We start from the raw sequence: 72,089 nt of genomic DNA, 5'->3' as shown, positions 1-72,089 counted from the left end.
TATAGTATAATTTGTCGAAAACGGTCTTAAAAACACCAAAGTATAGTGTTAAAATAAAAGACAAAAACGTAAATGTATAGCATGTCTGCAAAAGTCATTTAAAAGTCATAGTATATTGAAAATACGTGATGAAAACCTAACAGTATAGTATGTTGAAAAAAAATCAAAATGTCAAATTATAATATGTGGAAAAATCTGAACATTATGTTGAGAAAAAGTTTTTAAAAAAGTCATGGTACGGGCTGATCAGAGTATCCAGGCGTCCCTCTCCCCAGCAACACTGTCCAGCTCCTCAGGGACACCGAGGCGTCCCCTGGCAAGACGAGATATGTAATCCCTCCAGCGCTTTCTGGGTCTGCCTCGGGCCTCCTAACAGTTGGATGAACACCTCCAGTGGGAGGCGACCAGGAGGCATCCTGCTCAGATGTCCGAAACCACCTCAACTGGCCCCTTGCAACGCGAAGGAGCAGTGGCTCTACTCCAAGCTCCTCCCAGATGTCGGCGCTCCTCACCCTATCTCGAAGGCTGAGCCCAGCCACCCTGTGGAGGAAACTCATCGGCTGCTTGTATCTGCAACCTCATTCTTTCGGTCACTAACCCGCATCACTGCAGACGCCGCACTAAGCCACCTATCCATCTCACGATCCATTCAGCCCTTACCCAAACCCTGAGATACTTGAACTCCTTTGCTTAGGGGGGACAATCCCCTGTTCTCCGGCAGGAACCACAGCCTCAGATTTCCAAACCCCAAACCGAACCCCTTCCTACCCCCGGCTGCGCCTTGAGATCCTGTCCATGAATATCGCAAACAGGATCGGAGACAAGGGACAACCCTGGGGAAGGCCGACATCCACTGGGAACTTGTTTGACTTTACGCCGAGTATGTGGACACAGCTCTCATTTTGGTGATACATAGACCAGTACCCCCCACAGTACTCCCCGAGGAACATCGCCATAAGTCTTCTCCAAGCCCACAAAGCAAACATAGACTGGATGGGCAAACTCCTTGCAAGGGTAAAGAGCTGATCCACTGTTCCACAACCAGAACGAAACCCGCATTGTTCCTCCTGAATCTGAGTTTCGACAGTTGGTCGGAGCCTCCTTTCCAGCATCCTGGAGTAATCTTTCCCCGGGAGGCTGAGCAGTGTGATACTTCGATAATTGGAGCACAATCTGGTCCACTTTTTCGAAAATGGGAACCACCACCTGCCACTCTACAGGCACTCCACGGGCATTGTCTTGGACAATCCATGACTAGCACAGAAGTCCAATAACAGAACATCACTCGGGTTCAGATCGGGCAGGCCATTCCTCCCAGTCATGCCTCTCCAGGCACCCCACCCGACCTCCTCCACTAAAAAGGCGTGTCAGCCAAGACAGCCCGACAATGATCAGAGCCTTCAGCATCTCAAAATGAATCTCATCCACGCTCGCCATCCAGGAGCTTTCTGACCACCTCAGCGACCTCTGCTAGGAATGTTGATGAAGGTTCAGGTTTAGCAGCTGCCTCAGCTGCAGCCCTTCTGGCCAACCGGTACCTGTCCACTGTTTCAGGAGACCCCTGGTCCAACCAAGTCCGAAAGACCTCCTTATTTAGCCTGACAGCCTCCTTCACATCTTGTGTCCACCAGTGGGTCCTTCAATTGCTGCTGTGATAAGCAACGACAACTTTCTGAACACAGCTTCTAGCAGCCGCCTCCACAGTGGAGGTTTTGGACATAGACCACTTGGATTCCATGTCCCCAACCTCCTCTGCGATGCAGGAAAAGGTGTGAATAGAAGACTTCGTGGACATTCCCTGCTGTCCAGCAGCCTCCCCTGTTACCTGATTCAACTCATCACCAGGTGGTAAGCAGCTGATAGCTCTGCTCCTCGCTTACCCCGAGTGTCCAAGATATACAGCCGCAGATCAGATGACACGGCCACAAAGTCTATCTTTGGCCGAGGGAGCTTTGGTACCAAGTATAGTTATGAACCTCCCTGTGCTGGAACATGGTGTTCGTTATGGACAATCAATGACCAGCGCAGAAGTCCAACAATGGAACATCACTCGAGTTCAGATCCGGCCGTTCCTTCCAGTCACGCCCCTCCAGGTTTCTCCATCGTTGCCCAGAAGAACTATGGAGTCCCTGGTCGGCACCCTTTCTCGGACACCGCCCAGAGACTCTAAAATGGCTGGATACTCCAAACTGCTGTTCGGTGCATACGCACAAACAACCGCTCTCACCTACAGCAATTCCAAAAAAAAGCGGAGCAGCGTCCAGCCCCTTTCCAGGAGTTCAGCTACAAAGCCGGAGCTGTGCATGGAGGTGAGCAAAACTGTATGTAGCTGGTACGATTCCACCATGAGGAAAGGAAGCATTGTTCCAATAGGTGCATGATGTGTATTTATTTTATAATAACATAAATATAATATAATAATAATAATAGAAATTATAATTTTATAATAAGATTTTATTCTTTTAAATGAATATTTATTTTTTATTTATTTTTTTATTATTATTATTATTATTATTGTTGTTGTGTTGTTGTTATTATATTATTTTCTTCTTTTTTAAAAAAATTGTGTATCAGTTCAGCTGTAATTCTGATGTTTTTTGCCAGAAAGCTGACCTTCCATATCCCAAGAGCTAGTCAGCGGAGCCAGGCGTCAGCAAGCCCAGGCCCCACCCCCGCCTACTGCCCAGCACGCAACGAACCCAGCACTGAATCCTGGCCCTGCAGGTGGTGAGTACGAGCATCATAAACTCTAACTATAGTACAGTATGCCAAAAATACCATGAAAAGGTCAAACCACAGTGTGTCACCAACAAACTGTGGTTTGACTTTTTTATGCTAATTTGGATGATAAAACATGACGTGTCTCAAAGTGCTATACCATGTGGTTTTCAGCCGTTTATTTGACATGTCATATTTTGACACTTTGCGACATACTATACTGTGTTGTGTACAGTCAGTTGTTCTACATGTTGTATTATGTTTATGGCCATTTTTTTGGCATGCTAAACCATCACGTGTCTTGAAATGCTATACCATGTGCTTTTTGCCATCCGAACATTGGCATTTTGTGACATGCTATACTATGTCGTTTTCAGCTGTTTTTTGGACACGTCATTTTTTGACATTTTTCTTTGGTTGTTTTTTTTTAAAATGCTATATTATGGTGTTTTTGTCCATTATTGCAACCTTTTATGCTGCTTTCAGCTGCTTTTTGGGGACATGTCATATTTTGACATTGTTCACCATACTATAGTATTGCATTTTAGTCGCTTTTTTTCAACATGCCATATTCCGATATTTTTGGCTGTTTTTGCAACATTCTATGCTTTGGCATGTCTTTGCTGCTGTTTATTATGGTTTTCAGCTGTTTCTGGGACATGTCATAAATTGACATTTTTTGCCATTTTTGAAACATTCTATACTACGGTGTGTCTCAGCCCACTATTTTATTCGGTTTTTCAGCTTCTTTTACCACACTATAAAAAGGGGTTTTCAGTCGTTTTTTCAACATGCATATTATGCTGTTTTGAGCCGTGTTTGCCTTATCTATGCCGTTGCTAGTCTCGGCATGTTGTTTTATGCTGTTTACAGCTGTTTGTGGGACATGTCATATTTTGACATTTTTCGCCATACTATGATATTGCTTTTTGGGTCATTTTTTTCGACATGCCATGTTTTGGTGTTTTTGACTGTTTTTGCAACATTCTATGCGATGGCATGCCAAGACTCGCCATGGCGAAAAAGGTCAAAAAATGACATGTCCCAAGAAATGCTGAAAACCACATAAAGTAGCATGCTAACACTGGCCATGGCATAGAATGTTGAAAAAAAAAATGGCCAAAAAAAACCCCAAGTAGAAAAAATGACCCCAAAAGCAATGCAATAGTAAGGCAAAATGTCAAATAATTACATGTCCCAAAACAACTGAAAACTGCATAAAATAAAGTGCAGAGACACGCCATGGCATGAAATGTTGCAAAAACAGCCCAAAACACCATTAAATAGCATGTGGAAAAAAATGCACCAAAAATGCAAGGCTATAGTATGGCAAAAAAGGCAAAAAAATGCCATTTTCAAAAAACCGCTGGAAATCATTTTAAAAACCACATAAAAAATTGCACGCCGAGACACGCCATACCAAAGGATGTTGCAAAAACAGCCCAAAACACCAGTAAAATAGCATGTGAAAAAAAAAGCGACCAAAAAAGCAAGGCTATAGTATGGCAAACTTGTCAAAAAATGCCATTTCAAAAAAACTGCTGGAAACCATTTTAAACCACATAAAATAGCATGCCGAGACACGTCATAGCAAAGGATGTTGAAAAAATAGCCCAAAACACCATTAAATGGCATGTCCAAAAAAAGGCGACCAAAAAAAGCAAGGCTATAGTATGGCAAAAAAGGCAAAAAATGCCATTTTCAAAAAAAACGCTGGAAATCATTTTAAAAAACCACGTAAAAAAAAGCACGCCGAGACATGCAAATATTGCAAAAAAGGATGTTGCAAAAACATGCCCGAAAAAGAAGCAGGCTATAGTTTTTTTGCATCAATCCTTTGCTATGATGGCGTTTCAAAAAACAGCTTTGCAAATGGTTTTCAGCAAAAAAGCATAAAAAAAAAAGGCATTAAGCCATAGCAAAGGATTTTTGCAAAAAAGCCAAAATGCAATTTTTGCAAAAAATGAAAAAAAGGCAAGGCTATAAAGCTTGTTTTCAAAAAATGACATTTCCAAAAAAATGCTGAAATGGCCATTGCTTTTGCAGCATAAAATAGCATGCCGAGACACGCCATAGCAAATTTTGTTGCAAAAACAGCCCAAAAAACACCATTAAAAAAGCATGTTGAAAAAATATACCAAAAAAGCAAGGCTATAGTATGGCAAAAATGTCAAAAAATGACATTTTAAAAAACTGCTGGAAACCATTTAAAACCACATAAAATAGCACGCCGAGACACGCCATAGCAAAGAATGTTGCAAAAACAGCCCAAAAACACTTTAAAAATAGCATGTCCAAAAAAATGACCAAAAAAAAGCAAGGCTATAGTATGGCAAAAATGTCAAAAAATGACATTTCCAAAAAAAACTGCTGAAAAAACCATTTTTAAAACACATAAAATAGCATGCCGAAACACGCCATAGCAAAGGATGTTGCAAAAACAGCCCAAAAACACCCTTTAAATAGCATGTTGAAAAAAAATGACCAAAAAAGCAAGGCTATAGTATGGCAAAAATGTCAAAAAAAAATGACATTTCCAAAAAACTGCTGAAAAACATTTTAAAACCACATAAAAAAGCATTTTTGAGACACGCCATAGCAAAGGAATGTTGCAAAAAAACAGCCCAAAAAACACCAAAAATAGCATGTTGAAAAAAAATGACCAAAAAAGCAAGGCTATAGTATGGCAAAAATGTCAAAAAATGACATTTCCCAAAAACAAAAAAACTGCAAAAAAACCATTTTAAACCACATAAAATAGCATGCAGAGACACGCCATAGCAAAGAATTTTGCAAAAAAAAAACAGCCAAAAACACCTTTAAATAGCATGTCCAAAAAATGACCAAAAAAAGCAAGGCTATAGTATGGCAAAAATGTCAAAAAATGACATTTCAAAAAAAACTGCTGAAAAACACATTTAAAAAACACATAAAATAGCGTGCCGAGACACACGCCATAGCAAAGAATGTTGCAAAAATTGCCAAAAAACACCAAAAAATAAATAGCATGTTGAAAAAAATGACCAAAAAAGCAAGGCTATAGTATGGCAAAAATGTCAAAAAATGACATTTCCCAAAAAAAACTGCTAAAAAACATTTTAAAAACCACATAAAATAGCGTGCCGCAGACACGCCACACGCCATAGCAAAGAATGTTGCAAAAAACAGCCCAAAAACACCATTAAATAGCATGTTGAAAAAAAATGACCAAAAAAAAGCAAGGCTATAGTATGGCAAAAAATGTCAAAAAATGACATTTCCAAAAAAAAAACTGCTAAAAAAACACATTTTAAAAAACCACATAAAATAGCGTGCAGAGACACGCCATAGCAAAGAATGTTGCAAAAACAGCCAAAAAACACATAATAAATAGCATGTTGAAAAAAAATGACCAAAAAAAGCAAGGCTATAGTATGGCAAAAATGTCAAAAAATGACATTTTCCAAAAAAAAAACTGCTGAAAAAACATTTGCAAAAAACACATAAAATAGCGTGCCGAGACACGCCATAGCAAAGGATGTTGCAAAAAAACAAAAAGCCAAAAAACACCATAAATAGCATGTGAAAAAAAAATGACCCAAAAAAGCAAGGCTATAGTATGGCAAAAAATGTCAAAAAATGACATTTCCAAAAAACTGCTGCTGAAAAAACCATTCAAAAACCACATAAAATAGCGTGCCAGAGACACGCCATAGCAAAGAATGTTGCAAAAACAGCCAAAAACACCATAAAATAGCATGTGAAAAAAAAATGACCAAAAAAGCAAGGCTATAGTATGGCAAAAATGTCAAAAAATGACATTTCAAAAAAAACTGCTGAAAAACCATTTTAAAAACACATAAAATAGCGTGCCGAGACACGCCATAGCAAAGATGTTGCAAAAACAGCCAAAAAAACACCATAAATGCATGAAAAAAAAATGACAAAAAAAGCAAGGCAAGGCTATAGTATGGCAAAAATGTCAAAAAATGACATTTTCCCAAAAAAAACAAAAAAACATTTTAAAAACCAAAATAAAATAGCATGCGAGACACGCCATAGCAAAATGTTGCAAAAAAAACAGCAAAAAAAACATTAAATAAATTTCAGCATGTTGAAAAAAATGACCAAAAAAGCAAGGCTATAGTATGGCAAAAAAAAATGTCAAAAAATGACATTTTTCCCAAAAAAAACTGAAAAAACACTTTAAAACAAACAAAAAAATAGCATGCCGCAAAGACACGCCATAGCCATAGCAAAAAATGTTGCAAAAAACAGCCAAAAAACACCAAAAATAGCATGTTGAAAAAAAATGACCAAAAAAGCAAGGCTATAGTATGGCAAAAATGTCAAAAAAATGACATTTCAAAAAAAAACTGCTGAAAACACCTTTAAAACCACATAAAAATAGCAGCGTGCTGAGACACGCCATAGCAAAGGATGTTGCAAAAAAAAAAAAGCAAAAAACACCATAAAAATAGCATGTTGAAAAAAAATGACAAAAAAAAGCAAGGCTATAGTATGGCAAAAATGTCAAAAAATGACATTTCCAAAAAAAAACTGCTGGAAAACACTTTAAAACCACATAAAATAGCGTGAAAGACACAGCATAGCCATAGCAAAATGTTGCAAAAAAACAGCCAAAAAACCATAAAAAATAGCATGTTGAAAAAAATGACCAAAAAAGCAAGGCTATAGTATGGCAAAAATGTCAAAAAATGACATTTCAAAAAAACTGCTGAAAACATTTTAAAAAAAAACAAAAAAAATAGCATGCAGAGACACGCCATAGCAAAGGAATGTTGCAAAAAAACAGCCAAAAAAACACCAAAAAATAGCATGTGAAAAAAAATGACCAAAAAAAGCAAGGCTATAGTATGGCAAAAATGTCAAAAAATGACATTCCCAAAAAACTGCTGAAAACACATTTAAAAAACCACATAAAATAGCGTGCTGAGACACGCCATAGCATAGCAAAGGAATGCAAAAAAAACAAAAAAGCCAAAAAAACACCAAATGCATAGCATGTTGAAAAAAATGACCAAAAAAGGCAATAGCAAGGCTATAGTATGGCAAAAAATGTCAAAAAATGACATTTCCCAAAAAACTGCTGAAAAACATTTTAAAAACCACATAAAAATAGCATGCCGAGACACGCCATAGCAAAGGAATGTTGCAAAAAAAGCCCAAAAAACACCAAAATAGCATGTTGAAAAAATGACCACCAAAAAAGCAAGGCTATAGTATGGCAAAAAAAATGTCAAAAAATGACATTTCAAAAAACTGCTGAAAAAACATTTTAAACAACATAAAATAGCGTGCCGAGACACGCCATAGCAAAGAATGTTGCAAAAAACAGCCAAAAAACACCATTAAAATAGCATGTGAAAAAAATGACCAAAAAAGCAAGGCTATAGTATGGCAAAAATGTCAAAAAATGACATGTCCCAAAAACTGCTGAAAAACATTTAAAACAAAACCACATAAAATAGCGTGCAGAGACACGCCATAGCAAAGAATGTTGCAAAAAAACAGCCCAAAAACACCATAATTAAATAGCATGTTCAAAAAAAAATGACCACCAAAAAAGCAAGGCTATAGTATGGCAAAAATGTCAAAAAATGACATTCCAAAAAAAAACTGCTAAAAACACTCAAAAAACCACATATAAAAATAGCGTGCCAAGACACGCCATAGCAAAGAATGTTGCAAAAACAGCCAAAAAAACACCATTAAATAGCATGTTGAAAAAAAATGACCAAAAAAAAGCAAGGCTATAGTATGGCAAAAATGTCAAAAAAAATGACATTTCCAAAAAACTGCTGAAAAAACCACTAAAAACACATAAAATAGCATGCAGAGACACGCCATAGCAAGCAAAGGATGTTGCAAAAAAAACAGCCAAAAACACCATAAAAATAGCATGTTGAAAAAAATGACCAAAAAAGCAAGGCTATAGTATGGCAAAAATGTCAAAAAATGACATTCCAAAAAAAAAACTGCTAAAAAAACATAAAAAGCACATAAAAATAGCATGCTGAAAACACGCCATAGCAAAGAATGTTGCAAAAAAACAAAAAAACACCAAAAAATAGCATGTTCAAAAAAAAATGAAAAAAAAAAAGCAAGGCTATAGTATGGCAAAAAATGTCAAAAAATGACATTTCCCAAAAAAAACTGCTGAAAAAACACATTCAAAAACCACATAAAATAGTGTGCTGAGACACGCCATAGCAAAGAATGTTGCAAAAAAACAGCCAAAAAAACACCATAAAAAAGCATGTCAAAAAAAAAATGACCAAAAAAAAGCAAGGCTATAGTATGGCAAAAATGTCAAAAAATGACACATTTCCCAAAAAAAACTGCAAAAAAACATTTAAAAACACATAAAAAATAGCGTGCCGAGAGACACGCCATAGCAAAGGAATGTTGCAAAAAAAACAGCAAAAAAAACACCAAAAAATAGCATGTTGAAAAAAAAATGACCAAAAAAGCAAGGCTATAGTGGCAAAAATGGCAAAAAATGTCAAAAAATGACATTTCCAAAAAAAACTGCTGAAAAAAAACATTTTAAAACACATAAAATAGCGTGCCGAGACACGCCATAGCAAAGAATGTTGCAAAAAAAGCCAGCCAAAAAACCATAAAAATAGCATGTTGAAAAAAAATGACCAAAAAAGCAAGGCTATAGTATGGCAAAAATGTCAAAAAATGACATTTCCCAAAAAAACTGCTGAAAAAACACTTAAAACACATAAAATAGCGTGCCGAGACACGCCATAGCAAAGAATGTTGCAAAAAAAACAGCCAAAAAAAACACCAAAAAATGGCATGTGAAAAAATGACCGAAAAAAGCAAGGCTATAGTATGGCAAAAATGTCAAAAAATGACATTCCCAAAAAACTGCTGAAAAAACACTTTAAAAAACCACATAAAATAGCATGCGAGACACGCCATAGCAAAGAATGTTGCAAAAACAGCCAAAAAACACCATAAAAATAGCATGTTGAAAAAAAAATGACCAAAAAGCAAGGCTATAGTATGGCAAAAATGTCAAAAAAATGACATTTCAAAAAAAAAACTGCTGAAAAACACTTAAAACCACATAAAATAGCATGCAGAGACACACATAGCCATAGCAAAGAATGTTGCAAAAACAGCAAAAAAAACACCATAAATAGCATGTTGAAAAAAATGACCAAAAAAGCAAGGCTATAGTATGGCAAAAATGTCAAAAAATGACATTTCCAAAAAAAAAAACTGAAAAAAACTTTAAAAACCACATAAAATAGCATGCAGAGACACGCCATAGCAAAGAATGTTGCAAAAAACAGCCAAAAAACACCAAAAAATAGCATGTTGAAAAAAAATGACCAAAAAAGCAAGGCTATAGTATGGCAAAAATGTCAAAAAATGACATTTCCCAAAAAAAACTGCTGAAAAACCTCAAAAAACACATAAAAAAATAGCGTGCATGCCGAGACACGCCATAGCAAAGAATGTTGCAAAAAAACAGCCAAAAAAAACACCAAAAATAGCATGTTGAAAAAAATGACCAAAAAAGCAAGGCTATAGTATGGCAAAAATGTCAAAAAATGACAAAAAAATGACATTTCAAAAAAAAAAAACTGCTGCAAAAAAAACAACAAAACAGCATAAAATAGCGTGCGAGACACGCCATAGCAAAGAATGTTGCAAAAAAAAAAGCCAAAAAACACAAAAAAATAGCATGTTGAAAAAAAATGAAAAACCAAAAAAAGCAAGGCTATAGTATGGCAAAAATGTCAAAAAATGACATTTCCAAAAAACTGCTAAAAAACATTTCAAAACACATAAAATAGCGTGCCGAGAGACACGCCATAGCAAAGGATGTTGCAAAAAAACAGCCAAAAAAAACACCAAAAATAGCATGTTGAAAAAAAAAATGACAAAAAAGCAAGGCTATAGTATGGCAAAAATGTCAAAAAATGACATTTCCCAAAAAAAAAACTGCTGAAAAAAACACCACAAAAAACCACATAAAATAGCGTGCAGAGACACGCCATAGCAAAGATTGTTGCAAAAACCCAAAAAACACATAAAATAGCATGTTGAAAAAAAAATGACCAAAAAAAAAGCAAGGCTATAGTATGGCAAAAATGTCAAAAAATGACATTTCCCAAAAAAAACTGCTGAAAAAACACAAAAACACATAAAATAGCATGCCGAAGACACGCCATAGCAAAGAATGTTGCAAAAAAAACAGCCAAAAAAACACCATAAATAGCATGTTGAAAAAAAATGACCAAAAAAAAAAGCAAGGCTATAGTATGGCAAAAAAAATGTCAAAAAAAAATGACATTCCCAAAAAACTGCTGAAAAACATTTAAAAACAGCACATATAAAATAGCGTGCAGAGACACGCCATAGCAAAGATGTTGCAAAAAAAAAACAGCCAAAAAAACACCATAAAATATGGCATGTCAAAAAAAATGACCAAAAAAGCAAGGCTATAGTATGGCAAAAATGTCAAAAAAATGACATTTTCAAAAAAACTGCTAAAAAAACCATTTTAAAACACATAAAATAGCATGCCGAGACACGCCATAGCAAAGGATTTTGCAAAAAAACAGCCAAAAAAACACATAAAAATAGCATGTTGAAAAAAATGACCAAAAAAAAAGCAAGGCTATAGTATGGCAAAAATGTCAAAAAAATGACATTTCCAAAAAAAAAAAAACTGCTGCTAAAAACCATTTAAAAAACCACATAAAATAGCATGCTGAGACACGCCATAGCAAAGAATGTTGCAAAAAAAACAGCCAAAAAACACCAAAAATAGCATGTTGAAAAAAATGACCAAAAAAGCAAGGCTATAGTATGGCAAAAATGTCAAAAAATGACATTTCCAAAAAAACTGCTAAAAAAACATTTTAAAACACATAAAATAGCATGCGAGAGACACGCCATAGCAAAGAATGTTGCAAAAAAACAGCAAAAAAAACACCATAAAATAGCATGTTGAAAAAATGAAAAAAAAAAAAGCAAGGCTATAGTATGGCAAAAATGTCAAAAAAAATGACATTTCCCAAAAAAACTGCTAAAAACTTAAAAAAAAACACATAAAAAATAGCATGCTGAGACACGCCATAGCAAAGGATGTTGCAAAAACAGCCAAAAAAACACCATAAAAATAGCATGTTGAAAAAAATGACAAAAAAAAGCAAGGCTATAGTATGGCAAAAATGTCAAAAAATGACATTTCAAAAAAACTGCTGAAAACACTTGAAAAACACATAAAATAGCATGCGAGACACGCCATAGCAAAGGATGTTGCAAAAAAAACAGCCAAAAACACACCATAAATAGCATGAAAAAAAATGACCAAAAAAGCAAGGCTATAGTATGGCAAAAAAATGGAAAAAAAAAAATGACATTTTCCAAAAAAAACTGCTAAAAACATTTTAAAACACATAAAATAGCATGCCGAACACACGCCATAGCATAGCAAAGGATGTTGCAAAAACAAGCCAAAAAAAACACATAAATAGCATGTGAAAAAAAATGACAAAAAAAGCAAGGCTATAGTATGGCAAAAATGTCAAAAAAATGACATTTCCCAAAAAACTGCTGAAAAAACATTTAAAAACACACAAAATAGCGTGCCGAGACACGCCATAGCAAAGAATGTTGCAAAAAAACAGCCAAAAACACCAAAAATAGCATGTTGAAAAAAAATGACCAAAAAAAGCAAGGCTATAGTATGGCAAAAATGTCAAAAAAATGACATTCCCAAAAAAACTGCTGAAAAACACAAAAACACATAAAATAGCATGCCGAGACACGCCATAGCAAAGGATGTTGCAAAAAACAGCCAAAAACACCATAAAAAATAGCATGTTGAAAAAAAAATGACCAAAAAAAAGCAGCAAGGCTATAGTATGGCGAAAATGTCAAAAAATGCAGTTTAAAAAAAACTGCTGGATACCATTTTCAACCACCTAAAATAGCATGCAGAGACACGCCATAGCAAAGGATGTTGCAACAACAGCCAAAAATACCATTACATAGCATGTCCAAAAATATACACAAAAATGCAAGGCTATAGTATGGCGAAAATGTAAAAAAAGATTCCATTTTCAAAAAACTGCTGGACATCATTTTAAACAACATAAAATACCATGCCAAGACACGCTTTAGCAAAGGATGTTGCAAAAACAGCCCAAAACACCATTAAATAGCATGTCCAAAAATCCACCAAAAATGGAAGGCTATAGTATGGTAAAAGTGTCAAAAAATGCAATTTTTAAAAAACTGCTGGAAACCATTTTAAACCACATAAAATATCTGCCAAGGCACGCCATAGCAAACAATGTTGCAAAAACAGCCCAAAACACCATTAAATAGCATGTCCAAAAATCCACCAAAAGAGCAAGGCTATAGTATGGTGAAAATGTCAAAAAGTGCCATTTTCAAAAAATCCCTGAAACTCATTTTAAACCACAGAAAACAGCATGCCAAGAACCGCCATAGCAAGGGATCTTGCAAAAACAGTCAATAACACCATGACATAGCATGTCCAAAAATCCATCAAAAATTCAAGGCTATGGTAAAAATGTCAAAAAATGCCACTTTCAAAAAACTGATGGAAACCATTTTAAACCATATAAAAGAGCGTGCCGAAACACGCCATAGCAAAGGATGTTGCAAAAACGTCAAAAAAAAAAACCAAAAAATAAAACAGCACTTAGCATGTCCAAAAATCCCCAAAAAATGCAAAGCTATAGTAGGGCAAAAATGTCAAAAGTGCCATTTTCAAAAAATGGATGAAACTCATTTTAAACCACATCAAATAGTGTGCCAAGACATGCCATAGCAAAGGATTTTACAAAAACATCCAAAAACACCATTACATAGCATGTTCAATAATCCATCAAAAATGCAAGGCTATAGTATGGCAAAAATGTCAGAAAATGCCATTTTCAAAAAAATGCTCAAAACTATTTTTAAACCACATAAAATAGCATGCCGAGACACGCTATAACATAGGATGTAGCAGAAACAGCCAAAAAAGATCAAAATCATGTCAAAAATTACATTAAAAAAAAAAGAGCTGAAAACCACATAAAATAGCTTGCTGAGAGTCGCCATCCCATAGAATTTTGCAAAAACGGCCAAAATTACCAAAATAACCCAAAAAGCAACAAAGTATGGCAAAAAATGTCAAAAAATTACGTATCCCAAAAACAGCTGAAAATGGCATACAAAAGCTTGCAGGTACTCACACGTTTTCTTTACTTGATATTTCAATTTGTTTCAGTCCCACGGTGCACAACCTCGTGCCACACTGTATTGTCACACCGGTGCTAATGAGAACATGGAGAACAGCTGTGCAGCCCGACAAAATCAAGTGATTTTTAAAAATGCAAATAGGGCATCTGGTGGGCAGAGGAGGGAAAATGAGCAGATATGTTAAGAACATAATGAGTGTAAAGAAGAAGAGGACGGAGAGGAAGTACATCAGACTTCATTAAATATATGTACAGTAATACACGCAGATCTATAGCTGACAATTGGATTAGTTTTTATACAAATAAAAGCTCGTCTCTCAGAGCCAACACTTATATCCTCCTCACTGACATGCTTTCATGGTTGCATTAGTTTTCTCAAAGTTGCATCATTGTGGAGGAAAGAAGAACAGGCTCCTCAAATCAATCAAACAGCAATATTTACTGTGATAAATTACACAACAGCAGTCTGACCACTGATCTTCAGACAGCAATTATTGTACCGGAATAGTAAAACACACTTTTGCTGTGAGGGGATGAAACATGTAGCTCTTGCTCTGTATCAGGGCTCATACACATTTTTAACAAATCTCAACTTTTCCATGACCTTGAGGCAAATTTTAGAACCGTACATTCTCTGAAATGACTGCTGATATTGCTTATCGGCGGTGTGGACAGAGAGCGCCCCCTGGTGTCTGACTGCAGTATAGGTCATAAAGCCCGCCCCTCCATGTTAGTAAATGGGTCATAGGCCAAACAAAAAACTCAAATTACACAACAAATACATTTTTCCCAAAGATGGTTTCTGTCTCTGAAGGTTTTCATCACCCCGTTTCTTCAAGTGTTTGTTTTAATAAGTTTGATTTTAATTAGTTATTAAATAATACAAGAAGGGGATTTTTCACATGATTGACAGCTGTGAAAACCAATCCGTGCGCTTGCATTTAATGGGGCTGCTTGTGATTCATTGGTCGGATGTTTTGGTGGGAACTTCCCCCTCTTTGTTTTGGAATTTCAGTCTATGGTGTGTCCTATACTAATGCACTGTCTCCGTCTCCTGGTTATTAATCTGTTTGTCTTACGTATTTGTGATCTGTATTCTGTCTGTCTTACCTGTGTGTGATTTGTATACACCTGCTGTGGAAAAAGAATTTCTTAATATCAAACCGTTTTGAAAATGTGCATACTGGCTCAAACCTACTTCTCATATGTTTTGTCGCCAAAAATATTAATCTGAAAAGCAACTAGTAACTACAGCGGTCACATAAATGAGGTGGAGTACTAGTATAAGGAAGGACACCATCAAAATACGTCCACTTTTACAGTACTTAGCGAAAGATACACTGCAGATACACGACAGTCACTGACACATGCTTTTTCTTGACATACATATATAAATGTGTTGCTGTCTCACACACACACACACACACACACACACACACACACACACACACACACACACACACACTTAATGCTGGCTATGAGCCACCCTCTTCATAAACACTGAGAGCTGCCTGCCTGAGATGAAAGTGGGTCTTAGAATAAGAGCTTAGAGCTCAACAGCTGGTCAGATATAACACACACACACACACACACAGACACACACACACACAACCTGAGACCCAATAATTCTGGGTATGTGTGTGCGCTCATGTATGTGTATATTTTGTCTTAGTGTATCCACATGTGTCTTAGCGTGTGCGTGTATGTGTGTGTGTGTGTGTGTCTGTGTGTGTGTGTCTTGCCTTGCAGACACAGACATGACGTTGATCGACTGCAAAAGGAACAGCTCACATCTCGTCTGCTGCCTGCTCACCAAAGACAACAATCACACACACACACACACACACACACACACACACACACTTTATTTTCTGCAGTCCTCTCTCTCTCAACTCGAATCTGACCGACCAAACAGATAAAGACGAGCAGGTCAGTGAGACAGTAATCACATGGATGTCAGCTGTAGGCGGCGTTTCAAACAACAATTAAAGCAGCCCGTTCACACGAGGACTCTTCGCAGACACGAAGCAACTCGACCGCTGGAGATAATTACACAGATGTCACGTCTGTGCACACGCTAACGCCAGCAGGGGAGGAACAAGGGCACGAAGACGGGATGAAATCAGCTGTGTTTGGTTTCCATTCAGTCTTGTATTAATTTATTTTCATTTTCTGTACAAGAGACCAAAGTTAAGCACTGATGTTGTTGTTAAACTTTTAATGTGTAACTGCTTTGAAGGAATATGAATAAGATGTTTCGGAAACAATTCAATAACAAGAATTACGGCCTTACGGTTGTTTGCGTCCGTGCACCATTAAAGTTTCACTTACAGTTTACATCCACACACACGATATCTAAAATCAGCACAGTTTACAGATTAATGTCACCAATTCAGTATCTGACCGAATGTCTCCAATTCTGTTCCTGAGATAAAACGCAGAGTAACGGAAAGAAAACACGATGTCACAGTGAAGCTGACCTTTGACCTTTTTGATATAAAATGTCACTTCATTTTATCCTATTAGACTTTAATTTTGTCATAATTAACATATGAATTCTAGAGTTATGTCCAAAAGCATGTTTTTCTTCAAGGCCATACCTCGGACAATCAATATCTAATCAGTTCATCTTTGAGTCCAAGTGGACGTTTGTGCCAAACTGAAAAAAAAGAAAATCCCTCATAGTGTTCACATCACACTTTCACAAGAATGAGACCGATACCGTCATAGTGGTCTTGACTTTTGACCTGTGACCACAAAAATCCAATCAGTTCATCGATGAGTCCAAGTGGACATTTGTGCCAAATCTTTACAAAATCCCTCAAGAGGATCTTAAGATATTGTGTTCAGGAGAATGAGATGGTTGCAAGGTTACAGTGACCTTAACCTTTGACTTTTTATCCATCAATATCAAAGCACTTAATTATTTAGTTCAAGTGGACGTTTGTGCCATATTTAAGAAATATCTCTCAAGGTGTTCTTGATCATGGTTATTGCACAGAGGCATAAAAATGTGTTTTATTTTTTGACAATAGATTTCAAGAGGTTTTACATGAATGAGATAGATGAGATCACTGTGACCTTGACTTTGGATCTGTGACCACCAAAATCTAAACAGTTCATCATTGAGTCTAAGTGGATGTTTGTGCCAAATTTTTAAAAAATCCCTCAAGCTGCTCTTGAGATATCATGTTCACGAGACAGATGACAGGTCACAGTGACCTCGAACTTTAACCACCAAAATCTAATAAATTCATCTGTAAGTCCAAGTGGATGTTTGTGCCAAATTTGAAGAAATTCCCTCACAGCGTTTTTGAAGTATTCTGTTCACAACAATGAGATGGACGGTCGGACGGAAATTTTTGGAAATTTAGCACAAACACATTCACAACTTCTGCAGTTATCAATTAATATTCATAAAAAAGAACTAACACAGAGTTCATAAAATCTGCATCCACAAAAGTTCCTGAAAGTATCTTATTTATTTATTCCAGAGAATATATATTTTTTTTTCGTTTATGCAGTTCATTCCTTACCAAAGTCTGGCAGAGATTAAAGATTTCACATTGAGTCATTCGTCCTCTTAAACATCACTGAACTGTGTTGGCTGTGCTGCCACATTCATATCGTTACACACAATCATCTCAAGGCCAATAAAACCTAATAATGAAACAATAAATACATTTTATATGGCGCTTTTAAATGAGCTCAAAGATGCTTTACAAGGTCGAAACCTTTTTTTTTTTAAATCAAGGTTAAATACATGTTTGGCTTCTGAGCAGCTCCACTGAGTAGATGATTCCTTTAGCGCCCGAGATGAAGCATCGTCATTAAGATCAATAAACTAATCTTAAAATTTAAGGTTTTTTGTTGGCATCAGCCAGAAATCTTTTACCAGCTGCTGCACTGAAGAACTTAACTCTTATTTCCCTAAAACAATCCATCAGATTTCAATCACAATCCTCTTTTTGTTGTGGTTTTTGCCGACAGAGGAGCTCGAACACTCGGCGCAACTCAAATTCACACTACAGTGTTTGAGTGAAGTAGACAGACAGTAAAATTTACAGTAGGAGAGTTTGTTCTCACCGGGAGCAGCTGGACGAAGCTCTATTACTGCTGAGAAATTTAAGGCGTCACTTAAAACTGATGGAAATTAACCGCAGAGTGAGAGCGCCGGCGCTGTGATGAGCAGCTGCTTCAAACACGTGCTCTCAAACAGCTCCTCTGACTGCAGTTCACGCTGCCGATCACTGATCAGACCGCCAAGTTTCAGCTCGGTTTCAGCTCCGCGATGAGGCCACGCCGAAAATGAATGATCACGAACTACAGAAAACACAGAACAAATGTAACAACAAGCTGAATCACTGAATCAAAACTCTGAAGGAAATGATTCAATCATAACTCAACAACACCAAGAATCAGTTCTACTCTGCTTCATGATCACAAACAATATAACTAAAAAAATCACAAAATGTGTCTCATCCATAGTCCAAATGCAATTAATTGTACCTATCTGATCTTATATGCAACAAATGTGGTATTAAATATGTGGGTAAAAAACAGCAATACAGTCTTAATGGAACTTGCACAAGACAGAAATATTTAAAGTCTGAGTAAAGAAAAAAATATCTTATGAGTTTGAGCACCAAGTCAAATTTATATAAGAAAAACTCCAAGCATTTAAAATCAGGTTTCAAAATCATGAAAAATGAGCAATATTTTCTATATTTATTTTCAATATTTTCTACAAATTAATATATTTGGACGTGTTCACTAAATACAAGTTTAATAACTACAAAAAAAACACACAGTCCTCATATGATATCAAACAAAATATGGACAACTGACGCACATAACATTGTGTATATTTATAATAGTAACCTACTGCAAGTTGACTATTGTTTTACCATGAAATGTCTCGTATACAATAAAATGAGGGTTTATAATTTTCTGTCATGGAGGAAAAGAAAGCAGACTCACTGCCAGCTGCGGTGTCTTATTGTGATTTGCAGATTTTGTTCATTTTTATGTCTCAGTGATTATCTTTTTTAGTACTTAAACATAAATCATCGAAATATAAAAGCGAGTAATCATAATCAGCTAAATGTAAACATTAGTGAATTTTGCTCAGAAAAGCCCGTTTACCGAGGTTACGTCTGTTTGTATTTGTTTACAGGGCAGCCACATCCAATATGGCGGACGTTCTGACGTGTGGCCAACAGAGTCACCGCAGCGTCTACGAAAGATGTCTACGGACTGAGGCACATGCTAAGATGTAGAAAAAAAACATCACATTCGGACGGAGAGCGAACACTGTACTCCACCATGAAAGTCCAGGATTTTCGCCCCTCCAGTTGGCCTTATGGACGCCTTCGTGCTCCCGTCCAGCCGCCTGGCAGCGCATAATAACACCACGACTGATTCTGTCAGGTTCTCAGCTGATGCCGTACAGCGGCGAATCATGCAAATGCAAAAGGTGGCTTTTGTCGTCAGGTTTTTACGCTAAAAGAAAAGGTAATTTGAGGACTTCGAGGTGAAAATGGGCGAGAGAGGAGCATCTGGTTTAGAAAAAAATGTACAGCTTTGAAAAAAAAGTAGACGACTACCAGGAAACATGTTGATTTGTCCTCAGTGTGCAAAAAGTGCTTATGTGGATTATTGTGAAAAAGACAAAGGACACGGTAACTACACACATGCATGCACACACACGCACACGCGAACGCACACACACACAAACACACACACACGCACACACACACATACAAACACACACGCACACACACACAAACGCACGCACACACACACGCACACAAACGCACACACACACACACAGACACACACACAAACACACACGCACGCGCATGCACACACACACACACACACACACACACAAACACACACGCACACACTCACAAACGCACGCACACGCACACACAAACAAACGCACGCACACAAACGCGCGCACACACACACTCACACAAACACACACGCACACACACACAAACGCACGCACACGCACACACACACACACACACACACAAACGCACGCACACGCACGCACACACACACACACACACAGCTTATGTGTGAGCTGGGCTGGTATGGAGGGCTTTGGCCTGACTGACGGTGCTTTGTTCATCCATCCGGTCCTTCTGCCTGTAAATGCAATCCAATCCAATCAACTCTGGGGGGGGCAGAGACAACACACACACACACACACACACACACAGACACACACACAAACACACACGCACGCGCATGCACACACACACACACACACACACACACAAACACACACAAACACACTCAGGGGGGGGGCAGAGACAACACACACACACACACACACACACACATACACACACAATACACAAAAACACCACAGTCCCAGAGGGGCAGATGCTCCAGAGGTCTGACAAGGCAATCACAAGACCTTATCCATCACGAGTGACAGAGGAGGAGGAGGAGGAGGAGCAGCAGCAGGAGGACATGAGGTGAGGGTGCGATTGGTAGGGGTAGTGGCTGCAGTAAAGGAAGCGGAGGGGGAGTGATGGGGGTGAGGACAGCAGAGGGATGATGGGGCGGGATTGCGGCTGCGAGGTGCAGCAGCGGCGGAGGTGTACAGTATCGACGCCGGCCTCCTGCCGAGGGTTACGGCGGATGCAGCTGCAGCAGGAGATTGCTGGAAAAAAAGTCTTTATCTTGAAAATGTTCCCGTACCAAGGTCACAACGACTGCACGCACACACAAACCCAGCGGGGGGGAGATTACTTAAATGTGACATTTGCTTTGGTATACAAATGCCACGTCAGAGACAGAAAGACAGAGAGCGGAGGAGACAGAGACAGACTCAAAGTCTTATAAATATCACGTGGAAACCAGAATCATCCATCACATCCTAAAGGGCAGCAGAGGGCAAAAAGCAACACACGAACGAAGAGCAGCTAAAGGATAAAAACGAAACGAATATTCCAACAACTGCTGCGTGCAGACATTCATGGATTCATTCAGAAGATGAATCTCTGGGCGGCTTTCCATTAACCCTCAAATTGAAATTGCAAATACAAAATATGCCAAATGGAAACACGGCAATTTTGGAAAAAACGCTTATCGAAAAAAGTTTTTACGCTGGCATGAGGTGGTTATTTCAGGCGATTTGAAAATGCCATAAACGCAAAGCTACAATGGAAACACTGTTTTTTGCTTTTATAGGATGTGCAACATCAGGTGGCTGTAATGCGACTTTATGGATGCCGTTAAACCCAAAGAAGAAGAAAAAGTACAACTTGGCAACAGAGGAGCTCAAACACTCTGTGTGCTGACATAGCAGCATAAAATACATATACTTAAGTAAAGTGAAAGTACCTCAAATTCACACTGCAGTACTTGAGTGAAGTCACTAGACGGTAATAATATTTACAGTCAGAGAGTTTGTTCTTCACCAGGAGCAGCTGGATGAAGCCGTTTTATCTCATTTTAACAGAAAAAATTGAACGATTTTTTTATTTTAATTTTTTTTGTTTTTTTGCAATTTGATTTTTATTTAAAAACTTTTGGTAAATTCTTTTTTCTTTTTTTGGCAATGTTTAAAGAAAAAATTGTGATTTTCTTCTCTTTTTCTAATTGATTTTTAAGGGGAGAAAAGAAAAAAAATGGCAATTTGTTTTTCTTTAAAAAAAAAAATTGGCAATTTTTAATAATTTTTTCTACTGACGTAAAGTCACGACATTCTGCAAAACGTGGCTCGGCATGTGTGGACGGAGGAAGAGACCGAGATCTTCTTAACTCTGAAATCACTGCGATATTAGATCGACTTCAATGAGCGGCTGCAATAGAAATAAAGCTGCTAATATTTTGGACCTCCATCACCATGGTTACTGGAACGTCATCGCGAGAGGAGGAGCTGCATAACATCACTCAGTGGAAACGCACTCATCTCGTACTTGTGTTTTATCGAAATTTAGAAAATATCGCGAAAGTTTTACGCAAATCTGGGATGGAAACGCAGCTACAGTCTGCTGGTTAGCGATGGTTAGCAGACTGGACCGGGCCCGTTCACCAGTGACAACACTGAACTGGTTGTCCTTCAGAATCAGAGGAGGCGTGAGACACACACGCTGGTGTTCAAAGCGCCGACCTCAGGTCAGACCGAAGCATCCCCGGGGGACACACGGATAATAGGACAAGGCGAATAAAGACAGTGAGAAGGAGACGAGCTGTGTGACGGATGGACAGATCCTGGAGACGAACAAATAAACGGAGAGATGAATAATTAATTCAGCAGGTGTGAAGTGTGTCATTAGCGGGAGAGTGAAACCGTGTAGAGACAATGAAAAACAGAATCCGAAATGGGGTTTTTTTATGGCTGTTCCTGAGGGACAGAAGCGGGAGGACAGATAACACGATCTGACAGGAAGTGAGAAATGTCAGCAGGAAGAGAGCAGGTGAGGCTCTGAGCGGTCCCGATCGAGGCGGGTTGGATTTTTGGTCCCTTGAACCCGCAGCTACGCCTCTAAGCTGCCATCTGCCGGCACGGCGCCGCGGCCACGAGACTGACCCCGAAAAAACCTGCGTCTGTCTCTCTAACACAGACTAACTCCTTCAAAATAAGACTTAAAAACACCTTCAAAGTAAGACTCAAAAACAGCAGCTTTGTTCTAAAGTATGTAGATCAGAGAGACTCAACCTGCTTTGCTTTGGGGGCCACACAGCAGGCCAGGGGCCAGTCACAGGAGCCCCATACATGTTTCTAGGACTTTAGGACATTTAAAGGATTTTAGGATGATTGTGGGATTTCAGGAGTTTTCTAGGATTTTATGACAATTCAGAATGGTTCCAGGATTTTAGGACATTTCAAGATTTTAGGACATTTTTAGGACTTTAGGACGTAAGTGTCTTCGCTAGGACCTCTGTCGGGGGTTTTAGGGGATCCTCCACTGGCACTTTAAAAAAAAACAAGCTCTATTTCGATGCTGTTTTATGCACTGTGGCACCTTATGGATACTAAAAGGACAAAAACAATTCCCAGTGTGAATAACTTTCTCTTTGTTGTGAATTAGAAAATGGTTGGTTTATCTGAACAGGCTGGTGGACGTGAATCAGCTCGGCTGCTGATAAATGATCAGCATTTCCTGGACGGACGCGCTGAACCGCAGCCAGAATAACAAACAGCTTCCAGTCTCTTGAAGTCAAACTGTGAATCTTATTTTTGTTGACTGAAAGTTAAACAACTTTTAGTGGCTGTTAATAATAATAATTGTTTTAGATTTTGTCATTTTACAACATAATAAATAATGAAAATAATGCACATGTAGCATCAATTATCTCAGTAATTAAAACATGATTTTTAAAATGTTATACGGCACAAAGCTAAATATTTGAAAGGATAATGAAGCATGAAGTGCTTCACTTTAACTCAACGCCTGCTCCTCATGTTAGTGTGCCCTGCACTCTGGTGGCCTGACTGGTGAACAGCAGTTTATTACTTAGAAACCCAAAACTCTTAAAAGTTCAGGACAAATTCACAAAAGGATTGCGCAGCTTTTGCAGCCACTAAACCTGCAAAACTAAGACAAGAAACCACGTAATTCTTAAAGCACCAATGAAGGGTTAAATGCACACGTAACTGCTCTGCCAAGCATACATCGTGCCGCTGCTCCTGTGCTTCGTGCATGTTTTTCCTTCGGGTGATGTGCAAATATTTGCTGCAAAATTTGCAACTTAAATGCAAATGAGCCCTAAAAACAGTCCGATTCGCAAACATCAGAGCTAACAGCTGAACTGGGCATGTGCGGACTGATGTGCATTTTTAGGTGGCTTTAAGGTGTCACGCAGGCTTTCCAGGGTCCAACAACAGTTTCTCTCTGTCCCATTTAACCCTTTAGGGCCCGCTTTAATATCAAAAACACACGCATCGCTCTGCGCACAAAAAGCTCTTCAAAATCAAACTTTAAAAAATATTATACATTAATAGAATTTTAACCCTTTAAATGCCAGGTTTTTGGCCATCATTATCATCATATATGTACATATATATGGAGGTAACATCGCTGCAGATCCCAAACACCCCGGACACAAACTGTTCAAACTCCTCCCGTCTGGTAGGCGTTACAGGTCACTGCACGCCAAAACAAGCGCACACAGAACCAGTTTCCTCCCTGCTGATGGTCACAGTGTCAGAATATTCACTAATGCACGTTTGCATTCTCTCTTTTAACTTAACTTGTATATATTAGCTAAAACTGTTTAACCAGGGCTCGTGCATGTATCAATTTAAAACTATAATTTTCTGTTTTTATCTGTTTTTCACTTTTATTTTTACATTTGTTTAGTTTGTACATTGAGAGCAAAGCTAACTGGAGTCTAATTCCTGCTTGTGAAAGCACACCTGGCCAATAAAGCTGATCCTGATTCTGTGTGTTTATGAAATCACTCCAGGAGCGATCCGAACGATTTCGTTCGCCACTTTTCGTTGTCGTTATAGTTGTAGCGTGGACTCCACCTCCACTTGAGTTGGATCGATTTTTAAAAACTTGGTGGGACGGCCTTTAAGAGTCGATAAAAGATAAATGGTTAACTCAGATCTGTTCTCTCAGGAGGAGGAAACTAGTGTTTTATTGGAGGGTATACGGAGGTATATCGGGATATAACACACCTCTTTTTCTGGACGTTTAGACGCCGGCGGACAGTACACCCACTTCCTCCTCTGTAATCTGCCCATCAGCTATCACTGCACCGCCGGAGAAAACCATTGTCATGAAGAAATATGTCAAAACTGAAAAGTAGCGCTTAGGCTGAGATGGTAAAAATGAACGTTATTCATCACAGCCTGTGAGCATAATCGTCATTAACGCCACACCGTCACACCGCATTAGGGCTGAGATAAGATTCTGTGGTCACGTGACGGGCCTCACACTGAGGTAATGACCGCTCCCTGCTTTCTTTTGGACCGATGACTCTGAGAATCCTCTCAAAGATTTACAGCGAGGGTAACTTTTATTCACGGGGAAACCTGGAAAAGCTCAAACATTTATCACGTCTCATATAAAGAGTCATTACGGGAGGCAGCGTGGTTGTGCCTCATCATGTGTTAATACAAGAGCCGTTTTTTTATGACTTGTTTCACTCGTGTTTTCTCTCTCTGCACGTATTCGACGGAAAAATGTTTACAGATGTGTGAAGCATCACAGGTGCATCATGGGTCATTCGAGCAGATGTGAACCCACTCAGACTGAATTTTGGAAGGTTTTAGCCGGAGCTGCGCAGCATGCGTCGGACTTTTCTAACCCAAAACCACATCAAACAACAGAAAGGTTATTTCACGCCAACTCACCCAAAATCCAGAACTTTTCCCAGGTCATGTCTTGGATTTTTTCTGAAAAAAAAAAAAAAAAGAAAATGCTGAAACTTGAATCCTAAAGCTGAATTTTTAAAGTTTAGCCCTTTGAGCTCAATTTCAGCAACATTAACTTAACATTAATTTCGCAAACTTGTTAAAATGACAAGTTTAATTAAATCAGTCCGTCAAAGTTTTAGTAACTTCAGTAAACCAGGTTTACTGCGAATCCTGCTGGTTGCAAACGAGACAATTGTATTTGTACTTTCTAAAACATGTTAAGAAAACTCATAAGTTCATCGTAATGATGAAGACCAACTTCATTTACTGAAGTTGCGACCGCTCAGAGAAAACCAGGTCATTTCACTTGACATTTTTGAAGGTGCAGTTTGTAAGATCTGGGCAAAATGTTTGTTTAAAACATTCAAGAATTGAACCCTGTCAATAGAGTGTATATATGTATATATACTGTATATAGTTAACAAGCGTTATATACAAATCTGATTCCATGTCTAAATTGGAGTAGGAGGAAGTACTAATTTCGTATACTAATATGTAAATATTAAATATTTCATAGTTGTACATATATGATATTACCCTTTATAATCCCTGATGCCTACAATTTTTAAATCATTTATATCTTATGTCTTCACTCTTTTATTGTAAATCTGTATCTTTTATGATGTTTTTATATTTTATTGCTCCGTAAAGCACTCTGAATGGGTGTGTTGTATGAAATGTGTGAAATAAATAATATTTCTATGATATGTGGACGATCAGGTGACAGCTGTGGTGCCGTTATTGTCATGTTCATTTTTAAAACAAAAAAATGATGGAAGTGAATAACTGAATTTGCTCTGCGTGTTTTCTTCGTGCATTTTCCCTGAAGGTTGTTGGCATAAAGACGTGATCTGGAAGCACGACGGATCATATTCATCATATTTATCATCTGTTCCCTTTAAGATAATAAAGCTCATCAGCGGGACGACAAAGCTCCACCTCTGAGGTGACTTCATCTGATCAATCGAGGAAACGGGTTTCCTGCTCAGTTCTCAGTGAGAGGAGACGCACCGACCGACTGACAGACGGTAAGATTCACCCTCATTATGAAGCTGTGACTTCAGTACTCCAGTTAAAAGCTGGAGTACCAAATTACTGCATTACTGAAGTACTTTGGCCTGCAGCCAACTGTAAAACACTCAGAAACTCAAAGTGAAAGCGAATGAGACCACGCCCTGCAGCAGGGACGGAAGCTGACCTGTTTTAACGTGCTGTCTGCTGTGATTTCAGCTTCACTCAGAGACTAAATGGCTTCCAGATCAGAGGAGGATCTCTGCTGTCCGGTCTGTCAGGACGTCTTCAGAGATCCTGTTCTTCTGTCATGTAGCCACAGCTTCTGTAAAGACTGTCTGAAGAGCTGGTGGACACAGAAACCAGCACAGGAGTGTCCAGTTTGTAAGAGACGATCTTTGTTTGAACCACCTTGTAACCTGGTGTTAAAGCAGCTGTGTGAGTCCTTCTTACAGGAGAGAGATCAGAGAGCTTCAGAGGCTCTCTGCAGTCTGCACTCTGAGAAACTCAAACTCTTCTGTCTGGACCATCAGCAGCCGGTGTGTGTCGTCTGCAGAGATTCAGAAAAACACAGCGACCACAGATTCAGACCCGTCGATGAAGCTGCACGACAACACAAGAAGAAACTTCAGGAGACTCTGGAGCCCTTAAAGGAGAAGTTAAAGGTTTTTAAACGAGTTAAAGTGAAGTCTGAACAAACAGCAGCTCACATGAAGGTCCAGGCCCGACGCACAGAGACGCAGATTAAGGAGCAGTTTAAGAAGCTTCACCAGTTTCTGGAGGAGGAAGAGGAGGCCAGGATGGCTGCACTGAGGGAGGAAGAGGAGCAGAAGAGTCAGAGGATGAAGGAGGAGCTGGAGGCTCTGAGCAGAGAGATAGCAGCTCTTTCAGACACGGTCAGAGACGCAGAGGACGAGCTGAGAGCCGAAGACGTCTCCTTCCTGCAGAGATACAAGGCTGCGGTGGACAGAGTCCAGCAGCGCCCCCTGCTGGAGGATCCACAGCTGCTCTCAGGAGCTCTGATAGACGAGGCCAAACACCTGGGCAACCTCACCTTCAACATCTGGAACAAGATGAAGGACATGGTCTCCTACAGTCCTCTGATTCTGGACCCAAACACTGCTAACCCACATCTCGTCCTGTCTGAAGACCTGACCAGCATGAGGGCAGGAGATGAGGTACAGCAGCTTCCTGATAATCCAGAGCGGTTTGATAACCACTGGTCTATGCGGAGCTCTGAGGGCTTTAACTCTGGGACTCACAGCTGGGACGTCGAGGTTGGAGACAGTACAGCCTGGGGTTTTGGTGTGTTAGCAGGGTCCGAACAGGGGAAGGGACACATACGGTCTGAATTATGGGGAATACGGCTCTATGAAGGTAAATATTCAGCATGGTCACCTCCGGATTCATCCACTGATCTGAGAGTGGAGAAAAAGATCCAGAGGATCCGAGTGAATCTGGACTGGAACAAAGGAAAACTGTCGTTCTCTGATCCGGATACTAACACACATATACACACCTTCACACACACTTTCACTGAGAGGATGTTTCCGTACATTAGCTCTGGAGATAAACTGAAGATATTACCACTGAAGGTCCGTGTGGGAAAACTACAGATCTGAAGGGTCACTTAGCCTAAAGGTGGTAAATCGTAAATGAAGCACAGAGTTCTTCACTTCTGCTGCAAGAAATTCCCTCAGAGTGTTCCTGAGATATCCACTGCACAAGAATGAGATAGACAAGGTCACACTGACTTTGACCTTTGACCACCAAACTCTAGCCAGTTCATTGGTAGGTCCGAGTGGAAGTTTGTGCCAAATTTGAGGAAATTGCCTCAAGGCCTTTTTGAAATATCGCGTCCATGAGAATAAGACGGACGAAAGCTCACAGTGACCGTGCACGGTTAAGAGCAGGGACATGCTCTTGGAGATGTAAACCCAGTCAGACTTTTTATGTGACAGTGTTGATCAGAAGTGATTCACATTAAATGCAGTTTGTTCTTCAGTGTCATTATATTATTCGTGTCTCTGATAATGCCGTCATATTTGTCTCAATGAGATCCACACAGAGACGTTTACACATCATACATTTGGGAGAAGAGGAACACAGTTTGCATTTGGGCATCCTCACAGAAAACAGGGCATTAAAATTATATCATGTAAAAAAAAAGTGTGTATCTGAATAGTGACTGTTAATGTGAAATCTATTAAAAAATGTGGGAAAACTACTGAAAAATGAAAAGTAAAACGGAGTACTACAGCAGCTCAAGAGTCAGCCAGAAAAAAAAGGGTAAAAAAACATTATAAGCCACAGAACTATAATTTTTCAGAGAACTTTACAAACTATACAAATACATGATTTTCATTTGTTTCTTTTCTGAATTTTACAGTATTTGTTGGTTCAGTTTGATCAGTTTAAATGTTCATATGTGGTATATAATCCAAAGAAAAATCATTAAGATCACATGAAACTTTAATATAAAGTCAAAGCTTTGAGGTGAGGTTAAGTGTCTTATTAACAACAGATGGACTGAGGTTTTGTTTAAAATATTTTAGTCTGTGCGCTCTAATCTGCACACAACCAGAGCCTCCAACCAGGCATACTGACGGTTATCTAGACATTAAGAATGATAAATCAGCATGACAACACACCTCCTTCGTCACTAAAAATGTCACTCTGCCATTTTCACTGGCAACTTGTAACTTCTGGAGCTGAATAAAAAACAAGAAGGCTACTATACTGATACAAAATCGATCATTTTGTTGTTAATTTACAGTACTAAATAATAGTACCCACATGTATTGTAGTACATGTGTGACTGGAGACCCCCAGACAGTTCACTTTCGGCCTTCATGTGGGTTTACCAAGTCTGTCAGACTCTCCAAACACCCGATCCAGCCGCTCGAATCCAAACTCCTGCAACACTCCACAGATAAAAGAACTGCCACAGCTGAATACTATACAGATACAATGCAATGACTCTGTTAGTCAGTACGTTCGACAGATATGGCTCGGCTATCTTTTGAACTTTGGAAGGAAACACGCCTCTCAGTAAGACCATGACACGAAGCCGGAAACAGTTTATTCTTTCTCACTGAAGAGAGACACAGACTGAAAACCAGAAGGTTGATACTTTTTGTCCGCTGTGTTTTCAGCTTCACTCAGAGACTAAATGGCTTCCAGATCAGAGGAGGATCTCTGCTGTCCGGTCTGTCAGGACGTCTTTCAGGATCCTGTTGTTCTGTCATGTGGCCACAGCTTCTGTAAAGACTGTCTGAAGAGCTGGTGGACACAGAAACAAACTCAGGAGTGTCCAGTTTGTAAGAGAAGATCTTCCAGGGAACCTCCTTTAAGCATGGCGTTAAAGAGCCTGTGTGAGTCCGTTTTACAGGAGAGAGATCAGAGAGCTTCAGAGGCTCTCTGCAGTCTGCACTCTGAGAAACTCAAACTCTTCTGTCTGGACCATCAGCAGCCGGTGTGTGTCGTCTGCAGAGATTCAGAAAAACACAGCGACCACAGATTCAGACCCGTCGATGAAGCTGCACGACAACACAAGAAGAAACTTCAGGAGACTCTGGAGCCCTTAAAGGAGAAGTTAAAGGTTTTTAAACGAGTTAAAGTGAAGTCTGAACAAACAGCAGCTCACATGAAGGTCCAGGCCCGACGCACAGAGACGCAGATTAAGGAGCAGTTTAAGAAGCTTCACCAGTTTCTGGAGGAGGAAGAGGAGGCCAGGATGGCTGCACTGAGGGAGGAAGAGGAGCAGAAGAGTCAGAGGATGAAGGAGGAGCTGGAGGCTCTGAGCAGAGAGATAGCAGCTCTTTCAGACACGGTCAGAGACGCAGAGGACGAGCTGAGAGCCGAAGACGTCTCCTTCCTGCAGAGATACAAGGCTGCGGTGGACAGAGTCCAGCAGCGCCCCCTGCTGGAGGATCCACAGCTGCTCTCAGGAGCTCTGATAGACGAGGCCAAACACCTGGGCAACCTCACCTTCAACATCTGGAACAAGATGAAGGACATGGTCTCCTACAGTCCTCTGATCCTGGACCCAAACACTGCTGATCCAGAACTCATCCTGTCTGAAGATCTGACCAGCGTGAGACGAGGACGGAGACAGCAGCAGCTTCCTGATAATCCAGAGAGATTTGATAAATATTGGGCTGTCCTCGGCTCTGAGGGCTTTAACTCAGGGACTCACAGCTGGGAGGTCCAGGTTAGACACAGTAAACACTGGAAACTGGGTGTGTTAGCAGAGTCTGTCCACAGGAAGGGATTCATACAGTCTGGATTATGGATAATCTGGTTCAATGGAGGTAGATACTCAGCAGAGTCTCCACCAGCTTCGTCCTCTGTTCTCGATATAAAGAAAAAGTTTCAGAGGATCAGAGTGAATCTGGACTGGGACAGAGGAAAACTGTCGTTCTCTGATCCTGATACTAACACACACATACACACCTTCACACACACTTTCACTGAGAGGATGTTTCCTTACATTTACACGGCGTACGAGCAGAAGATTTTACCTCTGAAGGTCTGTGTGTCTTTAGTTAATCAGAGTTTACACACAGTGAAGTAAAACTGAAAATGCAAGCGGTCGATTGATTAAAGAGTCAGACACAGCGGTCCTCAGAGGCCGGGTTTCCCTTCAACCCTCAGATTTTTCAAATTGAAATTGCGAATATAAAATACGCCTCACGGAAACACGGCAACTGAGAAGAGAGAAACATAAAAACTTTTATGAACTTGATGGCAGCATCTCGAGAATCACGGAGGAGGTAGAGACGTTTGACGTGTTCAGATCGTCTGTCAGCTAGCCGGAAAGCGCTTATGACACAAGCTTAAACAAAAACAAAAACATTAACACACCGCAGCAGCAGAAATAGCCAGCGAAAATCATGTTTCGATGATTATATTGACTCCATTCCGAAAAAACAAAATCGTTAAAAAATAATTAAAATAGGAAATGACCTGAAAGGACTGCTTAAAAATGATTTTCAAAAATCTGTGAAATGATTTTAAATATCTAATTATAATTAGAAAATTATTTCACAGAATTATTATCATTTTAGGATTTTGTTTCAGGGCATTTCCTTTTCTTTGTTTTTTATTTTTTTACTTTCCTTTTTTGATTGTTTGTTAAACTAACTTTCAGGTCATTTTCATGTACTTTTTTCCTAATTTCTTACTAATTTTTGGATTGATCTTCCCAAAGTGCTTATTGCATTTTTAAAAAATGGAGAGAAATGTCCAGAGACTATATTTGTAATTATTATAATTCAGAAGCCAATTAGTTGCTCCTTGCACCCCGTTTTTTTCCTTATTCTATAATTTAATTTGGTTTTTTTTTCCTTTAAATTGTTTTTGTGATTTCTATAGAAAACTGAAAAATCTGGGGCATTTTTTTCTTCAGTTCTTTAAAGGAATATTTCTAAAATAAAAATGTCAAATTGACACCATGTATCTCAGCCAAAACAACAGGAACTGTTATTGGATTTTGGGTCCCTGCATGTCTCCATCTCTTCAAATGTATAACATTATTGTTTTTAATATGTGTGAAATAAATAAAATCAAACATCTCTGACAGTCATTGAACACTTTCTCAAGAAAAAAAACAAATCTGCGCTCAAAATCTTGAAACTTAATCAAAATCACTTCCTCTCATGTAAGACGTTCCCAAAAGGAAACTGTTTGCATGAACTAACCAGCGTGCACAACAAGAGTCAAAAACGTTTCTGTTGTTGTTGTTTTTTCAGCTCCATTCTGAACTTTCAGCTTTCAAACATCAAAGTTTTAAAATCTTATAACTAATTTATGGCGGAGGGAGGGTCAAACATTTTTCCCCAAGTCACTCAGAGCAACTCAACGAAAAAAACAAAAAAGTAGCTTCAAAATTAATAATAAAAAACACGAAGTCACGCTGCGCTGCAGCCGCCTCTGATAAATAACGAACAGTCCCTAACAGGGCTCCTGCTGTTTACGCACATACACACACACACACACACACAAACAGGCTCTTCGACTCACGTTATTTGCTGTCAAAGTCCACCGTCTGTCTCTGCAGATGAAGTGTCCATGTTGTCTTGAATGTCCCCGCGCAGAGACAGAAGTCCATCTCGTCTCAAACAAAACACCGGAGATGACATCGTTAGCCGCGCGCAAACTCTCCGGCCGTTGAAACGGTGTTTTTAACTCTTTGTGGTTCGCTGATGGTGGATTGATGGTTAAATTGTGTGAAACTTCTGACCGACGAGCTTCACGCTTCACCTCACGGTCTCTGTCCGCTGTCTCACTGTTTGACACAGGATGCAGACCTCACCTGTCCTCACCTGTCCTCACCTGTCTCCACCTGCCGGTAGACTCCGGTAAAGCTGTTTCCCACATGTTTTTGCTTCTCTTATTAACCCTTTGAATCCTGGATCTACAGAAGTAGATTTCTTTGTGCTTAACACAAGCATTTACATTTTTAAACCCGAGTAAACTGGTTTAATTTCTGATAACTGATAAGGAAATGAGCGGTGTTTTACCTTTGAAGCTGCAGATAACTCTGAGGGGTCGTGGGATGATTAACCCTTTGAGAACCTGAGCAAGTTCGCTTGATTTCCTTTAAGAAACCTGGAAAACACGAAGAAGGCAAAGAACAACTTTAGACAAGAAATGAACCTAAAATACCGAGAAATTAGCAAAACGTTACTAGAAAATCACCTGGCTCAAACAAACAAACAAACAAACAAACAAACGAAGATAATAAAAAACCAACAACTACAAGGAAATAACCTGAAAAAATGTTAAAAATCCAAAAGGAAATTCAGTGACACTATGACAAATATAGAGTTAGAATACTTATAAATATATCTCTCTGGACATTGTCTCCATTTTTTAAAATAATTTTCTTTTATCTCTTTCTCTTAGACTCTTTATTCTCTTATTTTCTTGTCACCTTTTGCTTTTTTTTTTTGCAATTTGCACATGCATTTTATTTATTTGAACTTTAATTTACAAGAAGAACTCCTTGAGATTAAAAATGTGTTTTTCATGAGCGCCTTGGACAAGAATTTAACAGCAAAAAGTAAAATTTTTGTTTCTTTACTGAAAAATGATCTTGGCACAAAAAGTCACTGAAAATTGAAGTTAATTGGGTTCATTAAATACATCCAAAAGATTACTGCTGAAGACATAAAGAAATCTCTCTGAAGCTGTTGGAAAAGATTTTGTTAGAGTCTGACTGAAATTATCACACGTGTGTTGCTTGTATTTTCTAGAGATAATTTTAGAGCTTCTCAGGGCGCCTTAAAGAGATAATTTAGATATTTTTAAGCGGGTTTGTGCGAGGTCTTGATCTGCAGTAATTGGTGGTTCGCGCTCCCAGTTTGGAGAATCAGGCCACAGTCCGACACAGACGGGAGCAGCAGCAAAATGCATTTTTACCACCTAAAATAATCAACATAAGTTTAAATGTACACTATATTTTAGGCCTTTTACCTTTATATAAGTATGTAATGTATCCATCAGAGGGATTACCTTGTGGAGTGACCGTGGTAACGAATTAAAACTGCATAGTTCACTCTGCAAAAAAAAAAAAAAAAAAAATTATAAAAATATGGTGGTACACAAATATAAAACTAGGAAATGATTATTATTTTAAATGAAATTTTTCAGAATCTTGTTATTATTTTTCTTTTTTGTTCCTCTGTTGTTTGTTCAGGTTTTTTTTTTCAAAACTTAGTTGTAAATGAGTTACTTTGGCAAATATTCTAAGTAAATAAACTAAGCTAATATAGGTGAATTTTCTAAGTAAAAGTACATAAAATAAGCTAATACAAGCAAATATAATCTTATAATATATATAAGTAAAATATGGCAATATAAGCGAATATTTTAAGTAAAAGTCAGTAAAATATGCTAATATAAGCAAATATGCTAAGTAGAGTTGGTAAAATAATCTAATAAAAGTGAGTAGTATTTTTAAGTAAAAGTAAGTAAATAAGCTAATATAAGCAAATATTCTGAGTAAAAGTAAGTAAATAAACAAATATAAGCAAATATTTTAAGTAAAAGTAAGTAAATACACTAATATAAACAAATGTTCTAAGTGAAGTAGGTAAATTAATTAATAAAAGTGAATATTCTAAGTAAAAGTAAATAAAATAAGATTCAGCTTCTACCTACATCTTTTCGGTCTATATATCTATTTTTTTGTTAGTCCTTTATTTAACAGTGGAGGAGTTTTTTTTGGGGGGGGGGGGGGGGGGGTTCTTTTTTTAAGTATATTGTTAAGTAATTTGTATCCTGATGTATGATGGTGCAAGTGTATGTGTCTGTATTAAATGTGTAACCGCTGTATTCTTACTGTATAAGATAATACAAGAAAACCACAATAATATATTTTGAGACATGTTATGTGTGCGACCCACCACAGGAGACTGTCCAAAAATATCTGAAAATTGGGAAAATGGCTGCTCTAACATGTTAACAAGTTAGAGCAGCCACAGTGAAGCGGAGATGCAGCTGACACGCAGCTGAGCAGCGCTTCACTGTGTGTGAGCTCGTGTCAGCTGTGTGTGAGCTGCATGTGAGCTCGTGTCAGCTGTGTGTGAGCTTGTGTCAGCTGTGTGTGAGCTGCGTGTGAGCTCGTGTCAGCTGTGTGTGAGCTGCGTGTCAGCTGCGTCTCAGCCGCAGCACATTTAGAGAATCGGTGGCTTGCCCATTTTTCTGGTTGTCAGCAGAAATAGACAGTGAAAATGGTGTTTTGATAATTATATTGACTCTATACCACCTTTTTTTTTTTACAGTTTCCATGTCTTTTTCTGCCACAGAGATGAGGAAATACAAACATATGTTTTATTTCATAATAAAAGTCCTCTGATAACGTCTCTTTTGACAGAATCCCGTCAGTTGTCGACAAAAGGCATTTATTGTGAAATATTTGCAGGACTGTGTTGTTGACAATGCAGGAGCTGCACAGCTTCACCTGGAACACACTGCATGTGTGAGCAGAGCGAGACAGCATCCTCGGCAAACAGCAGCGTATTTAACACTCGCAGCGCAGCGTTATAGCTGTGATGCTGCTGCATCGCTGACTGCTGCTAGTTCTGTATTTCCACATTTAAGAGCACAAATTCCGCTCATTTATGAAGTTGTGCAGCTCCTACATGTCTTGTGTCAGCAACTGATGGGATTCTGTCAACAGAGATGTTATTAAATGATTTTTATTTTGAAATGGAAGCAGGAAAATATGGTATAGAGTTAAAATAATCATCAAAAAAACAGTTTCACTGTCGAGCCACCGTTTCTCTACATGTGCCGCAGCTGAGACGCACCTGAGCAGCGCTGCTCACGCAGGCAGTGACTGCTCTGACTTGTTAACAGCGGGTTCTGCGATGCTCACGTGCTGCTCTCTCAGGCGTAAAACGTCACGCTTGTCGAGACTTTCTGAATCTGCGATGCCGTCTAAAATCCCACACTGGAGAGACGCAACTCTGCTGTTGTTCAGTTCTGTGAAAAAATGGAAAGGAGGCATACAGACGGGACTTTGTTATGCCACTGGATATGGAAAAATACTTCATACAACCCCACTTTCAAAAATTCACAATTAAAATTTGGTGCAATTGCTTAAAACTCAAATCAATTTCAGTTTTTCCTACTAAAAATATTTGCATTAAGAGTCAACATGAAGACATAATTAAAGCTAAAGTTATGCCAGGTGAAAAGAAAAAGGAGCACGGATGGAAAAGAGATGGATGGACTCATTTATCAGTATTGAATAAAAGTCGGTATATAATATAAAACCAGTAATATGAACAGACCTCGCACCAGTATGACAGCTGAACACCAGCAAACTGAAACATATCAACAGGTTACTGAAAGACAGACAAGATATAACTTTGTTTTTTTTTTGTTTTTTTTCCTGCATGCAACAACAGACCAAACTGACACGCTCACAACTTTCAAAACCAAAACAGAGCTGGAATGGTTCAATTGATAAAACACTAGCTATGTGTAAAATATACAGTCACAGGGACGGGTCAGGAAGTTCGTCTCTACCGGCTGTGGCGGCTGGTGCTTTCAGCGAGAAGAAAAACACATCAGGACAGTCTCAACCTGCGAGGACGAGCCGGTGGAGACACTGGAGCAGCCAGACTCAGCCGGCGTCACTTTCAGTTTACAGTACAATCACTTTGTATAAAACCTCCCAGTCCCACATATATTGGATATACAGAACAACTTGGTAAATTCGGATAAAAGGAGAAGAAATAAAGTAAACGAGCATAGAAACAAACCCCTCGGATTTAGTGTTGTATCTTACAGCTTAGAGTATAAAAGCAAACAGTGCAGATGTGTGTGCAGCGCGTCCACACATCAGCATCCTCTCTGCTTTAAGTGTTTTTAACTACACACCGTTTTAACATTTAATTCCCCGCAGCCTGTGATGTCAAATCGTCCTTAAACGTTCGGACTTTCAACACGGGCCCTATCTTCCCATATTTTTGTGCTGGAGTGATTAATAGGACGAACAGTTCTTGAAATTAGTCCAGTATTGATTGAAAGTGCTGCAGCCGCAGCTACAAAACATACTGCAGTTGTTTTACATTACGGGTGGTGGGAAAACACAGATATGCATCAGTACATATTTTGCGTGGCAATATTATATCGTTTCATGGCCGCCAAGTATCATTTTTTATTGAATTAATTAGGGCTGCAACAAAATATCGATAAAATCGATTATTATCCATAATTAAATGTGTTGACAACAAATAAAATGATCGTAATAATCGCGTGTATTACGTCACTGCGTGGCGGGACGGTTTACGTCACGTGCAGACGGGAGCGGAGGTGGAGAAGCGGTGTTTTGAAGAGGAAAGGCGGAGGCAGAGAAAACGTTTCGTACGAAAACTTCAAAAGTTTGGCGCAAAACAAGGAAGTTTGTTAACTGCAAAATATGCAAAAGTGACACGGCACGGCACGGCACGCGAGCGCGACGGTTATGATGCAGCATCCAAAACGAAAAGTGAAAGTGAGGATGAGGAGAGCTCAGCGGCAGGGAAGTCTCGACCAAAAACCACCTACGTTCAGTTTTAAAGTAACGAAACGTAATTATGAGTTGTAAAAGCTGTCAACCTTGAGTTTTTGAATTGTTTCATATTTGATTTCGTAGTTATTTATTATTCATAAATCTATGTTAATCTGACAGCGCAGAGATGTTCAAGCAACCGCCTGTTTATGCACTTTTGGCACTGTTGTCAATGATAATCTCTTTTTGAACAAAGCGATGGGAGAAAAGAAATGCTTTCCTTGTTATTATTTCTATTTTTTATTCCAATTCATCAAAAAAATAATTGACCAATTAATCGAATATCAGCAGAATCGTTAGTTGCAGCCCTAGTATTAACTGCAATCATGAAATAAAGCCTTTAGTGCTGGAGAAATAAAATGTATTGCTTTTTAAATCCACGTGATGGTGCTGTTGAGCAGTTTGCTGGTGAGGTCACTGTGCGGGAGAGAGTTAATACGTCAAATATGGCAGCACAGGAGAAATACTGATGGACTGTCGCCGTTTAAATCCAATGTGAGGATTTATTTTGGATTTTATAACAAGGAAGGGACAAAGAGATGGACATGACTCATGGGGTTTGCATGAAGGTAAAATACTGTGGAAATACGACGAACCCATCACGTTATGTGTAGAGACTGCCATACAGCGTTGGGAAAAACGAGGGCTTTGCAGATAAAAACCGAGCGGTGTGTAAATACTGAGATGCTTTTCTTATTAGATTAGAAGATTTTGATCAAGTTTTCCTTTGTGTTTGTAACATGCAGCTGGAAAAAGGTTCTGAATCGCAATGTAAAGTATGGCAATACTCACAAAATATTAAAAATGGCTATAATATCATATCATGAGTTAAGTATCGTGATAATATCGTATCGTATCGGCCACTGGTATTCCTACGCCTGATTTACATCCAATAAAAGTGCTTGTTTTTGTCACCAACAGGCTCAGATTTTAAGTGTCTGGCAACATTAAGGGAAGGATCTTCTCAAGGGGTCGACAGATTATCAGATAATTATCAGAGCGGATATTTGGCATTTTGCGGATTATCTGTATCAGTGTTTTATTTTAATGATCACTGATAACTTTAATTAATGAAACAGTGTGCGTGTTTCACTGAGCCAACACCGGGAAAGGCGGTTTGCCATACGAGCACCGAAATTGTCAGCAAGGGAGGAGCTTAATTTTTTTTAAATTTAAACTTTCACTGAACTTTATCAAAAACAAAAGTTGCAGGGAACTTCCTGTATATGATTGTTAAAAGTGCAAATAAAGTGATTAAACATTTTCTAAAGGCATTTAAACAAAGTTTTGTGTTGGAGTTAGTTATATTCAAATTTCAACAGAAATATTTTTATTATTACTGTATATACATCTGTTATAGGTCTCATTAAGTACTAATAATCTGTATCCGTATCGCCCCTGAAAATCAGTCGACCCCTAATCTTTCCAGAGATAAGCCGTTTGTCAGAGCGTGATCCTTTTTTTGTTTAACCAGAGACAGCCCCGAAATCTCCATCACCAAACCCACCAGACTCCATTTAAATAACCAGTAATTTTATCATTTCTGAAATAAATCTTCATTCACCCACTTAGATGTGAAAATGTAATGAATCTTTACACGCTAAAATTAGTGTTTAATTAAATGGAGTCTGGTGGGTTTGATGATGGTGAGTTTCTTGCTGAACAACCAAATTTTTCAGCTCAAAAGGAAATCTCAAAAATGCTTTTTGTTTAAGAAGAAACAGCCCTGAAATCATCATCACCAAACCCACCGAACTCCATTTAAATAAACATCAGAATTCATCATTTTATCATCAGAAAACACATTTGATGTAAAGTTGACGGGAGCTAAATGAAACTCACAGAAACCGTCTTGGTTTGTCTTTTCACTGTTCGAACAATCACCGAGTCTGGTTTGGTTGAAATAATAATAATTCACCCAGTTAAATGTGAAAACATGCTGGAACTATACACATTAAAATGAAGTTTTACTGAAATGGAGTCTGGTGGGTTTGGCGATGTGATTTTCGGCCGTTTCTGGTTTAACAAAAAACATCTTAAAGAAAAAAGTCTATCTCAGTGAATCATTTTTGTTTAACAGAAACAGCCCCGAAAACCCACAAAGCCAAACCCACCAGACTCCATTAAAAAATATAATTGTTTCCAGCATATTTTCACATCAGACGGGAATTTAAACAATGTCAAAACAAACTTCATTCAAAGTCGACAGACACAAAATAAAACCAACAAAAGTCGCCTTTGTTGGTCTTTCCACTGTTTCGACATTCACCGATTCTGGTTTGGTGGAAACAAACCTATAAATCATCCAGTCAGATGTGAAAATACTGGAAATATACATACTAAAATTAATGTTTAACTTTGCCTTGATTTCATTCAAAATTATGGGAAGAAGGCAATGAACAAATTGAGAAGAATTTACCCAGAAATTAATAAGAAATTTTAAAAAATACAAGAAAGTTAAAAAAAACCACTAGGAAATAGCCTGAAATAGTAACTCTGTTAAAATAATTTCAAATATATAATAATGATAATAATTATAAATATAGTTCTCTGGATAATTTTCTCTGGCATTTTAATTTTTTTTAAATTCTAATTTTAGTACTTTCTTGCACATTTCTTGCTACATTGCTTGATTTCCTTTTCTCTCAATTTTTGAAAGAAATCAAACCAGTTTGCTTTTAGGGGCTCGAAGGTTTAAAAGCTTGTGAAAGGTGTCTGAATGTGATCCAGGTTGATTAAAAGGAGTCAGGTGGGTTCGGTGATGGCGATTTTTGGGGCCATTTCAGGTAAAACAAAATGATCTTACTCTTAGAAGAAAGCAGAAATCCTTTCAATAACGTTGTCAGACACAGAAGATCGACCCGAGCCTGTCAGTGACAAAAACGAGCACTTTTAGCAGAATTAATTGATGGTGCATTATTACCCGGAGGGGTTACATTGCAGCTTTTTTGGTGGCTGCCGTCTGCAGCTTTCCTGCTCAGCACTGGACCAATTTCAAAATAATGTTCCCATTAGTGATTTAGACACAAAAACATTGTAAAATACAGTCAGTGTTAAATAAGCCAAAGTTAACTGCCTGTAAATGTGACAATCAGTGGATCATCAGAGGGAGACATAAAGAAATAAATGAGGACGAGTAAAAGAGACAGGATGTCCCGATCAGGTGTGAAGGATTGATAATCGGCCAGATCAAGACATTTTTATTGATCGGGATCGGTTATTTTCAGCACACGCACCAGATACTGAGGTTTTCTTGTAGTGCTGCGACTTCAGTGGTAGAAAATGATTTTTTTTATGATGTTAAACTGAAGCTGCTGCTCCACGTCGAGTCAAACTGAAGTTTTTGTTGTTCATTTTTAGTCAACTAGTGTTACTATGATGCCGAAATAAGAGGAACTGTGGCGGATTTCTACTTGACTGGGAATGTTAAAGTTCAGCTATAATGCGAGTTTAAAGTTGAATTGTGATTATATTTCTCATTTATAGTGTTCGATACTTGATGGTGCTGCATTATGTGGATCTGAGAGCAATTTCTGAAAACACATTTTTAGTTTGTTCCCTTTGTTATTTTGTTGAAAAATCAAAAGCTGCACTAAGTGGACTTGAGAGCAATTTCTAAGAGTTATTATGTGGAATTATTACAGCCAAAAAATGTTTTTAGCTTGTTTAATCTGTTGTTTTTGTAAAAATAAAATATAAAAGAACCTGAAGGAACTGTTTGGATGCAGACATTTTTTCTTATATTGTGTTTCAGAGCTTTTTAAGCGTCAAACATAAACACAGGATTGATTTAATTACTTTAAAGTACTTCAAGTGTGCAGCTTTATTAACCAGGTAAATACAAGTATTGTTCCGGGATCAGCTGATATTCAGTATAAAATAACCCAGACTGAGATCGGGGGCGTAAAAACCTGATGGGGACATCCCTAAAAGAGAGACATGTAGTGTGCGTCGCCGTGTTTCATTTAAAGATACTGAATAAAACAATAAAACGCATCGTTCTGAAAACAACATGGAAGTATTTGTAGTTGAGCGAGCTTCCTGTCGGCTCGCTCCGTGTGTGTGTGTGTGTGTGTGTGTGTGTGTGTGTGTGTGCGTGCCTTTCGTGTCTGTACATCTTCAGTGTTAAAATCAATTAGTGTCATTGACAATCACAATAACCATGTGCTCCTCGTCCAGATTACCCACAGTCCTCTTGGCGGCCTGCAGGTACTGTTGTGAGAACACTCCGGGGGGGAAGGCGTACAGCATCGCCCCGGGGCCGCCCTCTTTGGCGGCGGGGAGGCTCACCACTCCGGCCGCCTCCTTGTTCCGCAGATAGGTCACCAGGTGGCGGAGCAAGCGCGCCTGCAGCCCCGGCTCGGGTGCCGGGGCCTGGCGGTCGATGGGGCCCTGGAGAGCCAAAAGGATGGCGAACCCATCAGGCCGCCCGAGCTTAATGCGCCGCGACACCTCGTCGAGTCGGGTCTGGTCCATGCGGAGCCTCTGGGCGATCTTGAGCTGGCTGGGCTGGTTCTGGCTCTGCAGCTTCAGGGTGTCCTTCATCACGGTGTTGAAGAACGCGGCGCCGCCCTCCAGCATGTACAGGTCCGTGGGGAAGCTGCTGTTCTTCAGGGCGAAGAAGCCGTGCCACGTTTTGGACAGCGACGCCTGGGCGAACTCCGACAGCGTGCTGGGGGAGGAGGAGGTGTCCGTGTTGGCGGCAGGAGAGACGGCGGCGATGACCTCGCTGTTTCGGTGGTGGTGGTTGTTGAGATGCTCGCCGGACCTCTTGCTGTGGTGGCGCCCGAACGGCGGATCTTCTTCATTGGTGGCGGAGGAGTGCCGCCCCCCACCAGTGTTCTCGGGGGAGTGGTCTCTCGGCTCGGTGGTGGAGTCTGGAGCTCGGACCCGGGCTCGGTCCGGGCTCGCGTCAGGAGAGACGGCGCCTCCCACACCTCGAACCCTCGACCTCCCCCTCTCCTTCTCCCTCTCTCGCTCCCTCTCGTCCGTCAGCCTGTCGGTGGACACGCTCCTGCTCCTCCTTCTGCTCCTCCTCTCCTCCCTCTCCTTCAGCCACCGCTCCCTGCTCCTGCTGCGGCTCCTCGCCGCTCTCCCACTCCTCCCAAATGCCTCCACTCCCCCCATCCTCCTCTCCAGGCTGCGGGTGGGGCTGCTGGGGTAGTCTCTCTCCAGCAGGGCCCTCTCTCTCTCCCTCGGGGTGAGGACGCTGTGGGAGGGAGGCGACGAGCGGTCCCTGACTCCCCTCAGCTCCCGCTCCAGGCTGCGATGGCGGCTGTAGGCCTCCCCGAGGAGGTCATAGTGGGAGGGGACTGCGACAGGAGGCTGGTAACCAGGAGGAAACGGCCGTGAGGGGCTCTCCTCCACTTTAGCAAAGTCCACCCTCAGGCGGCGCTCCGGGCCGCCCAGAGGAAAGCCCCTCATCTGGGTGCAGGCGGCCTGCGCGGCGTCCAAACTCTCATACTGAATGTAAGCAAAACTGTCCCCCTTCACATAGTCGATGTTCCTAATACTTCCAAAACGGTCAAACTCCCGAGCGAGGGCGGCCAGGGAGTTCCCGGGCCCGAGACCACCCACCCAGAGCCGTGTGGTGGGGTTCGCTTTACCATACCCGATCTTTATGGGGTTTCCGCCCATGAGTCGCCCCTGCATGGCCACCTTGGCTCGGTGGGCCATGTCCAGGTTCTGAAACTTCACAAAAGCGTACGCCCCGCCCTGTCCGCGAGCCGGGCGCTTAATCACAACATCCTCAATGATGCCGTACTTGTCGAAGCCCCTCCTTAGCTCCGCCTCTGTCACATTACCGTCCAAATTCCCGATGAACAGGTTGCTGGTGGCCCGCTGGTCGTCCTCCGGTTTCAGATCCTCCACCACGGGCATCGGGGGGAAGCCGTAAGGCCGCCCCCGCTCGTCCAACATGCCGTAATAATCCAGCAGCCGCTCCCGCTCCCTGCCGAGCCCCAGGGTCTCCAGGGCGTAGTGTCTGGCTCTGATGTCCCTGATGTTGCTCACACCCGGACCCGGCGGTGACAGGGACCGCTGTCTGTACGGGTACGGCGCGTGCAGAGGTAAATACCCGGCGTCCGGCGGCGTCACGCTCCGCCTCCTCACGTACATGGGCTCGATCTTAAGCTGCCGGTCCCCCAAAACTAACCTGGAGGCTTTGGCGTGCCGGGCCTCTTTGGCGTCCTCCGGGTGCCGAAAGTTGACGTAGGCGATCCGGCCCAGCTCCGGCGTGTGCGACAGCTTCACGCTCACGTCCCCGAACTTTTTGAACTCGTGAAACAGCGCGTCCTCCACGTCCTCGTCCGACACCTGCGAGCCCAGGTTGCTGATGAGCAGGGTTTTGTACTCCAGGGTGCCCGGCCGGGCGGCGGGCAGCTCCACCGCGGTGGTCCGGAGCGGCGGGCGGCCGAGCAGGCTGAGCTCGTGCCGGTGGTGGAGCTCCAGCGCGGCCGTCCGGTCCTCCCGGAGCCGCGGCTTCTCCCGCTCCCTGCTCCGGCTCCGGCGGTGGTAGCCCCGGCTGTCCGCCAGCAGCAGAGCCAGCGGCGGCGGCGGCAGCTCCTCTCTCCGCGCGCTCTCTCGCTCCCGTTCCCGGATCCGCTTGGCGGCGGCCCTGGACGGGCTGGCGTCTCTCCCGGCCTGCCTCTTCATCTTCACCGGAGGATGGGGCTCAAACTTTTCGGTGCCTGCAGCGGGAATCCGGCCTCGGGAGCGAATTCCGCGGGTGTTAGCAAAGACAACGTGGCCGGCGACGGTTTCGGTAAAGACACGCTATCACTCCGGACGCTGAATTTTTGCATAAATGTCGAAATAAAGACGAAAAAACGTTTAAAAACATGTCAGCCGCGGAGGGTCTGCACCTACGCCGCCATCTTGGACAATAGGAATGTGCGCGTCCCTCGAGGAGGGCGGAGCCTGCGCTGACGCACCGCCGTCATGACGTAACACGCTTTCAAAATAAATTTTATAACGCTTAATTTTTGCTTAATTTCTGCTTTTATTGTCCTTTTCTGTTAGCTGTTCGTTTTATTCTTCAAACGCTTCATTTGTATGAGTACTATAACGTTCACTATGTGGTCCTGCAGACATTGTATGTTGGAAGGTCTATAATAATCATTAAAATAATAATTTAACAAAATAAATAATATAATGCTATAACTATCTTTGTTTTAAGTTAATTGCATGCATTTAACCTGACCTGCTACTACTACTGCTACTATTAATAATAATAATAATAATAATAATAATACATATAAAACAGATAAATAAATAATATTTGCACCACTACATGCAGAAATATATATTTTTGAAAACACATAAACACAAGCTGCTCTATCTGTCATGAATATTCTGAAACTGTTGTACGTATTTTGGGGCATTGTTCTCACACCAAGAAATTCTGGAAGGACCTTTGCAGATTTATTGCGGACCATTTATTTAAATACATATACTTACACATATATATAAATACACACACAGACATATATTTTTTTTTAATCTGTGAAATAATTTTAAATATATAATACATATAAAATTAGGAGAAATATAAAGTTTATAGTTTTGTCAAATAATCCTCCCCATTTAATTCACAGATATTTTTTTGTCACCTTTTACTAACTTTTGGTTGGTTTTTGAAAGAAATCAAATGAAATGTCTTTGGTTGGTCTTTTATTCTTACTTTATTGCGCTCCACTCAGGTATTGCAACTAAATTTTGTTGTACGCACCTGTAAAATGACAATAAAGGTATTCTGTTTCGTTGTAACTGAAAAAGCTCACTAACACAGACAAAATTTGAGAGAAATGTATCTATTGAGTGCTTGAAAAAAGTGTTAGATCTTTAACCTTTGCTGCGTTCATGTGATGTCTGGAGGTCGTATTTTTCCGAGTTGGGAAGTCGTTCTTTCGACTTGGTTGTGTTCACATGTTTTAAGGTCATAAAATGGGAACAACATTTTTGTAACGCTGACAGCGTTTAAACAAGAGCGCCAGTTCATTTATATTTTTATATGTTATCTTATTTTTTTAATATATACATTATATATATTATTTTTATATTTAATCTCGGTCACTACATGGATGTCAGTTTACACCAATACCATATGAAAAATTTATATTTAATACGTGAATTAATAAAAAAGTTTCTCACCATTGATCAAACATTGACTTTTGCCGTGCGTTTATGACGTCAAGGCGGCAACTCGTGTCACAAAATAACGTTATCGGTGTCAGTGCGCTTGCCTGGCTGCTTTGGAGTTAAATGTTTGCTTGTTTGCTGCAGCTTTCAAAGGTAGAAGGTAGATTTATTGGTAATTTTTTGAAACAAAGTTTAAAAAACATCATTTCATTTGTCCTTGATGGATGCATAAACTAAAACAGAGGTAAAGTAAATGGAAGCTACTAGGAACAAAATAATGAAATATATTGTTTTTTTACTGTCAATTGTTGACACTGTTTCCATGCTTTCTGCTGCCCTAAAATGTCACAGCTCGGATATCTTTGAAATATCCCAATTCCCCTCTCGTAATTACGACTTTGGATCACGTGCTCGTAAATACAGTAAACACGATGTTTCAGAGGAGCACGTGAAGGCAGCTTTAAACCTGTGAAAGTGTTAATTTTTGTTCAGGGTAGTTTAGAAAGTGTTAAAAAACATGATTCACCCAAAATTAAAAATATAAGCATTAAATTACAACCTCACAAATGAGATGTTTAAAGATTCATCCTCTTCTCACTTTTTTTTCATATTTTAATGAAAAAGTAGAATAGTACAGTTGTAACAAATGACTGGGCCTTACATGAAAAGGTCAATGTGAAACAACAGCATATTTTAAGTTTTCATTTCCCATATCAAGTCTCATCAATAAGCCTCACAAACCCTTATCATGTTTTTGAAGAACACACCAAAAGCTTACCACAAACATAAAAATATCCATCCCTTCTCAAAATCTGCAACGCACAGCTGAATGTGTGGCAGGTGAGCAGGGTCAAACATTTGAGTTCACCACCCCCAATTAATTAATTTTATTTTACATCCAATCCCTGATTGGATTGCAGGTGATTTCGGCGCTGTGTGGAGGCGGACCGCAGGAGAGCCGAGGCGTTATTTCATGAGTTACAACGATCACAGCATCAGCACGACAGAAACCGACCGGGAGGTATCAAAACAAAGCCCTGAAACAATAATCGAGAAATAAAAAAATGTAAATCTAAAAAAAAAAAAATCCTCAATAAATATTTCACCTAAACATTTCTAACTTTGCCGACAGAAGGGTTGACGTCCCCCCGTGTGTCAAAGACTTCGCTAAATGCTCTCTAAAATAAGTCGCCCATATTCCACGGACACAAACGCTTCAGAAGCAGCTGCACTTTTCTGACAGGAGACACAATATTCGTCAAGTATTTCCATAAAAACAAGCTCGCTGTGATTTAGCAGCCGGGCTGCACGCTGCTGCGAAAAAGCTGCAAAAAGCTTCAAGTGCCGGAAATGAAACAGAGAAAACAAGTAACATTTTCTGAACGTAATGGCACAATTTGTTGGAATATGAGTGACTATAAATTGAAACAAAAAGACTAAATTGGAGGTTAAAAAGGGGAGTGCTGGACAGCTGAATGTCTTCAGTGCAGAGGTCTTAAAGGACACGTTCATTTTCTTTTTAACCGTTTTTGGTTGCTGTAATTATTCCTCCACTTCATTCAGATACACAGTCCTCATTCTCTGTCGAAACGTTCATCTGAAGCCTCAGATTAACGTCAGGTAACCTTTAAAATCAAAGCAAGAATGTGGATTTTGTCCTGAATCTTACATTTGGGATCACAAAGACAGAACTCCTCGTATGAAGAGGAGGAATCACAGCGGCAGAATTATTTCGCGTTGATGCTGTACGTCACTGTTGTTTTAAGACAGACTACGTTCACTCGTCCTCAGCAGGTCGTCATGGTAACCAGGGCAAAGTTGAAGAAAATTAAACACATTTTTCAAAACCTGACGATTTTCCAAAGAGCGTTTCAGACTGTATGAACGAAGCGGACGTGATCACCGCGGTGTCGCACGTCGGTTTGTGCATTATCTTTTCGTCCATCGCCATTAGGGGTCAACAGATCATCGGGCCGATATTTGGCATTTTGCCGATTATCTGCATCAGCATTTTATTTTAATGATCGCAGATAAAATTAACTACTTAAAAGCTACAAAGAAAGTGTCAGCATGGGAGGAACTTTTACTTTGTAAAACCTCACGAAGCCATTTTTAATTATTTATTTTTCATTTAAATTTTCACTTGAATTTATAAAAAAAAACTTACAGGTAACTTGCTGTATATAATGTTTAAAGTTTTAGTTTTGATCTGCTAAAGGCAGCAAAGTTTTGTTCAGGAGTTTGTTGTATTCTGAATTCTAAATTTTGACATAAATATTTTCATTTTTATTGTAAATGCATATCGGTTCCAAATATTGGTTATCGGCCTCATTATGTACTAATAATCAGTATCGGTGTTGGACATGAAAAACAAATATCAGTCAGCCCCTGATAGCCATCTTCTTGGGGGATTTTTGGAGCCAGAAGTGACCATATTTGGACTATTGATGTATTATTAGATCTGGATGCTGGGCACAAAGATGGCACCGACTCAGTCCATAAACTGCAAGCACATATGCCAAAAAAGTTCCTAATTTTAAGTTTTACTTCTGGGTATGTAGTCCACTGACTATGCACTGTGGTGTGTCCTCCAGTGACCGCACCTGCGAGGTTCCTGCTCAGCTCAAACTGAGATGACTGATTGACTTTTTTGGCTGGAAGAAAGTTTCATATGTATTAAACTTCCATGGATGAAAGGTTCATGACAGACAGTCCCTTTTAGGATTTTGCAGGCTGTTTTTCGGGATTGCTGCAGCCCGAAAAGTCAGATTTTATGGCCGCTTTTATAAAAAAATCATGACGCATGTTGTGATGTTTTTAGTTGTTTTTAATATTATTATTTGCAGGGAAATTGCAGGGCGGCAAGTGAAAATTGCAAAAATAGCTGTGATGTTGTCACAGATTTGCCCCCTGCTGGCTTTTTGAAAAACTGCAGGTTTAAAGCATTTCTGCACTGGCTTCACTTTTCACACCCGCAGGCGATGTACGCGTCTTTTTTATTCGGCATTAAGATCACGCCGGTGGTGTCGCGGACGCTGGAGAAGCTGCACAGAGACCGATAAACAAACATGCTGGAGCTGCCGCGCTGACCTCCCGCCGCTCGCTGCTTTGTGATTTGATTTAGGATTTATCAGTGGACTATTCGTGAAATCAGTCAGGTTTTTATCCAGTGTGCTGTGAAATGAATCTGTGACACAAGCAGAAAACCTGCTTCTGTTAATCAAGTATACTGTCGGATGAATTCCTCCCAAACTTCCCACGAAACGTTCATTCGCTTGATTTTAACAGTCGCCCTCATGTCCACGCCCATATCTAGACTTCTGAATCAGAGTCACATTACAAGATGACTGTCCCCAAAAAACACGAAAGACTGAGACAAACATGTCAGGCAAAACGCCTCCTGGTCCTCCTCCTGGTCCTCCTCCTGGTCCTCCTCCTGGTCCTCCTCCTGGTCCTCCTCCTCGCTGGATTGCAGTCTGGTCCGAGTCAAGTCCAAAGCTGTGTGGTTGTGTTTTGTGTGCGCTCCTCGTTACAGATCTGTCCGTGCTCTGGCGGCTGCGGGAGCGTACTTGGGCATGAGCTCCGTGATTTTGCGGATGAAGTCGGTCTTTTCGGCGCAGCCTTTGCAGGACTCGCCCCACTCCTCCAGGATCTTCTTCAGGTCCTTCACTTTAAGCTTTTTCAGGTCCACTGTGGTCAGGTCCAGCTGTTTGTCTACACCGGAAACAAAAAAAAGACACAAAATAAGAAACTGGCTTCTTTAATCCTTAGATAGGGGCCCAGTGGACTTTTATCTCCAGTGCAGTGATACTCAATAAAACAAAAATATGGTGATTCACAGTGGGAATGGTTTTTGTCCTTTCAGTCTCCATAAGGTGTCAGAGACATAAAACAGCATCAACATAGAGATTGTTGATCCAAAAAAGTGCCAGAGGAGGATCCCCCACACCCCGACAGAGGTCCTAGATAAGACACTAATGTCCTAAAATCTGAGAAATGTCCTAAAATTTAAAAGAAAGGCCCTAAAATCCAAGAAATGTCCTAAAATCCTAGTAATGTTCAAAAGCCCTACAGATGTCCTAAAATCTGAGAAATGTCCTAAAATTAAAGAAAATGTCCCAAAATCCCAGAGGCAGGTTGGTCTCCCATTTCCATTAGAAGAAACCAGCATTGGTTTTGATTTCTCTATAAAGAGATTATTAAAAATTGCCCTCTTTTGACGTCACTTATAGGCCAGAAAGTTGGAACATATCACACACGCTCACCGGACTTGTTTAGTGCTACAGGTTCCCTAAACAAACACCGATTTGGGAACAAGCGCTTTTAGATTCTTTGCACCGAAAACATGAAACGAACTGCAGCTTGAAACTCTGAAACCACTGGGCCAGTTCAAAAATCCAAATCCTGACTCAACCGGTGCCTGTTTTTAACCTGTTTAACTGTTTCATTATTGTATTATATTGCTTTATTATTCTTTATGATTTTCTTTAAATATATGTATCATGTTATTTACAATGATTGATTTAAATCGTTTCTTTAATGTCTTTATTTATGTACTCTTTCCTGAAAATGAGGTGATAAAATCAAGGTTTATATGTAGCGCATGTACGGTTCGGGCAGACAAATATTGAAAATGTGGTCGTGAGAGTTCTTATAATAAAGAAAAAGTATTTACCGTATTTGAGTTCACAGATCTGACTGTCCTTCTTCTTCAGTTTGCCACAGATCTTGTCCACGGGGACGTGGTAGCTGAGCGGTTTGGACACCTCGTTGATGATCTTGGTGGCTGCGTCGCTTGTTGCTCCGATGTAATAACACTAAACACGTTGAAAGGGGAGAAAGAAATGTCATTTGACTGGTTTTTATAGGGTTAATGATGTATAAAGGGTCTCTCAGTTTTCCTCAGTTTCCTTAAATTCTGGTCAGCTTCATGTTTTCCAGCTTCAGTCCTGCCAGAGTTTTAGTAAAAAGTCATGTGGAGATAACGTGCGGACAGAGACGTCTTCACTAAAACTGTCCAAAACTGCCGAGCACGCCAACATTTTAACCACAAACTCACACCGACTTAGAGATGAGAGTCAGACGATTAAACCGCACTTTTAAGAACCAAAAACATCCTGCAAATAAAAATTAGGACGATGAGTTTGACTTGATGAAGGGGCGATCATTGTCATTAAAGCTGGTTATAAATAGCACGAGGGATTATCGATTATGTCAACCGATACTGATAAACCGATGATTTCCAGCTTCTTGTGGCCGATAAGATACCATCAAAAATGATGCAGAAAATAATATTGTGTTTGAGTTCTAGTGGATCTACAGAGAGGAACGTTCCCCAAACTGTCAGGAAGCAGCAGCTACAGAACCGTCCCTAAGTGACGGCTCTGCTGTGATCTCTGCACATTTACACCAAACACCAGACATCAGTTTATTCTTTCAGCAGAACCGAGACTCACAACACCTGGACTCAGACCGCGTCCAGCGTGTCCTCTCATCATGTCCCCTCACCATGCCCCCCTCCCACACAAAGGGAGCGGAGGGGGGGGGGGGCAGCCACTTACAACAGCGGAGACATGGAGCGGACATTTGGAGACACCGGCGGAGAATAAGAGCGGAGCGGACACCGGCAGAGACATGGAGCGGACATTCGGAGACACCGTTGGACAATAAGAGGAGCAGATCAGTCAGCATCAGAAACTCGTCCCCGTCTTTGTCAGCAGGTCAGCAGGTCAATGATGAGAAACATCAGGGGCGCTGAGTTTATGATTATCTCTCTTTACTTCTTCATTTCTTAATTTAAAGGCAGAACATGAAGAAAGGGCGCTAACGCTAACGCAGAGAATTATTATCGTATATTTCCTCCTTGTTCACTGATGATCTGAATAAGTCGCTGAATGTTTCTCCTGTTGCGTTTTTTTAAAACATCGCCGCTGACTGATGACATGTTGTGGACTGATCGAGCAGCAGCAGTTTGACACGCAGCATAATGCAGTGTGTGTGGGACTGCCGGAGCGAAACCATGGCAACACGGGCGAAATAAAAGCAATTTATGCTTATTATGATTGGTTCTATTTATTGGCCAAAAATGTTATTATCGGAATTATCGGTATGACGTCATAAATCCCATTATCAGGACATATACATATGTATATACACATGATTCATTAATGGATTTTTATAATTTTACATCTAAACATCTATTCTCTGTTTACTGTCTTGTTGTTTTCTATTATTAGATTTGATTGTTTACTTTCATGCATCATTGCAACAATGATCATGGTCAATATATTCATAATAAATAAATACAGAACATGATATTTTGGCCACAATTATTGTAGCACAGAAATTAAATAGACATTAAACATTAAATATTTCATCATTCATTTTTGTCCTTGATTGAATTAACATAAAGATCAGTTCAGTAAAAAAAACATCTAATTTGACATAGACGTGACGACTGTCAGTCTGCAGATCTACAGTCGAAACGTCACAGTGTATTTTACTTACAAAGCGGTTTTCTTTGCCTTTTGCATCTTTGCAGCTCTTTAGGAGGGATTTCTCGATGTCTGCGGCCTTGAACTCTACGTTGTTGTCCTTTAGCGACTGGTAAAACTTCCCCAGAAAGGAAACACACACTGAAACAAAAAGGAAAACACAGATTAAAAGACTTTTCAGAGGCAGCTACTGTGAAGGATTCGACGTGGAAACTGAAATATTGTTTGATTGTAAATCACACAAATACTGTTTGTCTTTCTTATCCCCGTCAGGCCAAATGAGACGTCCACCCAAAGACAACAGTGTCGCGACAAACACGTGGATGTGTAAAGGTGTTTCAAAATAGCGTTTTGATTAATTCATTGATTTTTTTAAAAATGTACTTCCATATGTTGTTGCAAAGATTATCCTGGTGTATATATGTATATCTATATCTATATATATATATACATATACACACACACACACACACACACACATATATATATACATATACACACACACACACACACATATATATACATAAAAACACATACATTTAAAAAGAAATCAAATGTCAAATGTTTCATGATTTATTGATTGATTTTTAAAACATTTTTAGTCCATTTTATTTACTTTCATTGACAATGACTGATCAATTTTTTTTTTTTTAAATCCCTGAATGTTTTTTTAATTTGATATTTATTTCCATGCACTCTTGCAAAGATGATCATTATATATATATATATATATATATATATATATATATATATATATATATATATATATAGATAGACAGATAGATAAAAATCCAGTCTCTGATTACTTTTTTGATTTGCTGACTTTTTAAAAATGTATTATTATAAATAATCGTTATATTTTAATTTATTTATTTATTTGTATCATTGAAACAATGATCATAGTGAATATATTCATTTAAAAAAATTAAATCACAATAATTGTAATCTGTGTTTTCTTGGCTCAGGTGTGTCTGTTGGTGGTGGCTGATCTCAGGATTTTTTAATTCCAGCTCCAGTATTTGATGCCAAAACAATTACTCTAAGTAGCATCTTGCAATTTTGTAAGAATATATTATCTTTTTTAATAATACTGTCTGTTTATCTGTGAGCATCACATCTTTTTTTCGCACCACCGTTAAAAATCCTCTCCGCGCCTCGCAGGAGTCACGCTGTTAGAGACATTTCTGCTTCTGTGATTTTTGATGTAAAAGTTACCGTCCAGCTGATGCTAACAGCAGCTAGCACACACACACACACACACACACACACACACACACACACACACACACACACACACACACACACACAGCTTACCTTCACACTCTCCCTCATTCAGCGCCTCACCGGGACCGGGCACCAGAGCGAGCGCGAGAGCCACCGACAGCCCGCTTAAACTCAACATTTCGGCCGAAATAACTCACGCGATCGTTACCTTTACCGGGGAAACACCTGGCTCCGTGCGGGGTTCACGCTCATGAGTCGCTACAGACGCCGGTAAAGTGAGCACGCAAACTGGTCCTGACTCCACGGGCTTTCCGGTGCTACGTCACACCGTGTCGGCGCCTGATTGGTCGAGAGGCGCGACTCTTTCCGTTCCCCTCCACGCATTTTGTTCTGATTGGACGAAGGCGGAACATTCCGGGAACAACGTCCAGTTGGCGCCGTCTGATTGGTCCACCGCTGCTCGTAAAGCGTTTTCTCTTTCTAGAAAAAAGGTAAAATTAAAACTTTGTTTTATATTAAAACAGTTAAAAGTAAATAACAGCTGTGATTGAATCATGATTGAAACACAGGACAGAGAAAAAGGAAAAGTAAGACATAAATCAAACCAAAAACTGCTTAATAATAATAAAATAAATCAATGAATGAATCAAGCAGAGATTTGATTTTTTTTTTAGTTTTATATATTAACCATGATCACGATGAGGTGATCCTGATGCATGGAAGTAAATAAAATAAAATAGAATAATATAAAAATAAACAATAAAATCAATTAATTGAATAAACACAGATTTGATTTCTTTTTAAATGTATATTTTTGACCGTAATAATTGATGCAACAATGTGCAAGTAAATAAAATAAAATAAACAATAAAATCAATGGATCAAGAAAACTTAGAAATTTCAAGTGCATAGATTAAACATAATTATTGTTGCAATGATGTACAATTATGAAACAGATTAATAATAGATTGAATCAAGATTCAAGATAATTGTTGCAACAGTGCACAGAAGAAGGTAAAAATAAAATAAAATAAAATTGATGAATGAATAAAATAAACAGAGATTTAATTTTCAAAAAATATGTGCTAACGTTGTATGAACGTAAACAAAATATTAAAAAATAAATAAATAAAATAAGACAAATCTTTATTAATCCCACAAAAATAGAGGCGGTGCATAAACTTAAATAAATAAATAAATAAATAAATAAAAATAAAAATAATAAATAATAATAATAATAATAATAATAAATAATAATAATTTATTTTCATTTAGATAAATCATCTTGTTTTCACGTTGTCTTAGTGTTTTCATTTTTTCATTTTATTTGTTAATTCCTCCTTGTTTTGAATCTTAATTATGAATAAACTGGAACAGAGAAGTGAGCTGTGTTTCTTTGCTTCTTAGCTCATTATCTTATGAAATGCCTCTGAAGCTATTTATTTATTATTATTATTATTATTATTATTATTATTATTATTATTATTATTATTATTATTATTTTAACTGGAAGCATATAGGGTTATAGTGTACATATTTTAAATTGTTGTTCTTTTTACTTTTTCATATTATTACTGTCCTTTTTAAATATCCTTTAAATTGTTGTATTTTTTATCATTCTATATTCATTTATTTTTTTTGCCGTTATTTTTATTTTCACTCAATAGGCATCTTGTTTAGTGTGCCTGCAGGAGCAGCAGGAGCAGAAGGAGCAGGAGGAGGAGCAGGAGGAGCAGCAGTGGCAGAAGCAGCAGGAGGAGCAGTAGCAGAAGCAGCAGGAGGAGCAGTAGCAGGAGGAGAAGCAGCGGCAAGAGGAGGAGCAACAGGAGGAGGAGGAGCAGCAGGAGCAGGAGGAGTGACAGGAGTAGGAGGAGCAGCAGGAGCAGCAGGAGGAGGAGCAGCACGAGGGGAGCAGGAGGAGCAGCAGGAGGAGGAGGAGGAGGAGGAGCAGCAGCAGGAGGAGGAGGAGGAGCAGCAGGAGGAGGAGCAGCACGAGGGGAGCAGGAGGAGCAGCAGGAAGAGCAGCAGGAGGAGGAGGAGGAGCAGCAGGAAGAGCAGCAGGAGGAGGAGGAGCACAGGGCTGTCGGGGTGTCTGTTATATAACAGTGACGTAATAATCCGCTCCCATTCATCGCGCTGAAACTGTTAATTATTAATGTTAAAAACACGTTACGTCATTATAATTAGAGCTCCATGAAAGTAAAACTTTGATTTTTTCTAACTTGCGTGCAAACAGCATGGTGACGTCAGCGGAGTTTTTGGGGCGGTGACGTCAGCGGCGCTGCGCGTTGTTGCAGAGTCACTGCGACTGTTGGACTGTAAACAAGGCAGAGAGACACAGAGTCGCCATTTAAAACGAGGCCTTTAACGTCTCCGATCGATGTTTTTATTCACAGTTTATGTTCGTTCGTGGGAGATTTCGTGACACGCCTCCAGCCCTGCATGCGCAGAGTTTTAATAAACGCGCGGGTTTTGTGTTTTTGGGCACGGTGCTAGCCCAACGAAGCTAGCAGTCAGTTAGCCTGTGTTAGCCGTCGCTAGCCTCGCTGGCTAGCCAACATCTAAGGGCCCGTTTCGAGGGACAAACCTTTTATGCCCCGTGTTTATCTCTTTCTTCACCGCGACCAGGATATCCTGAACCGTGAGTATCACCTCTCATGTGTTAAAATGTTTTTAAAATGGAAATAACGACGCCCTGCAGCCAGTTAGCCTGTTAGCTGTTAGCTTAGCAGCTAAAGTAAGCTGCTAGCGTTAGCCAGCAGGGTGGGAGTGCTTGTTATGAAATCTGCTGTTTACAATCATTGGCTGTCATTCATGTCGATGTGGTTTTGTTAAATTAATTATTAATAATGTCTCTAATCATTATAGTTATTTAGGTGTTATTTATCTTGCACCTTGTGTTTAAAGCTTAATGTGTGCGAAACACAATCAGTGATACTTCAGCAAACTGATTATTTGTTGTGATAAAATGTAATAATTTCCTGAAAATGTAATGAAATTTGCACTGAATTTGATTAAAATTGTAACAAAAACGTAATAAACTACTAGCATGACCACTGTAAGTAATGTAATAAAATGTCCTGACTTTTAATATTACAACGTTTTCTGACCTATAATGTTATTTCTACGTTATTGGGAATTTATCACACAATGCAAACTGATGCTAACTTTTCCTTATCATGAAATAAATCACCAGGTGTATTAAACCCATAAAAAGTGCCAAGGTGTTAGGAGAGATAAAGCAAACTTTTCTCACAATATTTTAATCAAACCCCTCTCAGCAGCAGCTAAGAAAGACCTAAAAAACTCCAAATTGCTTAAAACATAGCAGCAACATTCAGGAATGTCTTAAATAATAAGAAACCTCAGTATTTTATTGACTGAAATGTGCACATCACAGATGTCTGATCAGGATTTCTATCACAACCAAGACTAAGTACAAATTTCCCCAAATCTTTTGTACTTTACAAAGACATTATAGGAAAGAACTCTCTACCAAATCACAACTATTAGAATAAAAAAATACCTGAGCCGCTTTAAACAAAAACACTGGAAGATGCAATTAACTGTATGAATGTACAGTAATTGAAATGTAATTATGTAATATTGCTTTTAGATGTTGTTGTCATTAATTTTTTTTATGTGATGTGACAAATGTATTTATTTGAATGTATTTAATGTATAAAACGGTTTGTTGTATTGTGTGTTGAAAAAAATGACCCTCCTGAAAGTTATTACATTTAAATGTCATTTCAATATTAGAAAGGAACTTTTTAAAAATCGAGGAAATCTGTCAGTTTGAAAAACAAGCGACATCTTAGACCTACATGTATCCTGTCAGGGAAGACTTCACCACAAAGTAGCCCGCAACACGATGATCCATGTGTGAGTGATGAGTCCGTGTTTGTGTGTTTGTGTTGCAGCTGGGTGGCTGGTCAGAGCAGCCTCCTCCCACCATGGAGGCAGGAGGGAAGGACTGTGAGGAGGAAACACTGCAGACGGCGTTCAAGAAGCTCAGGGTCGATGCTGAGAGGTAAACAACAACAACAACCTGCACAGACCGAACCTCTGACTTTTTCAAATCGCCTGAAATACCACCTCATGCGAGCGTTAAAACTTTTTTGTGATAAATGGGAGTTTCTTTTTCAATTGACATTTTATATTAACAATTACAATTTTAGGGTTAATGGAAACCTCTCTAGTGAAAGTTTGACAGACGCGATGTGTAATGTCTATTTTTTCAAAGCCTGTTTCATAAGAAATTTCCGACTAGTTGCCTGGCGAATGGCGATTTCAACACCTGAAACATCTCTACCTCCTCAGAAATGGCAGTGATCCTCAAGATGCTGCAATTAAGTTCTTAAAAGTTTTGATGTGTTTCTCTTCTTTAGTGTACCCGGAGCTGTGAGCGTCTCGGAGGTGTTGGCTCCCAGAGTGGCGTCCCGTGCGTGTCTTGACACCAGCGGAGCGAAGCCCAAACTCGGCTGCCCGAAGGACAACTGGCACGGGTAGGTGGAGGTGGTCATCGCGCCGCCTGACGGGAATTTGCGTCTTTGTGGACAAAACAACAACGATAGTGTAGATGTAAAGGCTGATGAGCTCCAGACTTCTTTTTCACGTCTTTTTAAACAATGATTACTTCAGACATTTTTTTCTCATCGCTGTCTGTCTCTTTCGTCCTCTTTTGTTCTTCCTCTTCCTCTTTTCCCTCCTTTAGCTGCATGAGGAAAACTTCTCGAGGAGCATCCAGAAGCCAGCGCCGTCGCAGGTCCAAGTCCCCCATCCTCCACCCGCCGAAGTTCACCTACTGCAGCACTGCCGCGGCCGCCGCACTGTCGCCCTCCAGCGGCTGCCTGAAGCACCAGCGCCTGGCCGTGCCCGACTCTGTGGAGCCTCGCCCCGCGGTCGATGGATTAACAGCCTCCTCTGCAGCCGCCCCGGCCCAGAAAGAGCTCTCCTCCTCGGCCGGCTCCCCTCTGGTGTTTGGATCTTGTTCTGGGTACGAGACGGCGTCCTTACAGGAGATCCCCTCTGTTGTTACGACATCATCCAGGCGAGACGGAGAAGGCGGCGGAGAGTCGAGCAAGGAGGGCGACCCGGAGAAAAGTGCCTGCGAGGGAGCAGAGTCCGGAGCAGCTCCGATATCCGGACCTGCAGACGCCGCTGACTTCCGAGCTTTGTCGGAGCTCCACAGCTCCGCGGCGGGCCCCAACGTCCCCCGCTGCTCCTGTGCCTGGAGGAAAAGTTCAGACTCGGCGGCGGCGGAGAGCCGGCAGGCGGCCGAGTCTCAGTGCCAGTGTCAGAGCCTCCATCAGAGCTGGCAGGGCGTGGAGGTGTACTCCTTCACGGGGCTCCGCAACGTCATTTCCGAGTGTGAGAGGAGCCCGCCGAGCCGCGGCGACGCCCCCAGAACTCTGAGCGCCAGCAGTAATGCCGCCGCAGCTTCGCCACCTTCGTCGTTGTCGTCGGGCTCCCCTCGCTCGTGTTCGGAGCAGGCGCGGGCCTACGTGGACGACATCACAATAGAGGACCTTTCTGGCTACATGGAGTATTATCTCTACATCCCCAAGAAGATGTCACACATGGCCGAGATGATGTACACTTAAAAAAGAAGCTATTATCTAAATATCATAAGAAAATCATAAAGAGGTTTATTTCCAGTTATTGGGGGAAAGGTGGCCTCGCAGGAATGTAATTAGCGGGTAAAAGAATGGATCAGGCATGAGAGCTGTAATTTAAATATGAAACTGATGTGAGATGTTTCCATCGTCCCCCTCAGTTTGAGTCTCCACATCAGTTTACTCAAACTCACCGAAACAAACGAACGAGGATTTCTCATCAGTTTTGACTCTCAGCTCTATCTTTTTTTGTGCTTCATTTAAATTAATTTTTGGGGTTTACAGATGAAGTTGCCAAAGCTCTTGGTGTTTGCAGGACGAGGTGACGGCGAGAAGATGCAAACTTGTGATGCCAAGTGTTTGTGGTGTTGTGAGCTGTCTGGATTTCATTTCACTCAATAAAAAGAAGCAAACAGTTTTTGTCTGGAAATGTGTCGTCGTCTCTTCAGTCAAAGAAGAAGCACAAATGATGCAGCAGCGTTTGTTTTGTCGTCTTCAATCCTTCTTGGATACACTTTGGTCATTAAAACAAACGAGGATGAAAAAATGATCCAAGTATTAATAAACAAATAAATATAGATAAATACAGGAAAAAATAAAACAGAAATAAATCTGTAAATAAAGAAATTGCAGAGGTTAGGACCTCTTACCTCATTAACACAGACACAAATACAGGAGTGAATCAACATTGTGGAGAAATGTAGAGATACATTTAAGGTAGTTATGGTTAACAGCTTTCATTTATTTATGCACTTATATTTATTTCTACATCTATTATTAATACATTTATTTGTAGATTTCAGCATATTTTATTTGCACATTTATGCAAATATTTATTTAATTATTTATTTGTGTATTTCTACTTATATTTAGTTGTTTAGTTTCATATTTACTTAGACATTTATTTATTTAAATAATTATTTATTTTTGTATTTATACATGTATTTATGTGGTAAATTTATTTATTCCAGTGTTTACACATTTTTTTCTTTTATTCTTTTATTTTTTCATTCAATATTTATTAATGTTTTTCATATTTTTGCACCTAATTTAAAACGTAGTGATATAATGAATAAAAATATGCATGCAGTGACAAAGATAAGTATATTATGGAAACTAAGAGTTCGCCTTTAAAAAGCAATAAAACGCTGAGATTAAAAGCTTAATTTTGACTTTGAAAGCAGCAGTTTACAAAACAAATTTTCCACATCTGAAAGTAAACTGAGTCGATTTAAGAGTATTCTAAAGTCAAAATATATGTTTGTTTTTTTTTTTTGCATATGCAGGCTGATTTATTGAACGTAAAATGGGATTCAGTGTATGCAGTTCTATTTAATTTAAAGTTACTTTGCTACTTTCTCGGAAAATAGACAGAAGAAGAAAAAGATTTGAATAAAATATTTCTCTCCTGAATTTGTGGATTTTAATTTTACCGTCACTTTGAGAGGTTTTATAAATGTCCTGCTGCTCTCTGTAACAGGTTCAAATGTCCACCAGGAGGAAGCACTTCCTCGTCTTTCTGTCCCGGCTCACAGGGTTTTTGCTCTGTGAGGTTTCTGAGGTGACTGACCGACCTGAGAGGATTCAGCCGAGTTTGTCCGTTTCCTCAGAGATGAAACTGATCTGTGCATCATTCAGGAGACAAACAGAGCAGAGCGAAGGACCAGAGTCTGTTCTGGACCAGTGAATGATATTTTTTAAAGCCTGATTTAGAAAAGAACATTTTGTGTGCAGAGCTGTAGGAATGTGAGTATTTGACACTTCACAAAAAATAATAATGTACTTTATTAAAAAATAAATAAATAATTGACGTATTCCAGGCTGTGATAAAGAAAAGTACACTTTTCATTTAGTATAGTGAAAATAGTTCTTTTTGTGTGTTTTTTCACCTAAAAACGTGTGACATCATGACATAATCCTGGCATTTCAAGGATTAAAATTTTGGCAAAAAAATCCCTTTTTTCTCTGCTTCTGACTCCTGAGCTGCCGTAAACTTGAGAATTTCTTCGGTGTGGGATTAATAAAGTCTTATCTTACTTTACAGATCAACATCAAACCCTCACACTAAAATACGTTATTTTTCAGGCAGTCTGAGCAGAGAGGAAGGACCGGTCATGGACATTTCGAGGATATTATCTGATGCAGTAGTTAAAAAAAGGAACCAATAAAGTCCTAAAAATCAGAATATAGGAACAGAAAGTTTCTGTTTTTGGAAGTGAAATTGATTTGCGGTGACTCTGAGCTCCGGGGACACAGATGGCGGCAGAGAGCAGCTTCGGCTGCGGCTGCGGTTTTGGTTTGGTGACCCACATTTAACAATGACCACAAACAAATGTCTTCCAGAAAACAAACTCCACAAACAACAACCACACGAGTTCTCCGAGTTCAACCCGGAGAGAAAGAGGAAGCCCTGCAGCTCCAACGCTCAGTCACAGCCACAGCTTCTTTTTTAATTTTCTTTTATCTTTTTGTAATCTCCTCAAATATTTGTTTAATAAAAATAAAAAAAATTTGAATTTTTATAGCACTGTTCATACATAAAATGTATCTTTCCATGCAAGAGTGAAAAAATTAAAACCTAACAATATATATATTTATAAATAAAAAAATAAATTAAAATAAATAAACAAATAAATAAGTAAAATTAAATCATTGTACAGCACATGGATACAATAAGTCTGGAAATAAGTTGCAGATGGAAAAGGTGAAAATTCTACAATTCTACAATTTCATTTAGCAGACGCTTTTATCCAAAGCGACGTACAACACAAGCAAGAATTTAGACTTAAGGAAAAAAACCCTTAGTAAGTGCAAAAAGTGCTTCAGGTGTGATTGGTCACAGGTATTGCCGTCTAGTGGCAGAAGAAGTGCCCCCCCCCCCCCCCCCCCCCCCCTTTTTTTTTTGAAACCAAAGTAATAACCAGTAGTGATCTCAGCATCTGAGATTCAACAATCTCAGTATCACTACTTACCATGACAGTCAACATACAACATCGCACAACTTTGTCAGTGCTAGATAATCATTAGGTGCTGGGTTTAATAAAATGAATAATAATAAATAAAATAAAAGAGAAAATAAATATAAATATAAAAGAAATATTAAACAAACTTTTAGTGGGAGGAAAGAGAAATTACTTTAGCTGTAGATATAGTTTCACTTGGATAAATGTTGGCGTTGTACATTTCTGCAAAACACAGATTTGTTACATTTCGACGTCATTACGTGGCAGGAATGTCGAAAATGTATGTTGTTTGCCTTCCTCTCGTGTTTTTGAAAGAAATCAAAGCGCTTTGCTTTGGTTTTTAAAGGGTTAATATTATTTGATTTCTTTCTTTCTTTTTTAAAAAATCAGGGCAGAGGAAACTACTTCCATGTAATTTGTATAAATGTCTTAATGTGAATAATTCTCAAAGAAAGCAGACTGCGGGAGGAGCAGACTCTCTATCAATGTCAGGATTACGTTAAAAAAAATGCTTCTGATGAAGATAAATAATCGCAGCCGCCTGTTTAGATCAATCATAAAATGAAAACAAAAATTCAGGAAAGCCGCCAAAATATTTGCAATATATATTTTAGATCAGTTTTACGATAAATCATCTACCACATGTCCTCTCTGCTAAATTCACAGAAATTTCACGGTGTTTTCCTGTCAGACGAAATCAGAAAGAGGAAATTACCCGACTGTAAACACAGAGAATCTGAGGTTTCTGTTTTTCTGTTGAACTCTGAGTGTGAAGCCGAGGGGAAATCCACCGCAGAGCGAACATCCTCAAAGTCAAACCTCGCGGATAAGAAAAAGCCACTAACGTCTTCTCTGAAGAAACCCATGCAACTTTTCAAGACGTGGCCCAAAAATGAGCAAAAAATTGGCAAAAAAAAGGAAAAAAAGTTACAAGAAAATGACCTGAAAATAAAAATAAAAATAAATAATATAATATAGATAAATATTTTGTTTTTGTAACATATTTTTTCATGTGAAATTTTTACAGTTATATAGTTTTCTAGATATTGTTTCCTATGTTATGATTATTTTCTCTTGATCCTGTCTTCTTAAAAAAAAAGGTAAAAATTGTTGCAATTTGTGGGACATTTCAAGTTGGTCATTTTCTTTTTCTCAAAATGTTTTCGACAGAAATAAAACTCATTTGCTCAGTTTTCAAAGGGTCAATAGTTTTTAAAAGGCATCTGAATGCAGCACAAGAAAACTGATGTTTGACTGTTAATATTTTACGATTCATGTTTTCTGCATGTGGTTTCATATAAGCCAGTATAGGCTTCTACCACGTGTACTTTTTATATGTTTAATCCTCACTGTGCTTTGTATTATTATGTGAAACTAATAAACTAATCCAGGTTTCAAAGGGTTAAACAAGTTCACCTCGACCCAGAGGAGCGCTGAGCGGGTACTCTGTCGCTACAAACAGCAAAACTTCGAACGCGGTTCATTTTGTCATTTTTGCTAAACTTGTGTGAGTCTGTTGGTGTTACTTTTTTACAAATTGTTTTGCTCATTTTCGGGTCATGTTTTGTAAAGCTGCTCGGATTTCAAAGGGTTAACTTCATAACTTGTACCAAAAAGTTTTTCCTAAAAAGTGTCTGGTGTTGACACACAGGAGAGCAGCGACGCTCAGCTCATCTGTGGGCTCATTTTGAACCTTTTCTCCGCCGCTTTCATGAGCAAATAATCGAGTTTACTCACATTTCACAATGTTCACAATGTACACAATGTACACAATGTACACAATGTTCACAACACACTCGACAATCAGAGCGAGTGTGTGAGAGGTTATTTCTGTCAGAGTGAAGGTAAAGAAAGGAGATCAAAGAGGACTGAAGAGAAAGCAGCGAGGTCTGTTTCACACTCTGCAAACACTGAATCCACCTGATTGCAGCTACACAAACACACTCGTGGGTTCACACACGTCTTCATTTCTTCACCTCCGTCACACAAACTTTTCTAAAAACGTGCCGATCAGGCTGCAGGAGTGTGTGGAGCTTCGTTGTGTGTGTTCATGGATCAGTGGAAGGTTTCGGGTGTTGGTGTGAGCGTGTTCAAGGTGCAAATGAAGAAACAAAAGTCTGACCTTTTATCCCGTCCTTCAGAGGGCGTGTCCTGATTGGATGATTGGGACACCAGGTGGGAGATAACGAGCGTCAGTCAGAGATCTCTGCACCAAAACTCCACAAACACTAACTGAAAAAGTGAAAATAAAAGCCAAACAGTGTCACTGACTCTCCCAAAAATATGTATTGACACAAATATTTCACAAAAAAAACAGTTTCTTCGTTCAGGCTTGAACTTTCTTAAAAAAAAGTGGATATCTTTGAATGAAGTCCCTCTCTGGAGGATTGTGCACAAACAGTCCACCCCGGCAGCTGGCAGGAACGTTCCCATAACAAGTTGCAATAATGTTTTAAAGAAAACATTTTCATGTAATGTTCAAAGAACGTTTTAAAGATGTTTATCAATTCAAATACAGTTCATGTAAAGCTAAAAGATGAAGAAGACGTAACACTTTAAGGAGGTTTAATGTACGTACAGATCAATCTGGACAAAAACTCAGCAACAATGTCTCTTTCCAGAAATCATGACTGTTGTGAAGTTTGATGTTGGTACTATTTTCTTTCTACCGCAGTACACCTGCCAACCATATCACTGCACCGAAGGAAAAGTACTTCTACGAGCGCACGTGTCACTGTGTGATGTCAACACGTTCTCATCCCTTCACACCTTATTGCTTTGCAGTGGACTTCTGCGTCTACATGTTACGCTTTAGGTTTCCATCTGCGTCTACACGTTACGCTTTAGGTTTCCATCTGCGTCTACACGTTACGCTTTAGGTGTCCATCTGCGTCTACACGTTACGCTTCAGGTCTCCATTTGTGTCTACATGTTACACTTTAGGTTTCCTTCTGCGTCTGCTGTTGACGTTCCACGATGCCGCCAACGTGATATGAACACCAGCACATGGTGGGATGACGCTGGTTATGTTTAGGCACAAAAAAGCACATGGCAGCCAACGCCGACACATGGCAAGGTGTAGAAAAAAAGACAGATTTTGAGTGATAGATGTTATGAAACAAAAGGTTAAGAACCTTTGGAGGTTTGGGACGGAGAGAAATGAGGTTTGTGTTGTAAGAAACTGATGTTCTGGTAGTTAGCGTGTTGTTTGACATGTGAGGTTGAAAAGACACGGAGCCAAAAAATGGACTGGAAAACAGGCAATTTTGTACCGTTTTTAAAACCAAAAATTGTTAGCTGGAAACATCCTTAGACATTAATATTTGTAGTCTACTTACCGCCAAAGTCAATGCGGAAATGATGAGTACTAAGTTTTATGTTATAAACACATAATATGATTCCACAACATCAGGAAACTGTCAGGTGCTAACTTGCACATGTTGCATAATTTACCTAGTTTGTATAAATGTGTATAATCACATATACTGACAGAATTTCAGCCGCATGCTTGGACAATTTGGACATTGTCTGGTTGGTTTTGGGTTTTTTTTTTAGGATGATTAAATGTTTAGTGTATTTGTTTCACATAATAGAAAAGCAACAATGAGGATAAAACGTGTAAAAAGTACACCTGAGAGTGTGGCAGAAACCTATACCGGCTTGTATGAAAAACATATCCAGAAAACGAATAAACAGTAAAATATAAACAGTCAAAACATCAACACATTCAGTGAGAAACTCGTGCTGTCGGCTGAATATGATTTCCCATTATTAGAGCATAATTCTGCCAAACTAAGAGACCTCATGAAAACTGTAAACTGTGACATCTGTGGATCATCTGTGATTTGGGAAGGCGATTATAGTTATTATTTTCATATCAATTTGGGCTGCAGACTCTTGATACTTGTTTTTCTTTGTGCCGGTTTTGGTGGCACCTCCTTCCTTTTTGTTTGCAGGAATGCAGGACGTCAGCTCGGGTTGCTTTAACGCCACAGATGAAAAGACGGAGAGAGATTCTGTTACAGCAGCGAGAAACAAAAAGCAGAGACGGAGCGCAGCCGAGAAACAGAGAGAACAGAAACAGATTTTGACCGATAGACGTCGCGCGACAAAAGGAACCAAAATGCCGTTGACTTTGAAATGAAGGAACCGGCGATGTTGAAATGCTAACTTATTTCCGTGTTTTCAAAGTCATTACTGGGTTTCTCTATAGATTTTTGCCATGTTTGCTGTATACACACAAATTCATATATTTTGTCATTTAAAAAAAGAAATGTCCTCAATACGTGAGCTGTGTAAGATGACAATGATATAATGACAATAAAAAAATCTCAAATTTTCCAAATGGTCATTTTTGTTAAAATAAAGAAAGAAAAATATTTAAGACTGCTGCTGTGTGTGTGTGTGTGTGTGTGTGTGTGTGTGTGTGTGTGAGTCAGAGATTTGCCTCTGGTTGTTTTCATGAATGCAGTTGACTTGTTGAGGCCTCTGATTGGACAGAGTTTTGGGGTAATGAGCGTCTTCCCGTCAGTGTTGACTTATGAGAGGTCGAGCCGGCGGCAGCAGAGGTCAACGAGGGCTCGGCTGGCGTCACACCAGCCGCTCGCTTCGCTCTGTCAGAGCAGATTTGTGAGATTTGAGTTTTTCTTAAATTAAAACAGCATGTTTACATTTAACTTCTCCAGCCCAGAAGAGTTTAACTTTGGATTTGACTCTTGAATTAGATATCTTCTGTAACAGCGCGGTTTCAGAAACTGACCTTCAAAGAGACATTTTAGCCAAAATCAGAAGTACATATTTTTCCTCTTCCCTGTGGTTCTTTTTCTCCGTCAGTAGATGTGAGTTGCAGAGTGTTGGAGATTTTCTGTACATTAGAACAGACCTAGATGGCACTATTTATATCTTTATTTCAAATATGCCAAATAAAACAGGAGGACAAAATAAAATACAGGCAAGAAAAACGACACCAGAATGCCCATCGAACATAATAATACCAATAATAATCTTTATTTGTGTGGCACCTTTCATACAAGAAATGCAGCCCAACGTGCTTTACAAGAAAGAAATTAAATGCACCAAGTGCTTCACATCAAAACACATAAAAGACAAAAAGACATAACAAAACCTGCATGTAAAAATAAAATTCAGAACAGAATACATAGAGTGCATCTTCACATGGATAAAATCCACTTGATAAAAGATAGATAAAGATAAGGATAAAGGATAAAATAAGATAAAAATAAGGATAAAAAATTAGTGCACAGAATGCATAACATGAAAAGGAAAATAAAATGAATAAATTATTACCCACTGACATTATTAATAAAAGAGTATATAAAATGCATAAAATCAATGAAAAAGATGTGCAGCAGTATGCAAGTGCAAAGCAGAATCAAAGCAGCTGATCACAGTTCGTTAAAGGCTAAAGTGAAGAGATATATGACATATAACATATTCAGTAAATAAAGTATTTCATGTCCAAAAAGGAGAATGAGGAGGTGCTTACTTATCAAATCCTACCCCTCTTTTTTCAATTACACAAAATGATAATTTTAAACATTAATAATCACAATTTCTGTCCCAATATTCACCATACACACCTTACGACAAAAACAAAAACAATGTTTCTCTCGTGAAATCATCACCCGATGACTCGAGAGGATCCACAGATGCTGCTGTGAATAGTTTTATGTAGGAACTATTTTCTTTTTACTTAATCACATTTTCACCGTATCACTGCTATTTTAATAAGAAAAAAAAGATCTTAAAAAAAAACGTGTAATAAAAGCAGAACGTCAAACGTTTCCCGGAGGATTCGGGTTTCCCACAGATTCTGGTTCTCACACTTCCAAACTCACGGACGTACAAGCGGAAGCATGTGGAAACATTTAGAGCTGGCAGCTCCAAATCACCGTGTCCCCCGTCACCCCTAAACGCCACCCAGAGAGGCCTTTGAACCCGCTCACAGAGGTCAGAGGTCGCAGCAGAGGGCCGAGCACCAGGATGGCGTCCAGGCCTCCCAGGAACAAAAGACAAAAAACACACGATATCATCAATACATTTACATACGGAGGACTTCAACTATCCCCCGTCCTAAAAGTTATTTAATCCCAAATTATTATTATCCATCTGATAAACTGTGATGTAGTTAAATGATCAAAGATGGAGGCTGTCTCCAAGCATGAGTCCGTCCCCACAGACCCTCATGTTAAAATGTCCAACTTTGTCCAACACGTCTGCAGCCTGATACAAAAAGTAGCTGGTGTCCACAGCTCACTTCAACATTTATGACAAACGTTCTCGTCCCAGCTCGCCACATGGCGCCGCTCTGTCAGTGAGCTTCTGCGTCAGCTGTTTACGCTGCAGGATGTCGTCACTGTGATGTCAACAAATGCACATGGTGGCAGGAAGCAGCACGGTCCGACTCGCCTGAGATATTGTTATGTCCGTCAAACATTATTTTATTATTATTCCTCGTCCAAAAATGCTTTTCTGTGATGCTGAAAGCAGAACCTTCTGTCTGTAAAAATCTGAACAATAAAGCATCATTTTAACCACGCTTGTATCGGTCTGTACGCTCAATAAAAGGCTGCAACATTAAGCGCTTTTATCCAAAATGCTTTACACTCCACATCCACAGACAAAGCAAACTTTTTCTAAAAACTAAATGAAAATTGAACAGAATATTATACTGAACCCTCGACGCTCCAAAACACTTTTTTAACAGACTCAGGTCGGAGCGACGATCACACGACGACGGTGTGATCGGTGAAAGGCACAAAGTTAAAGAATCAAAAGACTAAAATCACTCACACACACCATCCACACACACTCTGACCCTTTTTTGAGGAATTTGCTGCACCGAGGGGAAAAAGGTCTCGAACACGTCACCAAAGTCTGCAGCCACTTCCTGTCGGAGCGGCTGGATTTCCTCGCTGGCGCTGGCTGATGTTTGCTCAGGCTCGAGGACGGGCGCTTTGAAGGGTCGGGTTTGCACGCTGCGGCAGCGTGGAGCTCGAGGTTTGGGTTCATCCTCACCCTCCCACAGGCGCTTTGGGTCTAAAGCTCCGACTCAAACAGAATTTCAGAAGGACAGAGAGCGGGCTGACTTTTTTAAATTTCAGTTTATTTCATGTCAGTTAAAAATATCGCTTCTGTTGTTTGTCCACGTGCATTTATTTTCTCGTTGGCTTTAATGAAGATGACAAATAAGCCGTCATGGGAGAAAGTTGCTCCCAGGCGAAGGAGTTTTAATATTTTGGGGTCTTAAACAATAAAATGTTTTTATCGTCATTGAAACTGAGCAGCTGCTCTCAGCGGTTCAGAGGGAATAAATAAGTCAGTGTACTGCACATTTCCAGCAGGATAATTAACTGTCGAGGAGTCTTCATGAACCTATAGCGCCTCCCAGAGTGCAGCCAAACTCACCAAATACGCTGCTCTGACAGTGCTTTTATCGCACGATCCCGACGTCAAAAGACACCTTTCACGTCTGCATATAACGATATTTATAGCCTGATTCTTAAAAGCGCATATTGTGTGCAGAACGATGAACGATGTGTGCACAAAAAATAATTGTTTATAAGAAAGCAATGTTGCTGGTAATCAAAAAAAATCTACTTTGCCAATAGTATATTCATCTAAAAACATAATGGCATCATGACAAAAGTCTTGTACTTAAAGGGTTAACATTCTGAAATGAATGAATATATGATATTGTTTTATAACAGGACTAGAGTTGGTTTAAAAATAAAATCAGTGAAAGTGGAAAATCATATTAATGCATAATATTTTGCTTGATTTTGAAAAGTGCATTTTTTTATGCAGAGCGATGCGAGTGTGTGTGTATTAAAGCGGGGTCAGACACACACACACACACACACTGTGAGTGAGGGAGTGAAAGACAGAGAATCGTGTTACTTTGACTCCATATGTGAAGTATGCTGACTTTACCTCTGGACGTGTCCCCTGAGGGCGGCGTCTCTCTAACAGCCTTCAGTCAGCTTAGCTTTTATCCCCCCCTCCCTAAAACGAGCCCGGGGGCCGGGGTGCTGGATTTACTGTACCTTCAGACACACATGGAGCTCATTTAGCTTGACCCTCACACGAAAACCCCAAACGTCTAATTCCTCGTCCACGGCCCGTCAAACACGTCTCAGGATCCGTCCTCCGCAGGACGCTCTGAAGTCAAATTTAATTATAGAAATAAACAATGACAGCTGTAAAAACTAGAAAAAAAGGAAAAATGAAAATGTTTATGATCTAACATCAGAGGTTAAACGTGTGCCTGCTGAGTGAGTGCGATCACGATGCATCCAGTCCTGCCAATGTCGGTTTATGTGTATTTGTATTTTTATATTTCATTTATTCACTTTTTCAGTATCTTTGTTTATTATCTAAAAATGTCCATTTACCTGCTGAATGTCTGCTCAGAATTTCCATCACCTGCCGGGTCTGTAATGTGGGCACCGGAAATCTACGTTACTAATTAATACAACAAAATATGATGATTTTGTTATATTTTTCATGTTCTTATGCTCCATGCCTCTCTGCAGGCTCACTGGGTGGATTTCAGTCACAGATTTGTGCAAAACGCAAGTGATGCTTTCCAAATGTCGATAAAACGTGCAAGATGACTGTTTCCACTGAGTGATGTTCTGCGACTTCTCCTCTGGTGATAACATCCCAGTAACCATGGCGATGGATGTTCAAAACATCAGCAGCTTTATTTCTATTGCAGCCACCGCACTAGCCATTATTTACAATCCAAGGCCACGTAGGCGTGTTATGGAGCCATGATGGAAAGGCGAGCCCCTCATACGTGGTTGCTCCCACGTATGAGGGATTTCTGGGAGATGTAGTCCAAGATTTCACAAAGGAATTGTGGATTCAAAACTTTCTCAGAGTTATGTGATGCAATAACAGCTCTTGTAGCTCCTGCTGCATCATGAGGGAGCCAGTTCCTACTGACAAGCACGTAGACACAGCATCATGTGACCACAAAGCGTCATGGTACCTAGAAAAGACTTAAAAGGGTTTCCGCTGCAGTTTGGACAAATATGGCTTCGTCCAGTCACCTGAAACGCCACCTCATGTGAGCAAAAACCTTGTTTGCACTAAATGGGAGGTCTTTTGCATTTGAGGAGGCAGAGACGTTCAAATTCGTGCACACAGCAAACAGGGGAACTGTCAGAGGAGCGTGAGACCATCTGAGCTCGTGTTTACGTCCTCACTGTAGGACAAACATGCTGTCTGCGTGTTGGTGAGAACGAGGTCTGCTCATGTTACGCAGCAGTGTGTGTGTTAATGTGTGTGTGTTTGTGCGCTCCTTCATTGTGCTTTTAGCTCGGCGGGTCACAGCGGCGTGTAACAGGATCCTCCCAGAGCTCAGGCTGATTTGGAGAACAATGCAGGAGGTGTAACACGTCCACATAGTTTGTGAGGGGCCTGAGCGGGCGGCTCGAGTGCCTCGCCGAGTTAATATGATCCTCGTTACTGTGAAGCAGCTCACACACACACACACGCGCACACACACACACGGGTGGAGCTCACACAGACGAATCATCCTCAAAGGACGGACAACAACATTCAAGAAATGACTCCACTGATATAAACATCAAAAGCAAAAATAAAAAAAACAATCAGACATGCAGGGTGTGATGTATGATGTGAAACTGGTATTTCGTGCATTAACTCTCGAAAACCTTCTGAAGACGTCTTTCACCAGCATTTAAACCTCTGAAAACTGAGAAAATTGGTTTGATTTCTTTTGAAAATTTGGGAAAAGGTAAATCTGCCACACCGGACAGACACAGTGACGGAGGAGACTGTTGCAAATTGCGATGTTTGGAGCGACACTCGTGGCGGGCTCCACAGCGCAGTGAGACGTTTGGCGACATCTGCAAAGCAGTGACTGGTGGAGGCGAGTGACGTGAAGGACGCTCTGATATCAAATTACCAGAGCGTCCGGACTGAAGACGCATCTGTAGAAATCCGATTTGAATCACATTTGTCAATCCCTAACATCCCGGATCAAGCTGTTGAACTGGGCGGACCTTGTTCAGAGCCGACAGGACACAAAACTCTGATACAAATTCAAAAAATGCTCTGCAGGAATTGAATAATGACTCAGCTGCTGCTGATTTTAATCAACTGATTCTTCAGGTCCTAAAATGTAGCAGGATCAAGGACAAATTTTAATTTCATTTTTTTA

At 39.8% G+C, this 72,089-nt stretch overlaps 5 protein-coding genes and 1 long non-coding RNA gene across 6 annotated transcripts; 3 read left to right on the top strand and 3 right to left on the bottom strand.

Moving 5' to 3' along the window:
- Positions 1 to 17,430: 17,430 nt before the first annotated feature.
- On the bottom strand, positions 17,431 to 33,066 carry LOC121961027. The gene is made up of 3 exons (XR_006107021.1): positions 32,395 to 33,066; positions 25,297 to 25,338; positions 17,431 to 18,290 (listed from the first exon to the last, which is right to left on the bottom strand). It is a non-coding gene; the product is annotated as an uncharacterized LOC121961027 (long non-coding RNA).
- LOC121961013 (nuclear factor 7, brain-like) lies at positions 26,583 to 27,992 on the top strand. Its single transcript, XM_042510921.1, has one exon. The coding sequence runs from the start codon at positions 26,607 to 26,609 to the stop codon at positions 27,990 to 27,992; it is 1,386 nt and encodes a 461-aa protein (XP_042366855.1). The 5' UTR covers positions 26,583 to 26,606.
- Positions 29,543 to 31,281, top strand: LOC121961005 (nuclear factor 7, ovary-like). Its single transcript, XM_042510912.1, has one exon. It carries the CDS (start codon positions 29,543 to 29,545, stop codon positions 30,944 to 30,946), a length of 1,404 nt encoding a protein of 467 aa, XP_042366846.1. The 3' UTR covers positions 30,947 to 31,281.
- Positions 33,067 to 39,989: 6,923 nt separating the features above from the next.
- On the bottom strand, positions 39,990 to 44,312 carry rbm15b (RNA binding motif protein 15B). Its single transcript, XM_042510905.1, has one exon. The coding sequence runs from the start codon at positions 44,090 to 44,092 to the stop codon at positions 41,570 to 41,572; it is 2,523 nt and encodes an 840-aa protein (XP_042366839.1). The 5' UTR covers positions 44,093 to 44,312; the 3' UTR covers positions 39,990 to 41,569.
- A 4,074-nt stretch (positions 44,313 to 48,386) lies between these two features.
- Positions 48,387 to 53,599, bottom strand: manf (mesencephalic astrocyte-derived neurotrophic factor). The gene is made up of 4 exons (XM_042510893.1): positions 53,386 to 53,599; positions 52,085 to 52,212; positions 50,253 to 50,394; positions 48,387 to 49,291 (listed from the first exon to the last, which is right to left on the bottom strand). Exons 1-4 carry the CDS (start codon positions 53,471 to 53,473, stop codon positions 49,107 to 49,109), a joined length of 543 nt encoding a protein of 180 aa, XP_042366827.1. The 5' UTR covers positions 53,474 to 53,599; the 3' UTR covers positions 48,387 to 49,106.
- A 1,983-nt stretch (positions 53,600 to 55,582) lies between these two features.
- On the top strand, positions 55,583 to 59,343 carry oser1 (oxidative stress responsive serine-rich 1). The gene is made up of 4 exons (XM_042511398.1): positions 55,583 to 55,936; positions 57,219 to 57,328; positions 57,687 to 57,803; positions 58,013 to 59,343. The coding sequence occupies exons 2-4, from the start codon at positions 57,252 to 57,254 to the stop codon at positions 58,899 to 58,901; spliced, it is 1,083 nt and encodes a 360-aa protein (XP_042367332.1). The 5' UTR covers positions 55,583 to 55,936; positions 57,219 to 57,251; the 3' UTR covers positions 58,902 to 59,343.
- Positions 59,344 to 72,089: the final 12,746 nt, after the last annotated feature.

The sequence above is a fragment of the Plectropomus leopardus genome, chromosome 2, assembly GCF_008729295.1.
Source record: "Plectropomus leopardus isolate mb chromosome 2, YSFRI_Pleo_2.0, whole genome shotgun sequence".
NCBI classification, from domain to species: domain Eukaryota; kingdom Metazoa; phylum Chordata; class Actinopteri; order Perciformes; family Serranidae; genus Plectropomus; species Plectropomus leopardus.
Note: the sequence above shows the minus strand (reverse complement) of the source record. Positions and strands in the feature narration are given on the sequence as shown.

Bases quoted from the DNA above. Each gene is read 5' to 3' on its own strand.
- LOC121961013 (XM_042510921.1), top strand. From the start codon at position 26,607: ATGGCTTCCAGATCAGAGGAGGATCTCTGCTGTCCGGTCTGTCAGGAC.
- LOC121961005 (XM_042510912.1), top strand. From the start codon at position 29,543: ATGGCTTCCAGATCAGAGGAGGATCTCTGCTGTCCGGTCTGTCAGGAC.
- rbm15b (XM_042510905.1), bottom strand. From the start codon at position 44,092: ATGAAGAGGCAGGCCGGGAGAGACGCCAGCCCGTCCAGGGCCGCCGCC.
- manf (XM_042510893.1), bottom strand. From the start codon at position 53,473: ATGTTGAGTTTAAGCGGGCTGTCGGTGGCTCTCGCGCTCGCTCTGGTG. The intron at 52,213-53,385 runs GTAAGCTGTGTG...TTTTTGTTTCAG, and splicing joins GAATGAGGGAGAGTGTGAAG to TGTGTGTTTCCTTTCTGGGG. The intron at 49,292-50,252 runs GTAAATACTTTT...TTTCCGGTGTAG, and splicing joins GATCTGTGAACTCAAATACG to ACAAACAGCTGGACCTGACC.
- oser1 (XM_042511398.1), top strand. From the start codon at position 57,252: ATGGAGGCAGGAGGGAAGGACTGTGAGGAGGAAACACTGCAGACGGCG. The intron at 57,329-57,686 runs GTAAACAACAAC...TCTCTTCTTTAG, and splicing joins CTCAGGGTCGATGCTGAGAG to TGTACCCGGAGCTGTGAGCG. The intron at 57,804-58,012 runs GTAGGTGGAGGT...TCCCTCCTTTAG, and splicing joins CCGAAGGACAACTGGCACGG to CTGCATGAGGAAAACTTCTC.